General features: G+C 35.6%; 2 protein-coding genes, 2 long non-coding RNA genes and 1 pseudogene across 8 annotated transcripts; 3 read left to right on the top strand and 2 right to left on the bottom strand.

Moving 5' to 3' along the window:
• The first annotated feature begins 8,376 nt into the window (after positions 1-8,376).
• Positions 8,377-13,852, top strand: LOC113110444 (natural killer cell receptor 2B4-like). Of its 2 annotated transcripts, XM_026274639.1 has the most exons (8): positions 8,485-8,532; positions 8,611-8,771; positions 10,985-11,284; positions 11,740-12,006; positions 12,138-12,263; positions 12,343-12,383; positions 12,596-12,721; positions 12,870-13,852. In XM_026274639.1, the coding sequence occupies exons 2-8, from the start codon at positions 8,675-8,677 to the stop codon at positions 13,017-13,019; spliced, it is 1,107 nt and encodes a 368-aa protein (XP_026130424.1). In that variant the 5' UTR covers positions 8,485-8,532; positions 8,611-8,674; the 3' UTR covers positions 13,020-13,852. The 2 variants fall into 2 exon arrangements, with proteins under 2 accessions (XP_026130418.1, XP_026130424.1); XM_026274633.1 differs by having other exon boundaries at positions 8,377-8,771.
• Positions 13,853-19,350: 5,498 nt separating this feature from the next.
• Positions 19,351-21,495, bottom strand: LOC113110432 (uncharacterized). 2 transcript variants are annotated; one of them, XR_003293132.1, is made up of 7 exons: positions 21,439-21,494; positions 21,252-21,315; positions 20,945-20,998; positions 20,681-20,801; positions 20,507-20,570; positions 20,195-20,273; positions 19,351-20,052 (listed from the first exon to the last, which is right to left on the bottom strand). It is a non-coding gene; the product is annotated as an uncharacterized LOC113110432 (long non-coding RNA). The 2 variants fall into 2 exon arrangements; XR_003293137.1 differs by lacking the exon at positions 21,252-21,315 and having other exon boundaries at positions 21,439-21,495.
• Positions 21,496-22,349: 854 nt separating this feature from the next.
• LOC113040193 (macrophage mannose receptor 1-like) lies at positions 22,350-25,364 on the bottom strand (annotated as a pseudogene).
• Positions 25,365-39,461: 14,097 nt separating this feature from the next.
• LOC113110426 (uncharacterized) lies at positions 39,462-41,435 on the top strand. The gene is made up of 3 exons (XR_003293128.1): positions 39,462-39,585; positions 40,445-40,774; positions 41,080-41,435. It is a non-coding gene; the product is annotated as an uncharacterized LOC113110426 (long non-coding RNA).
• A 4,047-nt stretch (positions 41,436-45,482) lies between these two features.
• LOC113113564 (CD48 antigen-like) lies at positions 45,483-50,375 on the top strand. Of its 3 annotated transcripts, none has more exons than XM_026279832.1 (8): positions 45,483-45,611; positions 45,693-45,765; positions 46,324-46,626; positions 46,756-47,022; positions 47,172-47,309; positions 47,687-47,727; positions 49,106-49,231; positions 49,387-50,375. In XM_026279832.1, the coding sequence occupies exons 2-8, from the start codon at positions 45,711-45,713 to the stop codon at positions 49,531-49,533; spliced, it is 1,077 nt and encodes a 358-aa protein (XP_026135617.1). In that variant the 5' UTR covers positions 45,483-45,611; positions 45,693-45,710; the 3' UTR covers positions 49,534-50,375. The 3 variants fall into 3 exon arrangements, with proteins under 3 accessions (XP_026135617.1, XP_026135612.1, XP_026135626.1); XM_026279827.1 differs by having other exon boundaries at positions 45,690-45,765; XM_026279841.1 differs by lacking the exon at positions 46,756-47,022 and having other exon boundaries at positions 45,690-45,765.
• Positions 50,376-50,771: the final 396 nt, after the last annotated feature.

Raw genomic sequence — 50,771 nt, 5'->3', positions numbered from 1 at the left:
CATATAAGGAAATTCCGCTCCATCTAACGTCACACAGAGCCATACTCGAAAAAAACTTTCCGAAACTTGTGACAAACCGGAAGAGGTTTTTTTGGAACAAAAATACTCCTTCAAACGTACAACTTAATTTTTGAAACTTTGTCCATGTTTAGCATGGGAATCCAACTCTTTAACAGTGTAAAAAACTCAGTATGCATGAAATAGCATTTCACCCCCCCTTTAAGGTATTTTTAGCTTTTATAAAGAGTATCTCTTTGGATTTGAGACTTTTAGTCTTTGCAACTTTACAAATCTTCTTTATGCACCAGGAGCTTGTAACACTCCAAAGAGAAATGAAAAAAGTTAATCGTATGACTTCCCTTCCTGTGTAAGTCACTTCCTCTTCCTACACTTCCTCTTCAGAGTATGCACATAAGCCATCATGAAACTACGTGATGAGTTTCTTCAAAATGGCATTAACTCATCTACTCCTGATCTTCACTGTGGCAGTTATCAATCCTCTGAGCTCCAGCACAGGTACCAAGCCATTTTAATCTACTCAAACTGAAAAGTACTACATCTGGTTATTGATTAATGTGCAATGATACAATTACATCAGGAATTTTTATGAAGATAGGGTCGTTTTCAGATGTAAATCATACAATATCAACTTATGTGCTTTGCTTGATATTTCTGTGCTGCCTCCAAATGGCTGGCTGGATACTCTTGATTTCTTTATTGTATTTTCTATAGAGAAAAACAAACAGAGATTACAAACCCTTTCATCACAAGTAAAATTTTTGAATATTACTATCCTAATAGTAGAACAATAAATTACTTCACAGTGGAATAAAACTGGAACAAACAAAATAACACGAATACCTTTAAAAAAATTAACTATTAATAATAAAAAGGGAATTTAAAAATGGGTACTCACTTTCTATAGAGTAAGCCAGTGTTTTATACAAAAAGGGCAGCTTTATACAAGTAAACACCTCTAGTTTATCTAGTGGATTTCAATAATCGAACACTCTCTATAACAATAAAGAAGACACAGGAGAAAGACAATGGAGTCTACACTGCTAAAGCAAGTGGAAAAACAGATATCATCATTGGTCATTACAGAGTAACTGTTGGTAAGTTATTTCAGAGTTCTGTTGTAATTAAGAACCTCACAATTTACTCAGCTATAAACATGTAAGTTTGAACTGTAGCACATACTGTGCTCAACTCATAGATGATTACAATTTTATAGCTTTCAGATTAGCACATTTTGTTCATTAAAGGAATACTGTAATTCACCCCAAAATGACAATTTGCTGACAATTTACTCACCCATAACCTCTTAAGACCCTGCGGCCTCATATGAGGACATTATATTTTTGTGAATTTCTCTGAGACCGTACATTTTTTAAGTCTGGATGTCCTGTACAGAACTCCTTTTGGGCTCTTCAGTTTCACCATGACCACTCCCACTCCTTGGTCTGAAATTAATTTAGTGACACTCTGATGGAAATATGATAATATTTTGTAAATATCATTTAAATCTATTTTTTTTAATTGTGTGTCATAAATCAACATATAAGGAAAATGTTATGGGGTTTTAAATCAAAATATGACTTACTGTTGTGAAACAGGACGATGATTTAATATTGTACATGTCCTCATATGACTAAAAGCATGTTTATTGCATATTTTTTTTGAGACATTACAAATGAATAGTGAAAGAAATTATAAATTAATATTCTATGAAATATTATATATTATTATGAAAATCTTGTCAATTATTACTATTACACCTCTTTTTTCATTACATGTTAACCAAAAAAAAAACATTAATATGCAAATTAGATTTAGTTTATAGAAACACTGTTTATAATGAGAATACCCGTTTATGTTCATTTTACACTCATTTTCAGAAAGGAAAATTGTATCGAATCATTCTGTTATAACATAGTTGAAAATCATCTTTATACAAGGTTTGGTAAAAAAAATAATAATCTTGAAAACTAAAAATGTATTGGTGTTTTAAAAAATTTATTGCTTTTGCCTGTATGTTCAATCATGTATTCTAAATTTTTTTGTATTTTTTTTTAAGAAATTGAGCCCTGATGTCCTCTACCATGGACATAACATAACTTATGAATGAAATATGAAAATTATTTTTAATGCTCTAAAAAATGTATAGACATGGAAAAATCTTTTTTTTTTTCCCTAAATCTTTTTTTCTCTGGTCTTTTAAAGGATTAGATTACTTCTGAATTAAAATTTCTTCATAGTTTTCTCACTCCTATTTCATCCAAGATGTTCATGTCTTTCTTTCTTCAGTTGAAAAGAAATTAAAATTTTTCAGAAAAACATCCCAGGGTTTTTCTCTATACAGTGGACTTCAGTGGGGTTCACTGGATAGAAGGTAAAAATGGCAACTTCAGTGCAGTTTCAAAATGCTCTACAAAATCCCAGATGAGGAAGAGGGGTCTTATCTAATGAAAAGATTGGTGATTTTCTAAATAAATAAAAATGTATATACTTTTTAACCTCAAACGTCTGTCTTGTCTAGCTCTGTGCATTCCGGTTCATGACAGTTGACATCTCATTTTCTCCTCCAACTTCAAAATTGTTCTATAGTCTACATCGCTGTTTTATCTTTTTTTTTTCTTTTTTTTCGTGAAGGGCATTTGACCTTTTGCAGTGGCATCAGTGAATCTAATTTTCATAAACAAATGTTTTCTGCCTTCACACATTTTGAACTCCATTACTACAAAACTACAATAAACAAAATGTTTTATTTTTTATTTTTTTATTTCTTTGTCCCTATAGTGTCCAGTGACATCCCACCAATAGCAAAATCTGTCCTGGAAGGCAATCCTCTTACACTGGAAACACAAGAGGAAGCACCATTTGATGATTTTTATTGGATCAAAGATGATTCAGTTACGGTAGTCTTGTATGATTCTAAAAAAGTAAAAATTTACCCTTCATACACGAACAGAGTGGATTTCAATAATCGAACACTCTCTATAACAATAAAGAAGACACAGGAGAAAGACAGTGGAGTCTACACTGCTAAAGCAAGTGGAAAAACAGATATCATCATTGGTCGTTACACAGTAACTGTTGGTAAGTTATTTCAGAGTTCTGTTGTCACATTTATAATTAAGGACCTCACAATTTACTCAGCTATAAACATACATTACATTAATGTATCAAAAAATACATTAATATGCAAATTAGATGTAGTTTATAGAAACATTGTATATAATGAGAATATCAGTTTATTTTCATTTTACACTCATTTTCAGAAAGAAAAATAATATCAAATCATTCTGTTATAATTCATTCTGTTATAAATTTTTCAGAAAAACATCCCAGGGTTTTTCTCTATACAGTGGACTTCAGTGGGGTTCACTGGATAGAAGGTACAAATGGCAACTTCAGTACAGCTTCAAAATGCTCTACAAAATCCCAGATGAGGAAGAGGGGTCTTATCTAACGAAAAGATTTGTGATTTTCTAAAAAATAAAAATACATATTTATTTTTTAACCTCAACATCTGTCTTGTCTAGCTCTGTGCATTCCGGTTCATAACAGTTGACATCTCATTTTCTCTTCCATCTTCAAAATTGTTCTAAATAGTCTACATCGCTGTTTTATCATTCTTTGTAGAAGGTGTTTGACCTTCTTTGAATGTTCACTTTGTAAAGACTGGGTCGGTACTTTTGCAGAGATGTAGGACGATTTTGAAGTTGGAGGAGAAATTGAGATGGGAGATTTTCGACCCTAATACCCTAACAGCAAAGAGTACGCATGCGCATTGCAGAGCTACACAAGATGAGTGTTTGAGATGAAAAAGTGTATAATTGTTTTTTTTTTTTTTTTTAATGACCGATTGTTTCACTAGATAAGACCCTTCTTCCTTGGCTGGGATCGTGTAGAACACTTTGAAGCTGCAATTTGGACATTCAACTCCAAAGTCCACTGTATAGAGAAAACTCTGGAATGTATTCTTCAAAAACCATAATTTATTCAACTTAAGGAAGAAAGAAAGACATGAACACCTTGGATGGCATGGGTGTGAGGAAATTATGAGGAAATTTTGATTAAGAAGTAAACTAGTCATTTAAGCGGCCCAAGATGTAGACAAGTTTGTTTCTTTAACAGACAAATTTACAATTACATCACTCACTCACCAGTGGATCCTCTGCAGTGAATGGGTGCCGGCAGAATGAGAGACCAAACAGCTGATTAAAAACATCACAATGATCCACAAGTCAACCCCACATGACTCCAGTCCATCAGTTAACCTCTTGTGAAGTGAAAAGCTCTGTTTCTAAAAAACAAATCCATTATTAAGGCATAATCCATAATAACGCTTCCTCCAGTGAAAAAGTCCACCCCGTTTTGTACTGTTTTCACTTGCAAATGGTTCTGGATCTGTACATATTTCTCGCCTGATTCAAATAAGACTAACATTTCACTGGAGAAAGAAATATGATGGAAAGAGGTATTTTAGCCAGAAGCAACAGTTTTGAGTTAAAAACTTTTTAATGATTACAAACAGCTTTTAACTTGGCAAGATGTTAATTTATGGACTGGAGTGGTGTGGATTATGTGGATTGTGTTTTTATCAACTGTTTGAACATCACCGCAGAGGATCCATTGGTGAGCAAGTAATTCAATGCTACATTTTTCAAAATCTGTCTGATAAAGAAACAAGTTCTTTCATATCTGAGAGTAAGTACATTTTAATTTTTACATTAACTAAACCTTTAAAGTCAATGCTATTAGTTCAAATTTGTGCACCAGACTAATCTTTTTTTATTAAAACACAAATAAATTTCCTTCATTATTATGAACTGACACATTCTTTCATTTCTCACTAGGTAAAAACAATCATGGATCACATACAGTCCCTTTCTCTTGGATTATATTCCTTTTTCTTTTTGGTGCAATTATGATTTGAAACAACTACTGTACTGTAGCTACAGATGAACAAAAAAGTAAACATTATGGTTTGCTTTATTATAAATAATTGCATTTTCTGCATGCACAAGCACTTCGAATGCAAAAATGTTGAAGAATTTTAATGATTTTCTAGATTAATAATTAGCATTTAGAATTAATAACAGAGGTTTTACTTTTATATTCTGATGTGTGTATCTGAATTATGAAAACATTTTGTACTATTGTGCTACACAGTGAAAGCTACTTTAAATAATAAAAATTATATTGTATAACTCAGTATAACTCATATGTATATATACATTCAACAATAACAATTATTATGCATTCACTGCACAGTGTACTGCCACCTTGGAATGCCACTTTTCCATAATCAGCAGGTGATTTACAGTAAGCTATAAATCACACAAACAATCTTGCTGTTGTGTTGCAGCAACAGGTGATACGTACAACACCAACATATTCACTATTCAGCAAATCAGCAAGACCAAAGAAAACATCAAGTTTATTTATTTATTTACAGTGGGTATAGAAAAGAATAAACCCTTTAAAATAATCACATTTTGTTGCTATGCAGCCTGACATGAAGACGGATACAGTTTTTGTTTTATCCAGGTTTATTTACTCAATGCAACTTATAGCATCCGATGACGTATTCAATGATGTTTTGTCAAAAGACTGACTCGAAAAGAAATGTCTCTGGTTGCCTAACGTAACCTTGGTTCCCTGAAAAGAGGGAATGAGACATTGCATACGCTGCTGTGGTACATAGCTCAGACTCCATGTCAGCTGCACTCTGCTTCAGTCCAAAGATTCTGAGGCAATGATGTTAAGCGCACCTGATTGTGTGGGGGAGCCCACCTATAATTTACAAGCTTAAACGCTATTGGTGGCCAAATTATCACCCCTGAGACTTCATAAGGCTTCATAAATAGATTAGATTCACTGATGAAACCCACCGTGTGTAGTGTGAGATCACATACCTCTGTAAATAAATACAAATTAAATTGACGTCTCACACACTTAAATGCCCTTTGAATGTAATACACTCCATCTGAGTGTCATCTGGAATCATTGTGGAATATCCTGTGAAGTACACTTCGCAAGGCGCTTAAGGTCGAACAGAGCAAATGTCTGAACTGATAAGAAAAACAAACAAAATGTGCAGAGCAGTGGGTCACAAAGAGTGGAATGGAGAACCACTGGAATATGAAAGTGAAAGTGACATGACATTCAGCCACGTATGGTGATCCATACTCAGAATTCGTGCTTTGCATTTGACCAATCCAAAGTGCACACACACACAGAGAAGTGAACGAGTAGTTGGCACGAGTAAACAGGTACTGTCTTTAATCAAGGAAATTTAAGAGATAATCCACAACAGACACTTGAGCCCACAAACATCAAGAACGAGTAGACCTGACAAACACAAGCTGAACAGACTATGACTCATAAACAAAGGACAAAAAGGGGAACAACGGTGACATGAGTGAAACATAGCATACTCAAACTAAATGAGGACAGGAACATGACCAAATAAGGACAAACAGGAACAGAAACTGGGGTAAAACAGAAACAGGTCCATACACTTTTTTTTCAAAAAAAAAAAAAAAAAAAAAAAAAACACCTTGGGTTAAATATAACTCAGTTTGGTTTGTTATTAACACAAGGGCTGGGTAAATATAGGACAGAACCCATATTGGGTTAATTTTACACAGCAAATTGGGTTGTTTATTTAATCTAGCATATAAGTGGTTGATTTAACCCAGCTATGGTTTATTCATTTTAACTATATTATTATCTTATTTTTTACTTAATATATTAAATAATGTTTACAGATTAACATAAATCCTCTAAACTTTTCTAAAATACTCCACACAACCACTGGTTTGCATGATATCTTCCTTTATTTTCCTTTATATATCATTTTCAGCATTGTTTATATAATTTTTAATAGGCTATAAATATTGTCCATATTGAAACTATTTTAACACACATTAAAAGTAAAAATTGAACGTTAAACAGAAGTAATTTGCATGTTATTAACCAGTTTCTCTGTGTTATTCCGTAACTGCGCTGCGTTGGTTCTCGTGCCCGAGCTGGAGTCGTGTTCGGCGGGGAACTGCAGACGCCTGAGGCGTTTCACTCATACTGTAGCTGATATATACTGCTATAGACTTTATAACCTGCCCAAAACAAACACTAAACTGCTCTGATGAAATAATTTAACAACCAAAGTATTTGTATTCTGTATCTTTATGAATAAAATTGTTTATTTTATGAAAAGCATATGGATTTTCCATCACATGAAAAGACTGCGACACTCATTAAAGGTGATTCTTACCACGCATTTATTTTACTCTGCATAAAATTTTATGATATATAGCCCAGTAACATGTATTTAACCAACGAATGCATCAATTTGATGGCGTTAAGAACTGCTCTCTCCAGAAGAAAAACTAAATCCCAGCAATAAATAACTCTAATGTAAGCATATTAAATTACATATTAACATATACATCATATATTAAATTTCATTATTTAAGTAGACACTTAAACTAAAAAACAACTGTTGCTTTCATGCTTTACTCTAATTTTAGGCTACTTAGTTATTTCCACATAAAAGTTTCTGTGAATGCATCATGTCTGTTCATGGTTAAAACAAAATGGATGTTTGCATGCAGATTAGGCTATATTTATTTTTCATTGGTAGAGTGGTGAGAGCTTAAACGTCTGTCAGATCAAAGGGAGGAAGTAAGATGGAGAATGTCCAAATAAGAAGAGGCTCACAAAAGCTCACATCTCAAGAAGACTATTTTCTCAAAATGTGATATTTAGGAACACAACACCTACTAGAGTATACCTAAAAATACCCAGACTAATGTAGCCAAATAAAACGACAGAAAGTGCTCTCCACTGACCATTTCTGAGAACAGCCTTCTTTTACAAAGAAATTTTCAAGCGCCCCTCTCAACAGCAACAGCTTCTGACAGTAAGTGCTTCTGCTTAGATGTCCTCATTGATGTAGGAAGACAGGCCTACGTGGGCTTCAGGCAATCAGTTATCTGATCTGAAACCCACATCTTTCTCTCTGTCGGTAAACTAAAACAGCCAACATATAAGGCAAAGATGAAGACACAAAAGCTAACGGAAAAAAACTCACTCTTCTCAGTCTGCTTTACTAGACAATTCTTGCTTGTGTAGCAAATAGATACCCTCTACTAAATTAAATTAGTAGAGCCTATGCTGGACTGCTCCCTTTACTTAATGTATACATAATCAATTATTATTATTATTATTAATATTGTATGTAGAATTGTATTTCCCAGTTGACTTTGTGCTATAACATATTGTTAAAGATTGGACTTGAAATGTAAATCAAACAAATGAGAATATGAGTTGAGATTTTAATGCAGACAGGTTGACAAGTACAAAACCCTCTAGGGTCTGCACATGCTCGCTGTTTAGGGCTAGTGCTAAGTAAAAAGTGGTTAACCATAAAGCATCTTCCTTTGCTCTGAAATCGCTTTTCTCAGTGGGGGTCGAGTCGTGCTCACATCACTTCGGCAGTTTTGGCTTCAGGCTTTCACGGTCAAGAACAGAACAGACATATTGCATATTTACATGTAGTATTTGCAATATGTTTTAATTATTTAATTTCTTGGTTAGACAGTTGAAAGAAGGTTCAAAGGATTTGAAGGTGTTTCACACAAAACCTCATTGACAGCAGGTAATGAATCACCACAGCAGGACATACTGTAGACTGCAGACTGCAATGGATTTTGGTCACATCCTTGTATTCTTCATGACAGTTCTGATGTCCAGCACAGGTACCAAAAACCTATTAATTTGATCTCCTTTTAATTTATTATTATTATTTTATATATTAAAGCAATTTATGGTTAATCATGTTACGCTAATGTATGTAAATTGTATACAATTTTCAAAACCTTTACTTCTGTTAATCTAATTTACAGATCTGAATACATGGAAGTAAATCTGAATATACAGAAGTAATTCTGAATATAGGCTATAAATGTAAATCTGCATATATAGATACAAATCTGAACATATACAAGTAGGCTACATCTGAATACATGCACTAGAATTCAAAGGTACAGCATGCACATCCTAAACCTTAAAACTGGGTGCTGGGCAGACAAGTAGTTGCAAAGGTAAACAATGAGTCCGCACACCAGAAAATGCTACATCTGAATACATCTCAGTAAAAATACATCTTTATTAACAGGCATGTCAAAAGACAGATGTTCGTATTTATTGAATGGGGGATTTGCATCTCTATTTAATATATATACACCCTTTATACAGGTGCATCTCAATAAAATATAATGTCATGAAAAAGTTAATTTATTTCAGTCATTCAACTCAAATTGTGAAACTTGTGTTTTAAATTAAATTCAATGCACACAGACTGAAGTAGTTTAAGTCTTTGGTTCTTTTAATTGTGATGATTTTGGCTCACATTTAACAAAAACCTACCAATTCACTATCTCAAAAAATTGAATATGATGACATGCCAATCAGCTAATCAACTCAAAACACCTGGAAAGGTTTCCCGAGCCTTCAAAATAGCCACTCAGTTTGGTTCACCAGGTTACACAATCAAGGGGAATACTGCTGATCTGACAGTTGTCCAGAAGACAATCATTGACACCCTTCACAAGGAGGGTAAGCTACAACATCCATTGCCAGAGAAGCTGGCTGTTTACAGAGTGCTGTATCAAAGCATGTTAACAGAAGGTTGAGTGGATGGAAAAATTGTGGAAGAAAAAGATGCACAACCAACCTAGAAAACCGCAGCCTTATGAGGATTGTCAAGCAAGATTGATTCAAGAATTTGAGTGAACTTCACAAGGAATGGACTGAAGCTGGGGTCAAGGCATCAAGAGAAGTCCAGTGTTAAGTTTCCACAGTCTGTGATGATTTGGTGTCCAGTGTCATCTATTGGTGTTGGTCCATTGTGTTTTTTGAAAACCAAAGTCACTGCACCCGTTTACCAAGAACTTTTGGAGCACTTTATACTTCCTTCTGCTGACCAGCTTTTTGAAGATACTGAGTTCATTTTCCAGCAGGATTTGGCACCTGCCCACACTGCCAAAAGCACCAAGAGTTGGTTAAATGACCAAGGTGTTGGTGTGCTTGACTGGCCAGCAAACTCACCAGACCTGATCAAGAGAAAGATGAGAAACAAGAGACCAAAAAATGCAGATGAGCTGAAGGCCACTGTCAAAGAAACCTGGGCTTCCATTCCACCTCAGCAGTGCCACAAACTGATCACCTCCATGCCTCGCTGTATTGAGGCAGTAATTAAAGCAAAAAGAGCCCCTACCAAGTTGGGTACATGTACAGTAAATGAACATACTTTCCAGAAGGCCAACAAATCACTAAAAATGATGAGATCGTGAGTTGGTGTTTTTTTTTTTTTTGGATCCAAAATCATCACAATTAAAAGAACCCAAGATTTAAACTTCTTCAGTCTGTGTGCATTGGATTTATGTAATACACAAGTTTCACAATTTGAGTTGAATGACTGATATAAATTAACTTTTCCATGACATTCTATTGAGATGCACCTATTTATAGGCTGTCCGTTGCTACTCAGTAATCAAAAAGTCTTGGATTGATTTGATTTTTTTTTTTTATGTCATATTCAAAACTGTTTTATTGTCTTTTTATGGTTAGTGCCATTTCTCAGGCCAGAAATCCTTTCTAAATAAATGTGTTTAAAATGGGTTAAAAAGAAACTCCTTATAGTAAAATCCATATTGAAATATGTCTTTTGTTAAACTGAGATAACAGCTCCACCCTGTGGGCGTTTATTGTGTAGATTTAGAAATGTGGAACATGGTCATGCAGAATAAGTGCATTATAAGTTCTAATAAACAAGAAAAATATTAATAATAGACATACTAATAAGCAACTAGTTAATAGTGAGAATTGGTCATTATACTAAATGTGAATTTGATAAACAAAGCATGATACATTCTTTAAAAACACCCTTTCTTCTCCTTGTTTCTCACAGGATCCAGATTTGAAGACCATGTGTTTGTACAGACAGGGGACTCTGTTAAACTGGACGTAAAAATTAAAGCGCTGCCACACTTCAGTAGATTAGTCTGGATGAAAGATCAAACAGAAAACATAGTCAGATTATCTGATCAATCTAGAGAAATAAAACGTTACAAGGACAGAGTTGATTTCAGTAATACAACTTTCTCTTTAACACTGTGGAATATGCAGAAGACAAACAGTGGACTCTACAGAGCAAAAATATTAGGAGAAAAAGAAGAATTCGTTGCTGAACACAACGTATCAGTTATAGGTGATTGCACATTGGACAATTTTTTTTCATACTATGGGTGTTTAGACCTTTCCGATAAGAATATCAAGAGAATATACATTATGATGTAACAGAAACAGCAGCATATTGAGGTTATTGTTGTGCATCAGTTTAAAACATATTTTCTATTATTATTTTTTAATCTTATGCTTGTCTGCAATGGCAACGGTTATTATTGTTATATGTAAATGGGAGCAAATAAATTTTTACATTAACTAAATTGTGAGGCTAGCTTGCTAACATATTGTCATGTGATTTGGTGGTTGCTAAATTTAACTGTAGTGATCTATAAAGAGCATCTACGAAAGTGGAATATAGAATAGTTATATTATTTTATCATATTTCTTTGCATTGCATGTTCACAGCAGGCTTCACTTTAGCGGTAAAATGCTCTTTAAAAAGTTTTAACCTATAAACTCTTCATGCATATGTTTCAGATCCAGTGGATCCTCCTGTTCTGAACTGGAATGCCACCATGATCAGTGTCAACTCCTGTATGGTGAATGTCTCATGCAGTGGGCATGATCGTTTAATCACAGAAATCTACCACAGCAACAACTGCACTCAGGAGGAAGTGACATCATTTGGAATCCAGACTCTAACCCTGTATTGTATAGAAAATGTAGTTATTTGTAACTATAGCAACCCAGTCAGCTGGAAGAATGACACAAAAGAGATTACCCAACTATGCAACTCTCATGAATGTAAATAAGAACTCTTACATCATACATATTTGAATTCCTAGCTGTTTTTTTTTCTCAAATAAAATACTAAAAAATTATTTTTAACTGGGATATGACTGCTCAGAGAGTTAATATGAAAGCTTTCATTTCAGCAATTAAACCCAAAGAAAACAATACTTCCTTTCCTCTCTATTGGCTCTCGGGGATCGCTGGTGTTTCACTGTTGGTTTTCTCAGTAGTTTCTGTAATATGCTGCTCTCACAAGAAGCATAAAAGTGGTATGTCTGCCTTAATAAAATATAATGACTTGTAGCTTCAGCAAGTAGCTTTAAAATGATACTATTCTACATCTCTTAGGTGACCAACAGAATGATCAAACAGTCTATGCACAAGTTCAGGTAAGCTTCAAATATTTTGTTTTGTATAGCCATCATAGAAAATGAACGCTCTTAATTCAAGAATGAATCCAAACATAATTCTCAAAAATGCTGACTTATGTTGTAGAATTATGTAGGAGGATTTTGTCCACATAATATCAGCCTTAATTTCTAAATGCAAATGTGCATGTACACAAGGATTTATATGAATGTTTGACTGGATTGTTCTGCAGCCAAAGAATGAAGTTCAGAGACCTCTGGAGATGCTGGAGAAATCAGCGAATCCTCAAACTGTGTATGGATTTACAGGAGAACACAAACAAACTCACAATACCAGTCAGACCATGCCTAGTCCTCAGGTACGAAAGACATGTACACTTTTCTTCTTTATGCAGATGTTTTTATGCAAAACCTCACAACTATGTGATAGTAAAAAAAAAAAAACATATTTAACTGGTATCTATGTACTTCATTTTATATATTTACTGTATATACATTTATTCACAGATAGAGGAACAGGCACAAACAGAAAATCACCCCAGGACCACCTACAGCACAGTAGGAAAACACCAAAACCAAAACCTATCATTAGCAACTGAACCAGACCATACAATTTATTCAGTAGTGTGTAAATCCACGCACAACAGACAGAAATAGCAGGGGTTAACCCTGGTTTTGTAAAAGGGAGTCACACTTGTGTTGTTCACTATCAAAGGTGACTGGACACCTGACATTCATTTCTTTTCTTACTTTTTTTCAGTGAAATCAATTTAATTTATTTTTGTTCGATAACATTATATATATATTTACACATACATACATAGATACATACACACACACACACATACATTTTTGGGAGAATTTCATGGCACTAATGAATATTTATGCCATAATTTTGATACATATTTTCCCATTGAAAATAATACAAAAAAAAAAAAAACTATATTATATATATAATTGATTGGTTTCCATCAGTTTGCACTCATCCACACACACACATTGCTGTTTATTGTTTAGCCTTGACCATGTTTCTAGTCTCCTGTGTATCCTTGCCTTGCCTTCTTGTTTTTTGACCTTGGACTGTTTATCAGATTACTCTTTGTCTTGCACTGGATTGTACCTGTTTGCTGGTGTTTGACCTTGTCTGTTTTTACTACTCTTGTGAATGAAATCTGGATTTGGATCCTCAACTATGTTGTCACACCTCCTTCATTACAAATGTAACAAGCAAAAACAGAGAATCACTCCAGCACCAACTACAGTACAATCGTGAAACACCAAAAAACATAATTTGCCTCTGAAACAGATCATACAATATATTCAACAATGTATTAGTCAAACGTCATGGAAGACAACCTGTGCATTAACAGCAAAGGGTAGATATATGAAAAAATGTGCATTATCAATAGATCTCTTAAAATTATTTTAAAATTATTTTAACCTACCATGCCAAGATTCAAATTCAGTGATCATTCATTAGTAAAGAGTGATAATATGGGTGATAATTGTTTTGTGAAGTTGCCTTTTTGCCATTAAACTATTTGATTGTTTAATTAACTCTGTTCTGACATAATCTAGTATTTTTTTGTGTGTGTACATATATATATATATATATATATATATATATATATATATATATATATATATATATATATATATATATATATTTTTTTTTTTTTTTTTTTATTGCAAGGAAACAGCTCATAATATGAATTGGATTTACATAATCATTGGAGTATAAGTAAATAAAGGTGAGGTGTTATGCCACTCTCTTATAGCCAGGAGCAACGTTTATTTATTTATATAAAAATCAACGGAATGTTACGGGGTAATGTGAGTTCAGCACTTTAAACATTTGGCATTTTTACTATTTTTTGACTCAAATGATATGATTTTAAGTCATATTTTGATCTGTTTTTCACACAAAGCACATGCATGACTTTTAGTCGTCTACCAGTTCCATTATCTTTTAATATATGTATAATTTCGTTTTCACCAACATTTAAGATAAGTTTTTGGGTAACACTTTAAAATATGATTCCATTTGTTTTGTTAAGGATAATGTACATCCAGCCGGTTGTTATCACAGAATAACCCCCGACAGGGTGACCAGGATCCCAACTCGAAGTGTGGGCAGGATATACATTATCCCATTTATTACACTGCTACTGCAATACAAGTAAATAATTAGACCTGAAATATTGATTTAAGTTGAAATATTTGAACAAAAAGTTTCCATGAACACAGCAGTTGCAGTCATTCCAATAATTACACAACATTTCACTTCGTAATAATTCTGGCAATAAAAGATTTCAGATGTTTTAAAAATGTTTCAAAACCTTTCCGATTTGTTAGTTATCTTATAATCCATTACAGTGTAGCAAAATGGCAGCAGCTGCATTTGTATGAAGCATACTGCGATAGCAGTATGACATAAATTAATAATTATAAACTATTTTGATTCAAATTTCATTGTTCTATTAGCTAAAGAAATGCAAAGCTTCCACCAATAAAAAACATCTTGGTTACATAGGTAATCTTGGTTCCATGAATACCTTTGGTGTTATGAATATTTGAAGCTAGATCTTTGGCCAAAAAGACTTGGCACTACACCCTGCACACATATTGCATGTTCATATATGTGTGCTATGCGCTATTTAATCATATTTCCACATGGCGAAGAAAGCACCATTGAAGGTACCAAATGAACCCCACATTAGCAGAGAGGAAGCCTCCAAAACAACTGGCTTAAAGCGAAAAAGAGTCAAAGCGACCTTAGGAAGAAACTAAAATGTGCTGTATCCACCTTTTTCCTTAGGTAAAAATGGGCATCGCCATTTGTAAATTCTATGGGTCTAGCTTTTTGTACAGTCTAATGGAACGCGAGTCTCCCCCATAGGCTTAACTTCCACGTTGAGGAAAAAGATGGTTAAATAAATTCTGACGGTGTATTTGCGTATTGAAATGGATGACAGCTGTAACTGTTGCAAAATTACCATTTTATATCGACAAACTTTACAGATTTCTGTTCTAAATGAAAGGATAAATCTAGGCTACCTACTGTAATTTTCTAAGCATAATGCATAACTGTGACATTTCATTCCAGTGTTGCCAGATCTCGCGAGACAAATAAGCAACCAGGCCTGTGAAAACAAGCCCAAAACAAGGACTCCCCCAACGGAACCCCCTAGGTTCTGGGAAGAGAAAAATAAATAAACCGTGTGCCCGGTTTAACAATTCGTGGGGACGGATTTTAAACTGTGGGTACAGATTGTCAATTTACATCCATGTGGACAGATTGGTAAACTCGGTGCAGTTTATTTATGTTTCTCCCCCCTGGGCTTCAGGACAATGACCACAAGAGGGAGTTAAACCACCTTTTAACATTATTTAACATTAGAATACTGATGGGATATCAAATATAGACTGATGTACCGACAGTGGCGGTTCTAGGATTTTTCTGTAACAGGGGCCAATAAGGGGACACATGTTACATTAAGGGGTCAAGTATAGGGTACATTCAAGCACACAAAATAATTTATTCAGTACGGTGCAAATACATTTCGGTAGTCATTTCTTTTTTTAAATGCTCTTATAAAAAATGAGCCAGTAAATGTATTAATTATTTTTTTCATTTATTTATACTGTGCATAAAGGACACAACGCATCAAGTTTTACACATTTCAATGACTAATGTGTGCTGTTCCCAAGCAAACACAGCACTTCTGTGATGTTCTGATTTGCAATGATCTCTAAAGTCACTATTTCTGCACAGTGCTTTTTTCCAATTAGAGAACCCTGATTCTGACCTGAATATAGACATTGGGGCATTAGGGAGCGACAATGGTAGCAAAAAACAGAATACTCCAGCCACGTAAAGAATGTACTGTCTTCTCGTTTCCATGGCGACGCGTTGTACTTGTCATGTGACACAACACAGCCGAAATAGATCTGTATGACACATGAATCACTTTTATTCAAAATATTTGCAAACATACTCACTATATTATGAATTATCTGATATTCTGATTCTGAAATATGTGCAAGTAAATATATTTGTTAGCTTAAACACTTTTATATCGACTGTGTTAGTTGATCTATACCGGATGACGAGCGCCGCCTTGTTGGTTAGCGCTGAATCCGAGCTGTGGGATTTACAACACGCACATTCATCCTCTCCTCCTGAAACACGTTGATATAGGTATCCGGTAAACCCGGAGAAGGGCAGAGTAAACTTTAGTAACCTACACAATCTGTATATGATATTTCTTCCCCTTTTCCATAGTGCACCATCATCTGCGTACAGTGACCTCCCTATTCCTGTGTCAATTTGTGTATAAAGAATCATTAATCATAAATGTTAAAAAGTATTGGACTACATACGCTACCTTGGGGAGTTTCCAATTATAACTTGTATTGTCCTATTCAATAAGAAATCCTTGATCCAATCATACATCTTTCCAGTAATTCCCATTTTATCAAGTTTAATTAATAAACCCTCTTTCCATAACATATCGTATGCCTTCTCAATATCGAAGAACACTCCGACTACTACCTCTTTATGTACTTGAGCCTTCCTTATTGCTGCCTCCAGACTAACTACAGAACCATAGTACTACGCCCCTTCCTAAAACCACTCTGGTACTGTGAAAATAACCCCTTTTTCTCAATAAAACATACTAACCTTGACATTACCATTCTCTCCATAAGCTTACATTGGTTTGTCAGTGCTATTGGCCTATAGCTGCTTGGTTGAGCTTTGTCTTTCCCTGGCTAAGCAATTGGCACTATGACCCCATGTTTCCATTCAGGAGGAAGTTTCCCTATTTCCCATACTTTATTAAACAATCCTAGAATGATCTTTAATGATTTTTCTGATACATTTTTTATCAACTCAACACTAATTTTCTCCTTCTCCTTTCCTGGAGAAGTTTTTCTTACCCCTTAGACCTGCTCTCTTAATTTCATACATTGTAAACTCTGCCTCTATTATACTACCCAAATGCCCTAAAATTTTTGGATTTTCTCTAATGCGTTGTCTTTTTTTCTTCTCATTTCCTCAGGAATAATATCATTACTATGCACCTTTATAAATGTTTCTGCTAACACTTCTACTTTTTCTTTATCTGTAACTGCTGATTTTTCTTTTTCTGTTAAAATTGGTATGCTACTATATCTCTGAATTCCACTCATCTTTCTAATCATCCCCCATATTTTGTTAATTTCAGTATCTTCACCAATACTTTCACAAAATTCCCTCCAATATTTTCTCTTTGCTACTCTTATTACACACCTCACTTTTGCTTGTGCTTTTTATAGTTTATTAAATCATTAAAATTAAAACTTGTTCTTACTTTCCTAAGAGCTTTATTTCTTATACAAACTACATAACAGCATTCCTCATTCCACCAAGGAACCACCTTTTTTCTATTCCCTGATTTATTTTTTCCTATTGTTTCTACCGCTGCTCTCCGTATTGCTTTACAAATATTTGTATTCAGCTCATCTACATCCTCGATTACACCCAAAATACCCTCCAAATAATCTTCTAAAATCTCCTTAAATTGCTCTCAATTTGCATTTTTAAATGCCCATCTTTGTATTCTCACTACCTTTTCTTTTTGAATATCTATTCCTATTTTACATAATATTGGAAAATGGTCACTTCCTATGTTGTTCTGAGTTATTACTACCCAAGTACTTTTCCTTGCTAAATTATCGGATTTCAAAGTTAAATCTATAGCTGACATCTTTCCACTTCCAATATCAATTCTAGTTCCCGACCCATCATTTATACACACTAATCCTCTTAAACCTAACATTTCTTTCACTACCAATCCATTATGATCTGTATTTTCACTCCCCCACAATGTATTATCAGAATTAAAATCTCCACACCATACCATCTTTTGTTTACCTTCCTAATCTATTTTTTCCAAATCTCTAATATTTAGTTTCTTACATGGATTTTAATTTACTATTTTTATACTTTCAGATCCTTCCCATATTTCAACTAGCATAACCTAATGTTCCTGATTAATTTCTACAATCCTGTATCCTATATCTTGTTTTATGAAAGTTACTAACCCCCCTTCATTTCCACCTGGTCTGTCTCTATGTATTGCAATATATCATAGAACTGTAAAATTAAGACATGGTTTCAACCAAGACTCCTGAACACATATTATATCTGGGCATCTTTCTTGTTTTAATATAAAGTTCTTAAACTCCTGTCCGTTTGCAATCAAACTTCTTGCATTCCATTGCAATATTTGTAATACCATTATGAACCACCACATGTTGTCTGGGTGTTTCCTACCTGTACTTTTAGTTTTTCATTTATCATCTCCACACTGATTCCCTCTATTTCCAAATACTTTTCTGCTGCTCTCACTATGATTTTAATTCTCTCTGGCCAACTTTCCGTTTGTGCGGAGCAATTTACCACTTCCTTCTCAGTCTCTTCTATGCCTTTGTTAATTCTCTGAGGTTCAACTTTCTCAATTTCTTTTGTTTTTGTTTCCTGTTCCACTTTCTTCAGGGGCTCAGCATATGTTAACCCACCTTCATATGCATATGTTCATCAGCATATGTTAACCCACCTTCCACTCTTTCATTTTGTACTTTCAAGACCTTTTGTCTCGCTTGACATCCTCACTGTAAAAACTAAAGGTTCCTGGAGGCACCTTTTGGGGTTCTTCACTTCGCCACGCCGGCGGAACCCTCTGAAGAGCTTCTAGGCACCACTCTAAATGGGGGTGGTTCTCTGAGGAACTTTCAATGGTTCCTGGGGGAACCCTTTTATTAGGATGGCCAGGAACCACCTGGGGTTCTTCAAGGCACCATTTCCCTAATTTCAGTTCTTCACCCCCAACCCCCCACCCCCGGTTTATTTATTTTTCCTGCTATTGACATTTTTTATGAGTTAAAAAAACAAACTGAAAAAATAAAACAAATGCATATAAAACAGTTTATTGATAAGCAACAATATCCATAATCACCTTAAATAGTCAATACTGCACATCACAATCCCATTCATGGACACATCAGTGTTAATATTGCTATAAACAAATAACAACAACAAAAAAACATTTACACCTTGGTAAAATTATAAACAAATAAATGTGACTCAATTATCTTAGAACTTTAAAAAACATTTCATGTACCTAAAACAATGATACAATTTAAATTAATAAATTCAATTCAATTTTAGACACAATGCAATTCATAGTAACATTTTCTTTCCTGTTCTAAATTATGGAAACTGATTGGAAGAATTATCACAGGACATTTTAAGAAATTGATAAGCCTCAAGATAGCTTAATAAACCAGTTTCTCAGCAGCGGAAGTTGTTATAGTTGAGTTAACTTCGAGAGCAGTGAATGGGAGAGTATCACAAATATTTTTGCATTCTCATTTACTCAAATAACAAAACAAAAACTCTAAAGATAGCATTTTCACAACTTTCAATCAAAGGCAAAAATGTCAAATTTAGCATTCCTCCAAAAGACTCTGGATTTGAAACACCCTTGCATTAGCTATTTTTTTTTGTAATTTGATACAAATGTGATATAATATAATAGCACATAATTTTTAAAAAATCAAAATATAAAAAAATGGTGAGGATTTACGATGCTGATGGCCGCTGAAACACATCATCAGTCTTATGGAAATGGTCCATGGTCTCCTCCTGAATGGCCAACAGATACAGCAGAAAAACAGTGCGCTTTAGTGTACTTTTAATTGCTTTTCTGTATAATCTTGAAAAGAACATAGACACTCATAGTAAGGTGAACTCATGTCGGCAGGTTCATCAGCAAGAAGCTCCTCACCATCAGGAAAGACTGCAGTGCTACTCTCACCAAATGGGGCTCTTGTTATTACCACAGCTGTTCTGAGATTATGTGTAGGCTGTTCATTGAAAAAAAGAGTGATTTACTAAAAATTAAATAACAAAATATTTACATTTATTCGTTTAGCACAGGTATTTTTTTAATTATCTTAAAAATGAGGAACACCACAGGAATTATTTTGTCATATTAGTGCATTGATTAATGGTCGTGGGCTAATTAAGTGCAAAATGTGTGTATAAGTTGTGTGTGTACACTACATATGTATACACACATGGACAAACTCATACTTACCTCATCATATACATCCAGGACAGCAGGATCATCATGTTACAGGAAGGGCAATGTTAGAATTACTCTGGAAACAATAAAAAAAGAGAAAAGAAAAAAAGAACTGTTAATAAGCTATAAATAATTGAATGTTTTAGAAGTGTTTCTGGTGTGTCTCTGCAAAACTTATTTACACACCTACAAAAGATGAGGCACATCCAGAGAGGTCTGTTTATTGTCAGCCAGCATCAGACTTCAGCAGCTGTCTGTCCACTGCCTCACAGGTGTCCACTACAGAGACACATTTCTTTATTAACTGCTGAATAAAAAGAAGGGTAGTTTTTTTTATTGTTTAATTCAGTTCAGTGTAACAGTGTACACAGTCATATATAATTTTGGATTAGGCCAAGCTGAAACACCATTTCAGTTATTTCAATGTCAAATAAATAATTAAATACTTACATAGTGCTGCTCTGTGAATCCTTTGAGATTTTTAGAGAAGTCATACTGGATTTTCTGAGGAGAGAAAATTATCAAAACCAGTTTTATGTAACGTAACGTTACGTTATGTGCAAATGACTAGAAAAATAGGCTAACGTTAATAGCCTTACGTTACATGTACGTTACTTTAACATGGATGTGTAACTATTTAACAAACGTAAAAGACAACAATAATTTAGAAAAGTTGAAGAAAAGAGTTATAATGAATAAAGGTAAACAATAAACATCATGTGTAAGTTAAACCTAACTAATAATTATTGTTTGTGACCTTGTGTTTGTAACGTTAGTCTCCATTTCGTCCCACAAGTGCATTAGACTCGTAAGCATCGCAGCTATTAAATTAATGGTTAAAACAAAACATTTTAATTAAAAAAAAACATACAGTTTAATGTGTCAGTGTATGAATCAGTATACAAATAATAAATCTGTATATTTATATCGGAGCCTTTACTCACCTTGCGCAGCAGTTGTTTCTTTCTTTGAGGAAAGGAGCCGTTACTTCTTTGTATTTGATTTGAAATCGCTCTTCCACGCGCACGCGCGCGCACGCGAGCAAACAGCAGGAGCGCGAGGACGCCAAGCCTCATGAATTTTCTTCTTCTTGACAACGGCTGAACAGTTATTTCTGAATAATTTTAACTTATTTCATTAGGGGAAAAAAATCTAAATATTACTATTGTACCGATTGTTATAATTAGAGTTTTTTGTATTAAATTAATGCGTTTAGTCATATTTAGTTAAATAATATTTTTAATGTTTGCTTTAAAGTTTCAAGGTAAACTATCCTCCTTCAAATGATTTAACATTTAGCCTATTTCAATAAAACTATTTTTAGTTATTGCAGTATTTAAGTTTAAGTCTGGAGGAAATTAATAAATAATAATAACAAACATGGTGTAGCCACTGGATGCCTGTTTGCTTGTATCTATTCCCTATTGCTGAGAAGTGTTTTCAGAAATAATTGTAACATTTTAGTTGGATATTTTGTCTGTTTAGAAGATTTTGTATGTCCTTTTGCTTTTGTTATTTAATTTATTTATGTTTTGACAGATCAAATGTGAAGATTTGTTCAACCATTTAGGTTTTTTTTTTTCACATGCAAGTGCCACAAAACTAATTGTTCCATCACATTCCTTAAAAGTAAATAATAATAATAATAAGTCACATTTAATTTTTGTCACTTCTCTGGGTTCTTCCAGATGCTGGCTTTTACAAGTGAGATCTTCCAGGAACCACTTTAATGTTAACAGAGCTTGCAGTAACCCTTTTTTAAAATGTGAGTTCCTCCAGGAACCTCCAGAGCACTTTGAGGTCTCAGTGTAATGAAAGGGTGACTCCAGAACCTCAGAGCTGGGAACAAAGTGCTTCAAGGATCCCATGAGTTCCTGCACGAACTGCAAAGACTATAATGGTTCTTCCAGGAACCCTATTATGAGAAAAAGAGCTTTGAGGCACTTAAAATACATTTTAAGGTTCCTGGAGTACTCAAAAGGATACCTGAGGCACCTTTAGTTTTTACAGTGAGAAATGCTTTCTGAGGTAATCTTAATTTCTAAGTAGTAGTTACATTCTTCAAGTGTAAAATCAACTATCTTCTCCAAAGGCAAGATCTTCAAGCAGTTGATCAACGTCTTATTTGTGCAGATATTACAAATACCGCAAAAGCTGAGGAAAACCTTATGAGGCAGAGTTGTGGAGTTATTGATGCTATGAAGGGTTTAATCTTCAAGGATTTTAAAACATAAAAACAACACAAATATATTGGTTAAACTACAATAACAATAAAAGGGCATTTGTGTATTCAAAAAGGAGCAAATTGCATCAACCTCAAAATATTTAGATCGTAAATATTAAACCTGTAGCAGTCAGTCATATATTTGAAGTTGTTGCGCTTGTTATAACGTCATAGGTCACATGATAACGTAAACATGGCGGAATTCATTCATACTCGACGAGATTTGGCTGTACGTACTCTTTTAGCGCTCGTTAAGTAAGTACTTATTGAAATGTAGTACCTACTCGTTAAGTATGCGATTTCGGACGCAGCCAGTGACTCATGGGAGATAGGAATTTTTTGAGATAGGAATTTTGGGTTTTCATGAGCTGTATGCCAAAATCATCAGTATTAAAACAATAAAAGACCTGAATATTTCAGTTGGTGTGCAATGAATCTAAAATATATGAAAGTTTAATTTTTATCATGATGGAAAATAATGAACTTTTATCCAATATGCTAACTTTTTGAGAAGGACCCGTATATGTATACACACATAGATGTACATACCACATTTAGAAAGGAAGTCTGTTGTGAAGGATCATTCAATGTGCATTTTCCATTACAGGACAATTTCAACCGTGCAACTTGTTTTCTAATTAACTTGTCAGCTAGAGAAATGCAGGGTTAAAGAAAACATAGAAAATAAATCAATTAATAAAATCATATAATCACAGTTGTTTTTAATCTCTGTTTAAAAAATGACCAACAAAACTTACCTCCATAGCAGATAAAAGGCTGCTTTAGATCACAGCTGTATTGAGACCATCTCCCAGAATTGGTTCTTGACATGCCAGCACAGTTAGTAGGCGCTAAACTATGTAATGGTTGATCTGCTGCCCAGTATCTAAAACTGAGTTTCGTTTGATCAGACCACTGCCAAGAGTCCAGAAACAGACCGATCCAGAGCGATGATTCATTACTGATCAGATTCTGCTGCTCTGGGCTGCTGATACTCGCCAGATCAGTGTGTTGTTGTCTGCAGTAACTCTGAGCATCTCTCCATGTCATAGCAGTCTTATTAATAATAAAACCAGTGCTATCTGTTCAGAAACACAAGATAAGGACCAGCCCTCAGTCAAGGATCAGCTAAAGTGGAAAAACAAACTCAAACTAAGAGGACTCACCATTGAAACTGCAGCTCTCATCATACCAGCTTCCATTAAAACTCCTCACGCACTCCCCATCACCACTCGGTTCTCCTGGATACCACATACTGTACTGGGAGATTGCACCTTCTCCCGTAGACCAGACCCAGAGATCTTCTGCCCCAGCACTGAGACCTATCCATACTGAACCACTGTATCCAGGATCCACTGTATTTACTAGCTTGTTCACATTAGTCATGTTGTCAGCAGTGGCCAGATCATAGAATCTCGCTCTGCAGTAACTCTGAGCATCTTGCCAAGTCATAATTTCATTCATATACTGGTATGCGCGGTAAGGAGACTTGGGCCCTATGACAAATTGAGATGACAAACAGGAATGTAAGAATCATAAATACTTTTATGGTGACACAATCATGATTAAATATTTTTGCTTTTTTGCTTTTCAATGAGTGTTTACATTTTACAGTAAAAAAAAACTTGATTGGTATCAGAGAGAGTATAATGTGCACATAATCACATTCATAGTTAAAAGCACAAAAGACAGAAAATGGAGAAACAACATCTCATTTCTTTTGATTAAAGAAATCCTCACATCCATGGCAGATAAAAGGACGCTTTACATCACAGCTTGAACGAATCCATTTTCCAGAAACAGTTGTTGACATGCCAACACAGTCACCAGATCCTGAACTCTGGGATGGTTGACCTGCTGCCCAGTGTCTGAAGAAGTTGCTCCATTTGTCAGACCATTCCCAAGAGTCCCGGAACAGACCAATCCAAACCCATGCTGACGATGGAACAATACTCTTGAGCTGATTCTGTTCCTGAGAGTTGTGGATGGTGGCCAGATCTATATAATGCTGTCTGCAGTAGCTCTGAGCGTCCATCCAGTTCTTCCACATCTCTACCAAGATGTAATTAGTGCCTTTTATCAAAAGAGAAAAAATAAGAATATGGTCTCATCTCTTTTCCTCAGCTGAACTGAATATGAGTTACTGAATATAGTAACTTACCATTGTAGCACACAAAGTAAATTGGATATGAGCACTGGTAAGTATGCCAAACTCCATAGGCAAGACAAGCGCATTCGCTTAAATTGTTCGGTTGTCCTGCCTCCCAGGCACTGTACTGTGCAAGTGTATCTTCTCCCTGACCACCCCCAGCGTTTCTGTGTCCCCCTCTTCAGTCCTATCCACACTGATCCACTGTATCCAGCATCCACTATATTTATCAGCTGGCTTGCATCACTCATGCGGTCTATAAAAGCCAGGTCAGTGTGCTTCGCTCTGCAGTAACTCTGAGCCTCTGGCCACGACATTCTGGCATTTATATAGTAGTACATACGAGAAAGACCGGAAGTGGTCTTCAAGAGACCTGTGAAAGTATTTATATTGATGTTTGTTTCTAAGAAGCATATGCATTCACATGTACATTAAAACCATTACAAATGACCATACCAACCTGACAGCAGAAGCAGCACAAACAGACTCCCGTCCATGACTGTGGATCCTCTCTGATGTTTTCTAAGAAGAGATAATCAAATATACTGTAGATTTTCTATCAGAAATAAGACTGAATACACATGGTGCACTCCAAATTTATTGCAACTTCACATATTTTGTCTTTTTTCATATTTTCTTAATATGTTACATTACACTGTGGCTGGATGTTGTTGATATCAAGAATTAAGCTGTACACATTTTCTATAGTCTCGGCCTCAAACAGCACCACACGCTCACTGTCATATTACAAACAAAACTGCAACTTTCTTAGTCTTGTACGATTTAGAACAAAGCTAGATTACAAAGTACAGATGGGGATAACTATTCCTGTATTTTACATGTACATTTTATTTATTCATTTCCCGGATACTTTTATTCAAAGCAATTTTTTATTGTATTCAAGGTATAATAAACATTTTATCTTTGCACGCTGTCCCTCAAATCAGTGAAATCCATTTTGTTGTAAGTGACATGCTGTTTTTGCTTCAGGAACACAAATGTACTTTTACTAACACACATTTGAGAATCAGATATAATGAGTATCAGAATGAGATTAGGAGATTCAGTCTGCATCATAACATACTGTAATATATTATCTGAAAGCATGTCTTAATTGTTTCAAACAAAATACAATCATATGCTTATTTTTGTGATGAGCCATTTCACATTCAAATACTGTAGCTCATCGTCACTGAAGATGTTTTTTCCAATGGTCACAACGTCATGCACACACACACACACACACACACACAAAACTATACATATTGTATAACCACCTTCAGAACATCTAAAACACATTTTTTTTTTATAATTTGTATATTGGGACATTATATTTTTGTGAACTTCTATGAGACCGGACTCATTTTCAAATTGCTTGTCCTAAATGAACATCTCAGAACAACTTTGTTGGGGTTTGAAAGCAGAATATTAATTTCTGTTTCGAGAATTGCATCAGTTTCATACATGTCCACTGTTGAGGACACCAGGACATAGTTCATGCTTATCAGGCATTTCAGTGAGACATAAGTAAATTGAGAAATAAACCATATATTCATATTTCTATAAAATATAATGAAAATGTAATTATCATTATTATACTTCTTTTTTCATTACATGTTGCCCAAGGAACAAATGAGAGACAATAAATAAATACATTGATTATAATAGGAAAACCCATTTTGGACATTTATAAAAAACATATTGTGTAAAGTAAAACAGTATATCAATCATGTTCTAATATCTTTAAAACCATAGTTGAGAATCTTTATACAAATCTTTGTGCAGAAGAGATCTTTGGTTCAAGTGGAAGTTTCCTGCAGATGTCAAAGTCCTGAAAACTCTTATTTCCATTAGACACCTACTAAATGCAGGTGTTAGTATGCATACAAAATGTAAAATAAAAATATTCTCTAATTTATTTTCCGCAACATTATTCTCATATCTGTATTAAATCAATTGAGCTAAGGACAAAAACACTCAGGAAAATTTGTACATTTGCCTGACTGTTTTTTTCCTTAGCTTGTTCTATTTATATATATAAACATTGTTTTGGCATAGAATCTTGTTTTTATTTTCTTATTAACCGAAACCTGGTTTCCTCTACATAGGACATAGAAAAAAAAAAAAAAAAAAAAGTTTCTAATGCTCTAAACAATGTAATGATGTAAAAAAAGACTAAATTTACAAGTCAAATCCATACCAACTATTAACATTAACCAACTACATTGTTGCCAGATCTCACCAAATGTGTTTATAAATAAATTGGTCATATTCAAATAATTGGTGATAATCCAATTTACACGCTAAAAATTCAAAAATTAGTAACAGCTATCATTAAATTTTTAACGTTTGGATTCAGAATGAAATAAATTAATCATTTTAATTTACAAATTAAATAGGAAACAAATATAGAAATATTTGAAAGGCTGACAACTCTATAAATATAACAGATGGTGTTAATGTGGCAAATGTAGTCCTATTCCATGCAATTTTTATAGGTCCAACAGAGGTTACAATATATATATATATATATATATAGCTTGTTTGGATGTTAAATAAATTATATGTAAGAACCTGCTCTTTCAGATGTCATGTTAATATAAGTACATACAATAATGGACAGACATAAAAATCCATACCTTAATTTTTCCTGCAAGTCCTCTGTATTTCTTACACAGAAACTTCTACAGTAGCTTATTCATAGTTGGCTAGAATGAAAATGTTATAATTTACTCAAGTTGAAACACTTCATCCAATTCATTTATGATAAACCCACCCCTAAACGGCAAGTAAAACCTGGTTGGTCACTACATACTGATAAGTCTAAGTGGGCGGTTCTTGACCAAAACAGAATAAGCTGCAATTTTTGACCAGGTCATTAGCCATTTAATCGAACAAATCAATATATATATATATATATATATATATATATATATATATATATATATATATACACACATTTAGCAGATAATAGTAATACTTCATATTAGCGTGTAACTGAAAATGAAATATTATAAAGACCTCTGAGGTGAATGACATGAAGTCTGACTTAACTGAAAACCCTAATTTTCACTTCTATTAAAAATTAAATTATATTAACTTTTATTATGTAGTTCAGAATGAGATGGCGAGCTTCATACTGAACCATAACATGTTATATACTCTGAAAACAAATAACTAAAATGTTTACCTGTCACCCTAAAGAACACTTAAGAATTTTGCATTTGCCCACTGACATGTAAAGCACAACACAAATATATGTAGATTTTTGTGAAGAAAGGAACAAGTAATTTTCATATTCTGATAGCCCATTTTCTTTGAAGATGCTTTTGGGCATTGTACTTTGCTTGTCTTTGAGATATCTTTACATCAGACTGAATCAAAACAGAAACTAAAAATGGAAATAAATCACAAGGTCTGGGGACAATGAGAATCAACTGCATGAAGAAGCTTCACCATGTTTGCTCAACAGAGCAGAGTCTTAAATATCCTACTCCGGAATAAAATCTAAGATGATAGATTTTATCAATTGCAAAGATGACCCAACAACACTTGCCTTTATTCAGACACCTGTCTGTCTGGTTTGGCTCTTTACTGGAATCACAAAAATTTAAATCCCAGCACCTTAACCTACACTGTACATCTTTAAAAGGTTTTACTCGTATCTATGAATAAATGCAGGATAAATAAATGTTTTGAGAACTATTTAAGCATACTGCAGCAAAGGATTATATCACATTTTAACGTGATGCCAAGCAGTGCATCATTTTCATAATCAAATTGCTCATTTCCACTTAGGATCTTTGCACATTGTACCACATTACTTCACACGCACTGGTCACTTGAATAAAAAAAAAAAAAAAAAATTATTGTGCTATTATCACATTACCTAAACGTCTTGTCTTGATGATACACAGCATCTCTCTTATTATATATAAGTCACGGGAGCAGCACAAGACCGACACAGTGGGCGTGGCGTCAGGCCTCGAAGAGGCTTTTAATAACAGAAATCATAAAATAACACGGGGATAAAAGGTGGCCAAAGGGGAAAAGTGTCCAAAATAACAGGGAATCTGGTGTCCACGTCGTGCTGCAGGGTTCGTGTGGGTCGGGCCGTGTTCATGGAGGAAGGGTCCAGGTAAGGGGCGGAGTCCGGCGGCCGCACGCGTTCCCCTCCTCGGTCCGGGGCGCGAGGGGCGGCGGCTTCCTCTAGCGGCCGCATCTCCCTCGTTGGCCGCGGTGCTGGTAGGGGATGGACGGCCCGGCTTCCTGGCCCGTCGGCCGTGTAAACGGGTGCGGTTCTCCTCCGGATCGCGGGTCCGGCAGCTCACGTCTTTTGTGGCGCGGGAGTCCCTCAACGCACCCTTCCTGGACCCACGAGGACACCAGTGTGCATGCACGGGGAAGAGACCGGTCTCTCGAGGAGAGGCGCGTTGGGCTTTTAAACAGCGGCGGGGATGAACCTCGATTTCCTTCGGGTGACCCATCACACGCCGCCAGCCCTGACTCGTCCAGCCCCCCTCCTCTCACACACCCACTCCAGTCGGGAGCCTGGTGAAGGGCGGCAATTTAGGACGGGGTGCCGGTGACAATCAGGGAGGAGGCAGCTGACTCGTCACAATATATATATATATATATATATATATATAATATTATGCTGTGACTTATTAAATAACAATACTAAAGTCAAATTTAACAAGTGACACCTCTTTTAACCATTTTGAAAAACAAGGCTTATACTCTACCCCAAAATGAAAATTGTGACAGTAAAGACTTACCCCCATGTTGTTCGAAACCCGTAAAAGCTTTGTTCATCTTTGGAACACGATTTAAAATATTTTGGATGAAAACCAATTATGCGCTGCAAGGATGCACTGTTTTCTTTCAAAACAATGCTTAAATACATGTAGAAAATGTATCCTTGTGGCACGGCTGTCACAGAAGAGCGTAAACTGCTTGCGTTCAGCTCATAATATCCAAAATGGTGCTACAGTGATGTGGAGAAACACAGAGGAGACGAATTGTTGAATAAAGTTGTTATTTTTGTTTTCAGCTCATACAAAAGGTATTGTCGTCACTTTATAGCGTTACGGTTGAACCACTAATGACAGATGGACAATCCTAATGATGCTTTTCATACTTTTCTGGATCTTGACATTGTATTTTACATGGCAGTGAGTGGGACAGTCACAAGCCTCCTGGTTTTCATCCAAAATATTTTAAATTGTATTCCAAAAACGAACAACACATTTACATGTTTGAAACGACATGGGGGTAAGTGATTAATGACAAATTGTTCATTTTCGGATGGAGTAACTGTCACGGTTGGTAAACCGTGGCCTCTGGCTTTGCACTATCTAGGTGGAGTTTGTGTGTGTCTCATGTCAGCACTGATTGTTTCATGTGGGTGTCTCCGTTAATTGTTCATCTCACCAGCTGCTACTCGTTACCCGATCCCTACTTATTGCCCTGTCTTTCGTCTTGTGTTTGTCAGAGCGTTGTTTCAGTCCCTGTGTTTATGCCTGGTCTTTCGTTCCTGTTCTCTGTGTTCTTCTCATCGTTGGATCGTCTTTGTCTTCGGAACCCCATCCACTCCTCACCTGCCACGGATATCACCCTTCACCACCACGGCTCGCTCATCTCAGTTCCTGTGTCACACTCTCCTGCTGCCTCTCCTCACCGCCACTTACTGGATCACCATCAGACATTGTCACTCCCTGGATTGCTATCGGACTTCGCTGCTTTTATGTTACTTGTTTGTTTGATTGCTTCATTAAATACTATTGACTTGCACTTGCTTCCTCCCCTTCTTCCGCCGTTATAACAAGGCTTATTAATGATAAACAATATGGTATTACAAAACCTGTCACACTTTAAAACACAGGTGCACTAATATACATATATTCATTATTAACTAATGTACAGATAATCATGAGCTTGTGTTTTATAAAGAACTAAACCATTCATTACTGATTACTACATCAGCAACCAAGAGAAAGTCTGATTAATAAATCAAGTACTATATGAATTCCTTGACAACATAATATTAAGCAAATACTGTAGGCCTACATTAATTTGTTAATTACCACAGTGAGTCAAAGCTATGCATTTCAACTTCCAGTTGTCTGTTTAACAGAGGCCAGTGAGCAGATGGTATGCAGATAAACCTCACTCTCCTGATCTCAAGAGATGCTCTAGTAGTTGATGCTAGTGGCAACAGGCATTTAGCCTCCCTTTTAGTGCATCCACCTCCCATGTCAGAGGCCCGCTTTTGAGGCCCACTCGGAGCAGGGACAAGGTGTGGCAGTGAGGACCAAGGAGAGAGGGGTTACATCTGCTTTAGTTAATCATTAGGTAATAATTTACAAAGACATCATTATGTCGTGGCCTTACTTGTTGAGCCACATGTCTTTTAGCTCATTGTTAAGTAATATGTTTCATTATGATTAGGGATTTGTATCCCCACCAAAGTTAGAGGCCTGTGAGATCCAAATCCAAAATCAAAATCCAAAAACAGGCTAGAGGTCAAGGAACAAGGAAAACAGTCCAAAAACAAGAAACATAGAAAAAACACAAGGGAACACAAGAAAGCCAGGTGACGGAAAACAAGGACTCCATGAAACAGATAGAAACAGACCAGTTTATATAGACAGGTGAAAACGATGAAAGTGGAGACAGCTGAGTGCAATTAACAGGTGTGCAATTAACAGTAATGAAGGGACAAGTCTTTGTGGGAAATGTAGTGCCTGCAGTGGGGTGACTATAGGGAAGTGAGACCACTAGGTGACACCCAGGGAAACACAGACCAGACACTGTGACATACCCCCCCCACCACCCCCCTCTAAGGAGCAGCTACCAGATGAACACAAGAACAAACCAAGGAACACAGAGACCAGGAGGGAGGTGGACTTGTAGAGGATAAAGGTGAGGGATGGAGGGCCAGATCCATAGAGGGAAATAGAGACAGGAAGTGAAAAAAAAACAACAACAACAACAAGGAGACCAGGAGGGAGGTGGACCGGTGGAGGACCAGGGAGAGGAACGGATGGCCAGGTCCATAGAGGGAAACAGAGACAGGAAGTGAAAAAAACACCGCCCACCAGGACGGTGCAGAGAACCACCACTGCCTTGCGGTCGAGACAGAGGCCCACCAGGGCGGCACAGAGGGCCACCACAGCCGAGCAGACAAGACAGAAACCCTCCAGGGTGGCGCAGAAGACCACCACAGCTGTGTGGTCGAGACCGAAGCCCACCAGGGCGGCGCAGAGGACCACCACAGCTGTGTGGTTGAGACAGAAGCCCACCAGGGCAGCACAGATGACCACCACAGCTGTGTGGTCGAGACAAAAGCTCACCAGGGCGGCGCAGAAGACTACCACAATGGGATCGATGGCACAGGAGAGCAAGTCTAGTTAGGTAAGCCTGAAATAGAGAACATGAACAGGTTAGGGGTGGCCTTCATGGCCCTGATGAGATGGTAGATGGTCTCCCTGGCCATGAAAGGGCAGGCGGTGAGTTCCTGGGTGGCCTCCATGGCCATGACAGGATAGGACAAGTGCTCAGGAAGTTTGGCTGAGATGTGACAGGGCTCTAGTAGTTCAGCAGAGAAGTGACGAGGCTCTGGTAGTTCAGCAGAGACGTGAAGAGGCTCTGGTAGTTCAGGAGGGACGTGAAGAGGCTCTGGTAGATCCGTGGTGATGTGACTGGATTCAGGAAAATCAACTGTGGTTTGACTTTGTTCAGGAAGATCAACGGTGACTTGCCTTGACTCATGAAGATCATTGGTGACATGAGGTCTAACTGTGATCTTGCTTGACTCATGAGTGTTAATGGTGACTTGACTCGACTCTGGAAGGTCAACGGGGACCTGAGTTGACTCTGGAGGGTCAAAAGGAACTAGTCTCGACTCTGGAGGGTCATGGGGGACCTGACTCAACTCTGCAGGGTCAACGGGGACCTGACTTAACTCTGGAGGGTCACCTTAGGCTGCCATCTTGTGCAGTGGCTCTGGGCTGGTGACCATCTTGTGCAGTGGTGCTGGGCTGGCGGTGCTCCTTTCTGGAGACATAGGTCTAGAGTCGGCCATCACAACTGGAGAGATAGGTGTGACTGGGGTATCCCACTGAGACTGATGTTGTAGGTACATGGTGAACCCCCAAAAATCCAGGATCTCCAGCTACTTCATCTTCCACTCAAGCACAGGGTTATCCAGGCAGGCGTTAAAAAGGTCTTTAAGTGCCTCATCATTGTACCCCATTCCTACCACCATGGCCCGGAATAATTGCGCAAAACCACCCACCTCACTCCCCTCTTGATGTAATGAATGCACACAGGAAACGAGAGATCTAATTGTAGTGTTTCAATGGGGTAATCCAAAATCAATATCCAAAACAGGCTAGAGGTCAATAACAAGGAAAGCAGTCCAAAAACAAGAAACATGGAAAAAACACAAGGGAACACGAGAATGCTGGGTGACGGAAAACAAGGACTCCATGAAACAGATAGAAACAGACCGGTTTATATAGACAGGTGAAAACGATGAAAGTGGAGACAGCTGAGTGCAATTAACAGATGTGCAATTAACAGTGATGAAGGGACAAGGCTTTGCGGGAAATGTAGTGCCTGCAGTGGGGTGACTATGGGGAAGTGAGACCACTAGTGGACACCCAGGGAAACACAGACCAGACACTGTGACAGTAACAAGCACTTGTTCGGGATTTATTTATAGTGTCATGTCAAAATTCAGTGTAAACAATACCATCGATTATAACTACTTTTATTGTCTTTTGGCATGTTGTATCACGCCTCACCACTCAAGTCTGATGTAGACACAGTATTACTGGAATGCAGTGGTTGGCCGGGCCACATGATCTTAATGTCCTGCCTTTGAATGTATCATTAACAATAATGCCAAGATATGTATACTTTCTTACTAACTCTCAATCGCATTTCATTGAAATGCATCGTTTTTACCTACTGTGGTAATTAACATATTAATTTACACTATTAGTTGATATTAAATAAGTATTTAATACATGATGACATTTAATTAACAGCAGTTTGTATATTACACGATGCATTAATCAGGTAGACTCTTTATTAGTTGTTGATGAAATAACCATTAATGAATGGTGTAGTTTTTTATGAGTCATGCATTAACTTATGATTATCTGTGCATTAGTTAAGAATAAACTAATGCTTATAAATGCACTGGTATTATAAAGTGTTAGCCAAAAACTCATGTGAAACATGAGTCATTCTTTCCTGACCACTGAGCAGAGTTATCTAGCAGTTTTGGGCATTTTAAGTTGCTGATGGTGTTGATGTGAAAACAAGGATGTGAAATCACTCTAAGTTACATTCTGAGACAACAAATGTTGCTTTGAAATGGCTGAAATCTACATGTGAACACTAGGTGGAGACACAACCTCTGCCACTCAAGCCAGGCAACATATTGCACAGTTTACGAATGTATTCGCCATTTCTAAACAGTAGACTTTTAAGAATTAAGGTTATTCATTGGCATCTTTGACTCCATGAGGAACCTTTAACACCCATGGGATCTTTCCATTACACAAAAGAAGGGTATCTTAAGAACTGTTCACTGAAACATTCTATTTAGGGAACGAAAACTGGTTCTGGTTCTTCTGGTATGACTGTGAAAACCCCCTTTTGGAACCTTAAAGATTGAAATGACCTATGTTCAACTGTAAGTTTGTATAACTGTTCATTTATTGTTTATTGTTTAAATTACTCATTCTTTGAAAACAGTGACATTGTTGATGTATCTGGATGAGTTTGAAGCTGCTCTAAAATTTTAGAGTAAGAAAATGGCTACAGGGTGCAAAAAGACCACAAAACAGGAAGTCAGTCATCATACTTGCAAATAAAACACAGAGCTCTCAAGTGCAAAATGTTTTTTTCATTTTTATATGCCAAAAGATTTTATACTTTACACCTTGACAACATAGTACTATTCGAAATCATTTACACTATATGAAAATATTACACTATTTTTGAGAAGAAAAATTAGAAGAAAATGTGCTAAGACTTTGATGTGTATGATAAATCAATGGCAAATTTGAACATACAGAAAATAAGAACCACACTGAAAAACAAAGGGTGCGACATGTACATTTAAATACAATACAACACATTACAGCACATTGAGAAAGAATAACATCGGGACTGCCCGAGTTCTCTTCTCACAGGCTACAATTCAGTGTGAACATTTGATGAATTGAGTGTTGTGGCCTGACTAGTGTACTTTTCTTCTGCATGTAATTTAACAGAAACATCAGAACTGACAAGCTCACATGCTTGTTTCTGTAAAATAATTTCTCTGAGTGCTAACAAAATTTTATTATTTTTATTTTTATTTTTTTTCAAGGTTCAAAACAATAGTCTGAAGCAAATTACAATAAAATATTCAAAGCTGATCTGAAAATATATTAATTATTTCCACATTTTTTTAAATTATAATAACATATGAACTACTGTTTTGGCTTCTCTATGCACATTCTTTTTGTTAACATCAATAAATAAAACTAATTAAAAAAGGAGTTTATGATGTGAAAGGTTTCCAAAATTTTATTAGAAATATAAAAACAAACAAAGGACAAAATGCAGCTTAAAGGAACAAAAATAGGCTCAAAAATCAAGTTTTACCGTTTTTGAATCCATTCAGACAATCTCTGGGTCTGGCAATAAGCATAGCTTAGCATACTGTATATGACTGAATTGTATTAGACCAGTAGCATTGCGTTCAAAAATGACCAAAGAGTTTCAATATTTTTCCTATTTAAGACTTGACCTTTCTGTAGATATATCTTGTACTAAGACCTGCGAAAAATGCAAAGTTGTGATATTCTAGGCTGACATGATTAGGAACTATATTTCAGTTGTGTGGTGTAATTATCAAGGGACTGGGCTGCCGTAACATGGCACAGTGATATTACTCAATCCAAGGAAATAGTTCCCTGAAAATTATTACTCATTATTTTGGCCATCTTACTTTTCACAAGTGGTCTTTGCATATAATACCACAGAGCACCAGTCTACGGGTTATTGTCCATATTTCCTGATGTTTGGACAAGAACCCCACTTACCAGTAGATTTTATGCTAGGACTGGATGACTATGGCCAAACAAATGTGGACTGGACGGCTGACCACCGAGATAATTTGGAAAGGATTTTTAATAATGCCCGAGCCTGTCTCCAGGAGGCTGCAGCTCAGTGTGCCTGTTTAAATGATTCTAAGCTGTTGCAGATGACCTTAAGGGGAAGGCAAGCTGGTATATAAAAAAGCACATGACCATAAAGGCAGAAGGAAAATCCAGGATGCCTGGGACCCAACCACTTACCGAATTGTTTGATGTCCTGAAGGTCAAGAGTATGTATATTCTATTGTTCCAGTTGCTGGTGGAAAAGTGAGACAAATACATCAGAGTGAGTTGTGACCAGTTTATGTCCCAGCAGATGGTCAAACCAAAAATCCGGGAATATTCCCTTTGAGTGAGTATCCCAAGGAGTGGAGGAAGGATGATATGATAGTCATGGTGTCAAGTGAACCTGGTGTGCCTGGAGAGAATGAAAGTGACGTGACATACAGCCAAGTATGTTGACCTATACTCAGAATTCATGCTGTGCATTTAACCCAGCCAAAGTGCACACACACAGCAGTGAACACACACCCAGAGCAGTGGGCAGCCATTTATGCTGCAGCGCCCCGGGAGCAGTTGGCACCTCAAAGGCACCTCAGTTAGGGTATTGCCAGCCCAAGACTCAAAATACACAGCATTAGGGTTAGGAGTCAAACTCTCTAACCATTAGGCCACAATTTCCCCAGAATGAGTTGTGCATGCCACTTCCAGCAGAAGAAGGTGATCCTGATGAGCTGACATTACAGCCATGTCAACAATAGGAACAGTCTGTGCAGATACAGGTGGACCTAGTATGACGGACAACCAGGTCCACAATGGGGCAGCGTACAAATCCACATAATCTCCCTCAGTCAGCCATGCGTATATAGAAGTCCAGGCAAATGGTTATATCTCTCTCCTTATGATAGAGCACTCCAGTGGTACAAACACCCCGTTTTTTTCGACCATGGTCATAGAAATTTGATCGACGGGACGTCAATTTAAATTAAGGGGGGTTACTGTAATGGGGTGGAGGTAGTAAAGGTAGTGGCTCTATATTAGGCTTGTTTAGTACTAAAAATGTGTTGGACTACAAATCCCATGAGTCCAAGAACTATAAAGAGGGAAACAAACTTTTCGGCCTTCCTCTTTGTGGGACAGTATGCTAAACAGGAGAAGCTGTGTGGCATGTTTCAATGCTGTGTGATAGATAAAATGACTCTTTTGGTTATAATTAGTGTGACGCAAGCACTTGGGATGAATCAGAAATAGAACTAGCCATCAGTTCACTGTTAGGGATTTATTATGTCATGTAGTGTCACGTTGAAAATTCAGTGTAGACAGTATCATCAGCTATAGTGGGTTTTGTCTTTTGGCGTGTTGCGCCACACCACACCACTCGTGTCTGATGTAGCTACATGTAATCATTAATGAATGGCTTAGATCTTCGTAAGTCATGCATTAACTCATGATTTTCTCTGCATAAGTAAAGAATGAATTCATGCTTATTAGTTTCTTGGCAACAGAACAAAGTTTTCTATCATTGGTTTGGTTTATTTTAAGTTGCTAAAATAACACTTAAAGTGACATATTCTGAGATGGTAAATGTTGTTTTGAAATACAGTAGGTATATAACTTCATGTGACCACTAGATGGAAATGTTATTTACATTAAGAAAAATGGTGGTTCTCTTAAGAACGTTTCACTGGAACTTTTTGCTTCTTGTATGACATCAGTGGAAAAACTGCCTTTTGGAACCTTTACATTTAAGATTGTAGAGTGGAAATTATATACAGTACATGTTAACATACATTATAGTTTATACTAATTACACTAAGCAAAATGTGAAATTTAAAAGTGTCTGTGCATGCATACATGGGCCAAAGATGTTTGCATGCAGAAAATAGTTTTTCCATTATATTTATTTTTATTACATAGAGTGGTGTGAGACTTAACCCCAGTCAGCCAGGCAGATCAAAGGGAGGAAGCAAGATGGTGAATGTCCAAATAAAGGGAGGCTAACAAAAGCTCAAATCTCAAGATTAAGACTAAATATCAGTCTTCAGCTGGTGTGCCCAGGATTACCACCATATGACACTCTCTTTCTGTAAGCACGTGGCTTGTGTTGTGTTTGTTTGGTGCCATGTGCTCTCTCCTGTCTATTTTCTAACCCTGCCCATCTTGTTACCTCATTATTGTTTTATTTGTTCCGCTTGTATTTCTCCCTTTCCTCTGGACTCCATTTCCCCTAAACTCCACTCACCTGTTCTCTCTTTACCTTGTTGTAATTTGTCCCAGCTGTTTAACTGGTTGCCTTTCCTTTATAAGCTTCCTGTGTTTTCTGTTCTGGGCTTGTTTGTCTCATGTATGTACTGGTTCATGTCTTTGATGGCTGTTTGTCCTGTGTTTAGTCTATGTTCTAGTTGTAAGCATGAATTCTATTCTGTTTTTTTCCCCTTTGGGGTGGTTTCAGTTGTGTAACTACAGAATGTACTGTGCACTCTTATTTCTCAGAACAACCTTGCAGGACCTAACAAATAAGTTTTTAAGCACTCCTCTGAACAAAAGCAGCGACAGTAAGTGCTTAGATGTCCTCATTGATGTAGGAAGACAGGCCTATGTGGGTTTCAGGCAATCAGTTATCTGATCTCACACCCACATCTTTTTCTAAACCTGTAAGCTAAACAGGCCAACATAAAAGGCAAAGATGAGACACAAAAACTCACTGGCACAAAAACTATATAAAAAAAAAAAACCCAACAACTTAGACTCGTCTGCCTTTTGAGACAATTTTGCATGTGTATCAACTGGTTTATTTGTACTAAGCTCAATTTCTTAAAAAGTAACCTAAATGGGATCCAGTATATAACACTTTTTGATGCATGCGTAACTTACATGTGGCATTAAAGTTGAATTAGCTGATCTAATGTACTAAAGTTTTTATTTTTATTGAAAAACCTTCTTGGGCTCAAACTGCTAAGGGTTGGTGGTTTCTCATAGCATCATTCTTTGCTTTCAGATCCCTTCTTACATACTGTAGGTGGGTTTGTGTGAACTCAGACTAGCAGGAAGCTAATGAGTAGCAGGAAGAAGTGCTGCTTGTTTAAGACGGACTAAGCTCTGAATGCACTGCAAAGTTTAAACATTGTGTCAGAAAGGGTTCCTGAATTCATGTGTGATTTATTGCAGTGCTCTAACTGTGAGAATATAATTATTATATTATATGGACATGGCACATGTAAACACACGCACACGCTTTTATGATCCAGCATATTATATGTTTGTTGAAAAAGAAAAAATGTGTTTCCACACTTAACTGAACTTTTATGTCCATTACTCAATTGTGTTATTTCATTTCTTAATAATATTTTAGTATTAAATTAAAAACTAGGACCTTCGGTTGCGCAATAACTTGGTTTCTTTTTGCGTTTCATGCTGAACTTCCATTTTTAATAGGAAGTCAACGCAGCGGTAGTCATTTTGAGCTGTTCCTTTCTCTCTTTTACTTTTTTTATTGTAATAATGCCAGGAAATATCGTACTCGTATCACTTATTTTTCTACTTACCTTCAAAACAGGTAAAACATTGTTTATTATGTTTATTGATTATTAATGGTTATTGTGACAATAATGACTGCACGTTATGGCATCACTGAGCTTTTAACCGGCATACAGTTTCATCTAAAGAATATTTTGATGATTTATTCTTTAAAATATCCTGAAAGAAACTTTCTACACCATAGTTCTCATTTTTGTCATTTTGAGAAGGATCATTAAGCTACTAGTAAAACAAAATCATTATTTTTATTTACTTCCTGTTTTTTAATACAGATACACTCCACCATTCATTTTAGAGAGATTATGCATTTGCTAATATCTGTCATAGCATATATAAGATCACTACAAGCAGGATACACAATAAATTTTTGATCATTTTTAATCAAGTCATAATATATTTGGGAGTTTGGTTCACTAAACTTACCATCAGTATAATATAAACACTAATTATATTAGTGTATTTTTATTTTTAACATAAACCTGTGCAGCACACTCAAAGGAAAGTCTGTCACCAGTTGTGGGCAGGGCCAAACCCATTTATGGCATCACAAAGAGAAGCAGACATTAACAATTAATTTTGAGACACTGTTTCGGACTTAAAAATAGGAGTGGGTGATTTTTACCTGGTTGTGTACACACAATTATAATTTTGATTAATAGATCCTTGCATAATGACTGGAAAACATCATTACAATTTAATTAAGAGAACTTGACAACTACCTTACTAACTATAAATAAGCAGCAAATTAGAAGTTTATAATTCACAAATTCACTAAGGCACATACATGTTAAAAACATCCATCATGCAGGTACCAGCAAAATTCCCTGCATAATGGATCAGATCTTTTTCAAACTAAATTACATTTTCTCTCCCTGCAGTGTCCTTTGCTGAAATGCAGCCCCTAAATCACTCTGTGCATGCAGGGGACCGTTTTGAGTTTGTTCAGAGAGAAGAGCTTCCACAGTTTTCACAGTTAATGTGGATGAAAAAAACGTTTTCCAGGGATAACTCAGAAACCATTGTGACATACTACAGTAAGAATAAAGAAGTTGACCCTGCCAGTTCTTACAAGGACAGAGTGGTGTTCAATACTGCAAATTTCTCTCTAACACTGAAGGAAATGCAGAAGACAGACAGTGGACTTTACTGCACAATAACAATTGGAAAAAAAACCAAAGAAGTTTGTCAGTACAATGTATCTGTTGTAGGTAAGTATAAAATTTAGGACCTTAAATCAACAACAGTGAAAGCTGATTCTGCTCTCAAAGGGAAGTAACATTAATAAAATCTGGATTTTCACACCAATCTTTTTCTTGTTTCTGGTATACGTAGCAATAGCAACATAATTAAACCGTAGGATTCAGTTTTGTGAGCATTACATTAAATAATTCTGTTTATGTGTTAATCTATACGTGAGTCATTCATAAGTCATCTCTCAGCTTCATTGTCAAAATTGCAAATCTTATTTTCTATCTCCAGACTTTAATGTTACATTTCCGTTCTTTTTTTGCAGATAATCATGGATCACCCACTTCCATTTTTCTTCCATGGATATTACTTACCTCTACACTTAGTACAATAATGTTCTAAATTAACATGTGAATAAAGATGAATGTATATATATATACATATTTCAACTTACTAATAGCAATTATTTCAAAGGGAAATGCCATGACAAGTGAAATTATTATGCTCAAACAAGGATTATGAATAACAAAATACAACAAAATATACCTTCCAAATTGTATCTGACTTTGTCAACAAATACTCATTACAAATTGCAGAGGAAAACCTCGCCAAAAAGTGTGCTGTGGCAGATGTATACATATTTATGAATTGGTCTGAATCAGCGGGAAACTCCAAATGTTTTATTATTATTATTATTATTATTATTATTATTATTATTATTATTTTATGTTTATAGAACATAATCTTTCAGATGGGGCTAGAAAGTAAGGTGCAAATATAAATTAAGTGTGCATTTCATATAAATTATCTGGTGCATTTCATATGTTCAGAGGTGGGTAGTAACGAGTTACATTTACTTCGTTACATTTACTTGAGTAATTTTTCGGGGTAACGAATACTTTTCGGAGTATATTTAAAGATGGGTACTTTATACTCTTACTTGAGTACATTTTTTGGGAAAAATCTGTACTTCGTTACTGTGGGCGACGCCCCTCTCGTTACTTTATCTTAATGCAATAAATGCTTCAGTTTATTCCAAACGCGCCGTCTACTTTTCTCTGGACAATGAGCGATGCCCATTCGCGAATGATTCATTCTTTTGGGTCAACTCTGTTCAAAGGCTTGATCAAACCAATTGGCAAACGAGTGAATTGGTTCATGAATCAGTTTGATTGAGTCGTTCAGTTCCATGCTGCACGCGCTGAGCTCTGAAGCGGTTCACTCAGAGTTGTAACGTTTAAGAATATTAGCAGCGTTGAAAACGGGGCTATGGAACTGCACTGAATTGAAAGCTAATCTGCAAAGGCTATTCTTTGCTTGCGATGGAGATCCTTATTAGATGAACGCGTGTGCTGTCTACTGTTTAACAGGTAATAACTTGGGCTACATTCGATTACAGTACACGATACCACTGTGACATTAGTTTGTTGTACGTGTGTGGCTTATAACAGGTTGAATGCAGCTTCCAAAAGACAAAGAATAGCCGATTAAGATTTTATTAATTTTAATACAATCACACCAGTGCGAGTACGTTCAGCAAGTCATATCATCAGCTGCTAAATTCAGATCTGTGATCGCTTGCTGCCGCTGAGCCAGAGACAGACGCGTTTTTACAGCGCTGCGCATTAACCAATCACACACGGTTCTGTTGAGCTTTTGAATGCAATGGCCAATCAGAGGTGTTCCGATGAGTCATCGCTGAAATGCCGGTGCTTCCTTCACTCGCTCACTTACTGAATACCTCTTTCTGCCGAATTCTCTCGTCAGAAACAACAAAGTGCAGATGTGTGTACGAATCTATAATTAAGATATTGATTTCACAGTGTTAACAGTTTCAGTGATTTTAATGGTAGTTTCTGAGAGTGAATGAAATCTAGACTGTCAGTGAAAATTATGTTTAATAATGTAAATGTTATTTGCTCTCTTTCTGAACAATGAAAGATTAGTAGCAATATTTATATCACATTAACTTTCAATGTTAAATTCACATTTAAAATAAAGTCAGTCGTATTAAAAATATGTTATGGCATGACACCTATATTTGTTACTTAAATAAACAGACAGGGTTTTATAATAAATTACATAAATTGGATTAAAGGCTGATGAAATATATACATTTATACACACACACATACATTACATACATTTTTTGTCTATATATCTATATAAAAAAAGGCTCCGTATATATGACCCAAAGTAACTAGTAACTAACTACTTGAGTAGATTTTTTATCCGATACTCTTTTACTCTTACTCAAGTAACTATTCAAGACTAGTACTTTTACTTTTACTTGAGTAAATATTTCTAGAATTACTTTTACTTTTACTTGAGTAAAGTTTTTGGGTACTCTACCCACCTCTGCATATGTTCTTGGAATCTTGAAACTTCTTTTTTAATATAGCCTACTGTATATTTTGTAATTAAAATTTTTTTGTAGACATATGTTTATGGAATGTAAATAAATATGGTAAATCAACATCAACAAAAAAGCAATTGATATCTACACTCAAATGAATTTATTGTCCTTAATTTAATTGAGTTTTTTTTAATGAAAAACTAAATTTATTCAGTTCATTCTAAATAAATCTGTTTATTTGGGTCAAAACAATTTAGTTGGTTTAGGTACATTAGCTTAACTTTATTACATTTCTAAAAATAAATAGTCTTAAGTGAGATCGTTTTTTTATCAACTTACTGTAGTTTATTTAATAATCTTACTGTATGTTTACGAATCAGTTGTTTTAATTATTATATACAATGTATATAACAAAGTAATAAGAAAAGACTACACAGCAAAAAATCCAGTGTTGTTTATAATTGTTTTTATAGGGATAATTTATCAGAGTTGAAAAGTGTTGATTCTGGTGTTGATCTGAATGGCATTAACACTTGCAGTGTAAATCAGTGGTGATCAGTGGGGAATCAGAGTCAGAGTAATTACAGTTATTTTAGTATAACTGCATTGTTCTACAAATAATCTCTGACTGTTTAAGTGAGCAGCAATCAGTATTTGTTTAGTTTTTTAAACCTGGACCTTTAACGCACAGCTTTGGATGGTCAGAGGAATTTACATGAAATATATTGTGGTAACTCTCATGCAAAGTAATAAGCAGCAGGGATAAATCAACAAATAATCAAGCAAGAAGCGTTTTGCTGAACTACCAGCATATGACTATGAACTAATAAGAATTCGCTCATCATACTGAATATGTGTTTGATGTGCGCACGCTTCATCTGCAATAGTAGATAAATTAACTTACAATTAATTTGCTGCAATTTCACTTTAATTTAATGTTAACATTTGTGGGGTGAGAATTGAAGCTTCTGACGAGCAGCAAGCTGGATTTTCTTTAACATTAACAACATCCTAAATTGCATTTTTCTTGACCAATAGTTTTCGTCGAGCATCTCAGAAATTCATATTTGGTTACTTGTTATTTATTGTGAGCACTAAATGTTTGTTGTTATTTTCCTAAATCGCCCACCACCTCCGAAACCTACTCATTTTGATTGGGACAGTGACATGTTATCTGTCAAGCTGCAGTTGCATCTCCTGCTCCAGGGAGGAAGAAGACCAAGATCAGTCCAACAGAGGCTGTTGACAGACTTGTGCATTTCCATAAGGTGAAACTAACAATACTGGTGCAATGTCCTTAGGATTCAACATGTCTGCACATTTTTCTAGACACTGGCTTAATGTGTCTAAATGTTCCTTTTGGATTCTCTAAATAATTGCATGTGTTCACCTGCAATATATTGACTTACAGCTCTCGATGTCCATGAACAACTGTGTTCTAAAGAAGTCAGTCAATCACATAGCTTGGTTAGGCTGAGGGTGTATCAGCAAATTTAATTAAAAAAAAATTAATAGACGCAATTTGTGGGGGGTGGTGAGGAATTTCATTTACTGACATATTACTTTCACTGTAATACACAAAGCATGATATCAACTGTTTCTTGTCTTCAACCCGTCCTACATGGAAACCATGGTGTCAAAAGCCAACAGCTTGAAGTTCTACAGTCCTTTTGATCTGCAATCAAGTGTTTATATGGGTCAGATGATGGTGAATATATTGTACCTTCTTTTGTGTTTGTGTAATTGTTACATCTATGTTAAAAATTTCAAACTGATACAGCATGTTGACTTTTAAAAAAAAAAAACAACGCACAGGTATTTTTAATTTTCTTAATCAGGGTTTGTACGAACAATATATTTGTGCGCAAAAACAAGCCTCATTGTGTTAACATATCACCTAGTGTAGCTTCAACACTAGTTGTATGTGAGGGGGAGGGAAAACACTAATGGTGTTAACGGTGAACACAGTGTTGTTTTTACTGTGCAAGTGTATAAAAAAAGTAACACTTTTTAAAGTGTTAGTTTAACTCTATGTTTAATGTTGACATATATAAATGAAAAAAATAAATGACTCATGTAGTTTTAACTCAAATGAATCAAGCAAACTTCCATTTTGAATATATTTGGTAGATTTACAAAAAAATATTTCTGATCATTTTTATATCATCATATTCATATTTTTATAATAAGTAGAGTTAGATAAAGAAGACTTTGGACCTGTATTTGAAGAAACTTAAATGTGAACTTATATGAACAGTCACACTTGCTCTCACAATAGGGGCTAGTTTCCTGTGGTAGACAATGTGGTTGGAGAAAGCAACTAGCTCCTCCTCTTTCTTTTCTAAGCTGCTTTTGTGACTTGGTGGGCAGCAGTTCTGTTAGTTGTTCAGGTAATGGTAACAGGACTGGTTTTTAAGCATAGACTAGAGTTTGACATTTGCTCAAATTAATAAAAAAGACAGTATTCGCATATTTACATATTTTATGTCATATATTTCAAGGTGAGTGGCACTGCGTGGACAGTTTTAATAAGGTGATATGAAACAAAGTATTCTCTAATATATATGGTATAACCACAGCAGAACAGGCTGTTTATTGCAATGGCTTTTGGTGATCTGATCATGATCTTCACCGCAGTGCTGATCTCCAACAGAGGTATGAAAATCATTCTCTTCACAGGAACAGCATGACTAGTGCATAACTAGATAAACTAGATAATGTCTGTTATCATTTTAATAAATATCACCATTAATATGTGTGTCTGCTAATCATTGCTGTGATTAAAATGGGAGGTTACTACATGACTTATATCCCAGGATTCTTATTTTTTAAATATAAATTACTGTTGAAATACTGTTGAAATATTTAACCTTTATCACACAGTTTTTATTATTTATTTCATCCATTGGTGATTCAGGTTTATTTTTAAGAACTAAAAAGAGATCATAGAACTTGTTCTATAGCACTACACTCGCTTACTTTACCCTAATTTTATAGCAAACAGCTAGATTAAAAACCTTGATGTAAGTGGGTGAGCACAAAATGTGAAATATATAATTTTTTTATTCAGTTTTGTTTTTCATCATATCTAATTATTTTTGCAACAAAAATATAGAATTTGTATGCCAATATTACATTTTTGTGTACTTTACTTGTTGAATAATTGGACACTACCTTACCCATCTTTTGCATTATTTTATTCTCTGTTTCTAGCATCCGTGTGCAAAGCTGAAAATGCCGTCTCTGTGCAGACAGGAAGTTCTGTTCAACTGGACATACAGCCTGATAAACTACTACCTTTTAATACACTGGTCTGGATGAATCATGAATCTGAAAATATTGTGACATTCATTAAGAAAACTATAGAGACCGAGATTATCAACGGTGCGGTTTTCAATGAGTCAACATTCTCTCTAACACTGAAGAACATACAAAAGACAGACAGTGGACTCTACACAGCAAAAATATTTGGATCTAACAATATAAATGTGGCTAAATACAGAGTATCTGTTATAGGTGAGTCTGAGTTGCATTTTGAACCACATAAAAAAAAAAAAATCAATAAAGGGTATGTGCTTCAAAAAATTCTAGGGTCTGTCATATTTGATGCATTCTCATGCAGCAGTTTTCATGAATATGTTTCAGATCCAGTGGATTCTCCTGTTCTTAACTGGAACATCATCATGATCACTGTTAACTCATGTATTATGAATGTCTCATGCAGTGGGCATGATCGTACGATCAGAGAAATCTACCACAGCAACAACTGCACCCATAAGGAAAATATATCATCTGAAATACAGACTCTAACCCTGTATTGTAAAGAGGACATAGTTGTTTGTAACTATAGCAACCCAGTCAGCTGGAAGAATGACACAATACAGATTAAACATCTCTGTAAATTTTATCAAAGTAAAGTGACCCACAAACCCAATGCAAAGCATATAAATGCATTTTAAATGCATTTTCTAGTCTTGCATTTTTTATTTATTAGCCTTTTATCCTCGATGCCTCTTAAGTGTTCTAACGACTAGCTGTTAATGTAATTTCTTTTGTTTCAGATGAGAATCAACAGACAACAGGAGACAACAACAGTTATTTTCCTCTCCATTGGCTCATAGTCATTGTTATAAGTGCTTCATTGTTGATTTTAGTTGCAACCACTTTAATATACAGCTCTTACAAGAAAAATGACAAAGGTATGTTTAGCTTTTATCTCAAATATTTAACACAATTATCAAGCACTTATATGCTTAGATTTATAGGATTCAGAATGGTTGTGTGATATGATAGACCAGTTACAATTTTACTTGCACTTATTTTAATCTCTGAATACACAAAGGTGAAGCAGTCACATACTGAATGCACAAATAAATACAATATGAAAAGCTTTCACACAACAACATCAGATCTAGAACTCTACACAACACTTACATTATAGTTGACTGTATGGAAGTATATGGAGATTTATGTAAATACTGTATTATATGGTGCCTCATAGTAGAGAAACCAAGGATCTATGGTAATAGTAACTGACAGGAGATTCTTTAAAATTATACTATTCTAAATCTCTTAGGTGTCCCTCAGAATGATTCTACAATCTATGCACAAGTTCAGGTAAGCTTCAAAGTACTACTTCACCATGACATCGTTATTATTATTTGTTATTGGAATATTGCAGTGTTTATTATATATGATTTATCCACGCACATCATTCATTTGTTCAAATGTATGTGTCCTCATAACACTAATTAAATCAAAATGAACTTCCTCTCTCCTTGCATCAGCATCTCTAAGCTGATGACGTGGCACTGGTGTTCCAGCAGTTCATCACTCAACAGTGATTGCAACAATAGCAAACAGTAATCCAATTAATTCCTGACGGAGAATACCAAGTCTCGCCTTATATTATTTTCTCATTCAAGAAGCCATTTCACTATGATATATACATATCACAATATAGACGAAAATATAACTGCAACTTCCATTCATGTCGATTTGAATCCTTTTGTGCCGCCATGACATATTATAATTGCTCTTAATTCAAGAATATTCACGAGTCATGTGATGGACATTTCGGAGTTTGTGTGGCCAGTAGCTCAGGGGTGGTTTGAGCCCTAGAAGGAACGTGAAATGAGTCATCATCATAATTATACATGTAATAATTTTATTGGAAAACAATTCTGATAAAACCATTCACCATATATCTACTTCATTTTACACCAGAGGAGACCAAACTTTTCAGTATAAAGGGCCAAAAATCTAACTTAGTTGACGGCTGAGGCCCAAAAGTAAATTTTATATTATGAAAAATCAGTTTATTCTCAAAAATTGAATGCAAAAATAGAAAAAAGTAGTCTTAAGACACAATGGCATATTACCCTCTGTTAATATGGCATGGAATGCAAATCAGAGGTCATCATGGGCCAACTTTGGTCTGTAGAATCTGATTTGGGCATCTCTCTCTCTTTTTTTTTTTTTTTTTTTTGGCAATTTATTGCAATCATATACTTTGTGTAGTTAATCAAAGCAATGAGTTTTTCAGAACACACACTATATGGCCAAATTCATATGGACAGCCAACACTACACGTATAAAATAATGCATACACTATACTATTAAAGAATACTGCCCTACATGTTGTGGAAACATGACTGTATGTATCATACTGTATGCACAACAGCATAAGTCAGCTTTTCAGTTCAGTTCAGGTCTGGCCATCAAGTTTTTCCAGCCCAAACACAATAAACCATTTCTATGTTAGGCCTTGCTTTGTGCACAAGGCCACTTTCATGCTGAATTTGAAAAGGGCCACAAATGTTGCTCACAATTCCCTTGACTAGAGTAACATTGGAAGCCTTTTTATTAAAAACTTGTCTTCACTGGCAGAAGCAGTCTAAACACTATCTACCTTGTAAATTTAAATGTGCATAATATTAAGTAGTATAGAAGGATTTGTATGACTTATTATTGTAATTGGATTGTTGTTCCATAGCCAAAGAGCAAAGTACAGAGACCCCTTGAGATGTTGGAAAAATCAGCAAATCCTCAAACTGTGTATGGATTTACACAAGAACACAGACACCCTCACAATACCAGTCAGACAATGTCCAGTTCTGAGGTAAGAAAGAGACAATAACATCCATCTGGAAGAATTTTCTGTTTTAAAAATAGTTTAACTATATATATATTCAGACTAAAATAATTTCCTAATTTGACTTCCATGATTGTCTGGTTATGTTCATTGCATTGTTAATATGGCTTAACAATTCACAGATACCAGTGGAGACGCAAAAAAACAATCACCCCAGAACCACCTACAGTACAATTGGACCCCCAAAAACATCACTTTACACTGAAACAGACCAAACAGTTTATTCAGTAGTGTGTAAATCCTCAAATGGTAAAATGCCTGTGTATTAACAAAGCTGGTTAATGTGAAATTTGGCTGAGTATATACTGTATTTGTGAATATATCTCAAATATTTCAATAGGACATTCTTGTACATTTGTCACACATTATGTAAAAGCATACAAAGTCATGTAAAGTGTAAATTAGTGTTAATTGGGTAGACTCAAACGCTATCCCTGAGGTGGTACCCTTACGGTCTAATATTGTTTTTAATTGAATTGGTGCAATTTTCACACAAGCAAGTGGTAATTTTAAAACTAATTTAGGATAAGTTCACTTCCAGAATAAAAATTTCCTGATCATTATAGTTTTTGAGGAAAACATTCCAGGATTTTTTCTCTTTATAATGGATTTCAATTGAAACCAAAGGGCTGAAAGGGCTGAAGGAAAAAAATTCAGTTTAAGTGCAGCTTCAAAAAGGCTCTACACAATCCTAGCCGATGAATAAGGGTCTTATTTAGCAAAACTATCGGTCATTTTCTTAAAACAACAAACATTTATATACTTTTTAAACAAATTCTAGACGTGCACTAGCTCGACTTCACTCATAACGTAATCACGTAGGAAAGGTCACACGTAACATAGGGTGGAAGCACCCAGTTTTTACAAAGTTAAAATGCAAAGAAAGTCAATGGCCTTTAGAAGGAAAAAAATTATAAACTGAAGTTGGAGGAGAAGATGAGATGGAATTTTACGCCCTACCCTACCTTTCTGAACTGCAGTACACAGACTTAGAGCTAACCACACTTGACCTTTCCAACAGAATTGCACAATGCATGAAGACACGCAGGCAGCAGAACTAGAGCACAACCAGCATTTTTATGATTAAAAAGTATATAAAGGTTTATTGTTTTAAGAAAATTACCAATCGTTTTGCTAGATAAGACCCTTATTCCTCAGCTGGGATTGTGTAAAGCCCTTTGAAGCTGAAAGGAAACTGCAATGTGGACCTTCATCTGTTTGGTAACTGCTGAGGTCCACTATATGAACAAAAATTCAGGGATTCTTTCCTCAAAAAACCTTAATTTCTTTTTGAACGAAGAACAAAAGACATGAACATCTTGACTGACACGGGATGATTAAATTATCAGAAAAAGTGAAATTTGAAAGTTAACTAATCCTTTAATCTTTAAACTTTGGTTTCCTGAGATAAGGGAATGACTGTTGCATGTGCTGCCGTGCTGTAAGGCTGCACTTGAATCGTTGACTGTCACTTCAGTCTAAATAGAGGTATAGAGGTTGGCTCCTT

The sequence above is a fragment of the Carassius auratus genome, chromosome 2, assembly GCF_003368295.1.
Source record: "Carassius auratus strain Wakin chromosome 2, ASM336829v1, whole genome shotgun sequence".
Lineage (NCBI taxonomy): Eukaryota > Metazoa > Chordata > Actinopteri > Cypriniformes > Cyprinidae > Carassius > Carassius auratus.
This window is presented reverse-complemented; position numbering and strand designations above follow the sequence as displayed.

Bases quoted from the DNA above. Each gene is read 5' to 3' on its own strand.
- LOC113113564 (XM_026279832.1), top strand. From the start codon at position 45,711: ATGGCTTTTGGTGATCTGATCATGATCTTCACCGCAGTGCTGATCTCC. The intron at 47,023-47,171 runs GTAAAGTGACCC...CTTTTGTTTCAG, and splicing joins TCTCTGTAAATTTTATCAAA to ATGAGAATCAACAGACAACA. The intron at 47,310-47,686 runs GTATGTTTAGCT...TAAATCTCTTAG, and splicing joins TTACAAGAAAAATGACAAAG to GTGTCCCTCAGAATGATTCT.
- LOC113110444 (XM_026274633.1), top strand. From the start codon at position 8,675: ATGAATCACCACAGCAGGACATACTGTAGACTGCAGACTGCAATGGAT. The intron at 12,007-12,137 runs GTAAATAAGAAC...CTTTCATTTCAG, and splicing joins ACTATGCAACTCTCATGAAT to CAATTAAACCCAAAGAAAAC. The intron at 12,384-12,595 runs GTAAGCTTCAAA...ATTGTTCTGCAG, and splicing joins CAGTCTATGCACAAGTTCAG to CCAAAGAATGAAGTTCAGAG.